General features: G+C 32.9%; 2 protein-coding genes across 2 annotated transcripts; one reads left to right on the top strand and one right to left on the bottom strand.

Annotated features, from left to right (window-relative positions):
* The first annotated feature begins 7,306 nt into the window (after positions 1-7,306).
* On the top strand, positions 7,307-13,071 carry LOC123656168. Its single transcript, XM_045591875.1, has 3 exons — positions 7,307-8,801; positions 9,045-9,476; positions 12,968-13,071. The coding sequence occupies exons 1-3, from the start codon at positions 7,307-7,309 to the stop codon at positions 13,069-13,071; spliced, it is 2,031 nt and encodes a 676-aa protein (XP_045447831.1).
* A 2,913-nt stretch (positions 13,072-15,984) lies between these two features.
* On the bottom strand, positions 15,985-41,206 carry LOC123656265 (RING finger protein nhl-1). The gene is made up of 11 exons (XM_045591972.1): positions 41,196-41,206; positions 36,604-36,608; positions 28,724-28,883; positions 27,192-28,625; positions 25,752-26,976; positions 25,482-25,654; positions 24,672-24,812; positions 20,437-20,577; positions 19,878-20,095; positions 18,136-18,351; positions 15,985-17,403 (listed from the first exon to the last, which is right to left on the bottom strand). Exons 3-10 carry the CDS (start codon positions 28,856-28,858, stop codon positions 18,138-18,140), a joined length of 3,681 nt encoding a protein of 1,226 aa, XP_045447928.1. The 5' UTR covers positions 28,859-28,883; positions 36,604-36,608; positions 41,196-41,206; the 3' UTR covers positions 15,985-17,403; positions 18,136-18,137.
* Between the last annotated feature and the right edge of the window lie 30,883 nt (positions 41,207-72,089).

Here is a 72,089-nt window from a genome sequence, read left to right on the forward strand (position 1 = left end):
AATGGAGATAAAATATTTATACTTAACCTAAAACCTCTTAATAAATTTATATCGAAAAAAATTCATTTTAAAATGGAAGACCATAGAACGGCGTTAAAATTAATTTTTAAAAATAATTATTTGGCTACAATTGACCTTAAAGAAGCATATCTATTAGTGCCTATACATAGCTCACAAAAGAAATATTTACGTTTTCAATTCCTTCATGATAATAGAAACATATGAATTCAACGCCATGCCATATGGTCTGTGTTCAGCTCCTCTTGTTTTTACAAAAATAATGAAAATAGTTATTACTCGATTAAGATCCCAAGGTTTTAAATCGGTGTTATATTTAGATGATATTTTATGTATAGGCGAAAGCTATATAAATTGTCAGAATAATGTAAAGGAAACACTAAAATTGTTATCTTGCCTAGGATTTATCATTAATTATGAAAAAAGTTCACTAAAACCTAAGCAAGTTTGTAAATTCTTAGGTTTCATATATAATACTATTAATATGTCATTATCACTACCTATAGACAAACGCGATAATATTTATAAGTTAGTTAATAGATTTTATAAGCTACCTATGTGTACTATACGTGATTTTGCTAAACTAATAGGAGTTTTAATAGCTGCTTGTCCAGCCGTAAAATACGGATGGATGTACACAAAACTTTTAGAAAGACAAAAATATCTTTTTCTCGCACCAACGCCAAATGTAAAATTTTCATGTCATGGAAACAGGATCCAGACGCCATAGTGGTAGATGCATTCACAGTAAACTGGAGAAATTATTATTTTTACGCTTTCCCACCATTTTCAATGATAATGAAATGCTTACAAAAAATTTTAGATAATAAGGCAACTGGTATATTGGTTTTTCCTTATTGGCCATCGTGCAACCGTGGTTTCCTCTATTACAAAGTATGATAGTGTCTGAAGTTCTATATTTTAAAAAGGATAATAATCTTTTAATGTCTTGTTATAGCGAGATTCACCCATTACACCAGCAACTTACCCTGGCTGCAGCGAGGCTCTCAGGTTAACCTTCTCCCGGCAAGGTATCCCTCCAGAATCCTTTGACTTAATGTTATGTTCATTAGTTCATTCCCGGCAAGGTATCCCTCCAGAATCCTTTGACTTAATGTTATGTTCATTAGCTGAGCTTGAATACAAAAAAGCAATATAACGTTTGTTATAAGCTCTGGTGGGAATATTGTTATGATTTTAATGTATGTCCTTTAGACGGTTCCGTTAGTAAAGTTTTGTCCTTTTTAACTTGTCAATTTAATAAAGGTGCTTCGTATGGCACAATTAATAGTCACCGATCCGCGCTGTCTTTATTATTAGGTAGCAGTATCGGAACAAATGAATACATAAAACGATTTTTAAAAGGTGTATATAGGCAAAAACCGATTAAAGCTAAATATTGTAATACATGGGACCCGCAAATTGTCTTGCAATGGATATCAAAGTTAGGCGCGAACACAGAATTATCAATGGAATTAATTAACAAAAAACTTGTTACTCTACTTGCTCTTTGCACGGCACAAAGAGTACAAACATTATCATTAATAAAGTTGAATAACATCAACTTTTATTCGGATGGAATTAAAATAATGATTACCGACCACATTAAAACTTCTGCAGTAAATAGACCACAACCAGATCTTTGGTTACCGTACTTTAAAAGCAATCTATCTATTTGTCCAGCTACTGCTATTATAGAATATATTTCTCGTACAAAAAGCTTAAGAAAAGCTATTAATGCTGACAATTTAATTTTAACTAGTAAAAAACCGTATAAACCTGCTTCATCCCAAAGCATTAGTCGTTGGATAAAACAGGTGCTTTCTGCAAGTGGCATTGATATTTCTGTGTTCGGGGCCCATAGTACGCGACATGCGTCAACCTCAACAGCTAGAGCTAGAGGGGTTGATATAGAGTTGATTAGAAAGACAGCTGGCTGGACCTCTAATTCTACTACTTTTGCAAAGTTTTATCAGTTACCTATTATTAATAGTAATTCAAACTTTGCACAATCTGTATGCTTTAAAGATTAGAATAATTCATGATTATGATAATACAATTTTATAAATATTTTGTTATAAATATATACAAAATAGTAGTAAAATTAAACGATTGTGACTCTAATGCTATTATTATATTATAATGTTTATATCGAACCTTATTTTGAAATAAATGATTTGTTCTTGCAAAACTTTTTTATCTCTAAATAACTACTTTGTTATTATATCTGAAGAATGAAGCGTTGTAATATAATATATGATCAAACGAACTTACCTTAAGTGAAGTTCGATCATTATTATATGAAACGCTTCATTCGAAGATATAATCACCCTCCCTCCCACATACCTTATCTATTAAAAGTTTTGCATAATCTCTGAAATAAATGAAGTAAAATGTGAATATTCGTAGAGAGGAAAGGTGTAAAGGTGGGGAATCAAAATAAGTTACCGCATAATTTTATTTTACAAATACCTTCAAAATCGCTGCCTTGTAGGTTGGGGGTACTACTTTGTTATTATATCTTCGAATGAAGCGTTTCATATAATAATGATCGAACTTCACTTAAGGTAAGTTCGTTTGATCATATAATAAATAAGTATAAAATTTTCAAAAATTATAAGTTAACCCAACCCTAAATAGGTAATAAAAATCGTGTTAGATAAACACATGTAGAATAAACAACAAATTTGTGACAAATTCGTCACATTGTTGTACTGGAAGTTGAATAATACAAAGTTTTCCTTCAGCAGTGAGTCACAAGTACTTACGTCTTTTGAAGTTTTGTTGTATAACTCTTTTCACAGTAAGCTACAATGTGAAGATTTTTATATAATATTGTAGGATAAGAAATACTTTTAAAATAAAAAAATATATATACCTAAAATATAATTTAAAAAAGTATGTTGTATTAATGTTGAAGTTAAAGCATACATCAATATTAAAAGAAAAGGCTATTGCTTCCATCTTATTAATATAAACAAATTAATTCCTATTAAAAGCCTCCTCGAACCACTTGCACCGAAAATGAAAATAGTTTCAGTTTGGCCTCGTATTACATCTTGAAAACATAATCAGTTATCATCATCAGTTCAGCCTAATACAGTCCACTGCTGGATATAGGACTCCACAAGTTCGCGCCAAAAATGGAGGAAACTCATGTGTAAACTTGTGTGTAACTCTTGAAAACCTAAATATGATCCTTATCCAATCTTTAAGATAATAAGTTCGATTTATTGAGAGATTCACTCTTGGTTATAAAAAGAAATTCCGATATAATGATTAAAATAAATAAATAAATAATTACAAAGTGTATAATTTTTATCACAAATATCTATGAAACATGTAAGCTACAAATGAGCTTAAGCTGCATTTCGCCACAGTCACAAAATCCGACAACAAGAAGTTTCTACTTAATTCTTGCATAGCTAAGCACATTTGTGTTATGAAAAAGGCCTTTTCACAGAGAATGTTCGTCGGTGCCGTGATTTATAAACATCTTAGAATCTGCATGAACTTGACACCCGACTTAGGCAAAAACGTTTTTGAATATTTTAAGTGAGTAGTTGATAGTCGTAACACTAATTATGTGTTATGACTAGAAAATTGTAGCAAAAAAAAAAAACAATTCAGAAATATAAGCTATCAAGTAAAATGTTTATACCCAAAGAAAACTATCCTTTGTAGTATATTTCATTTTTATTGAAAAACCTTAGTAGTGGAATTCAGTGATATTTTGGAATGATAAGTTCATCCAAATCCATGTGACCAATATTTCATTTAAAACAATTGCATTGTTCGCAAAATATACACTAAATATATTTCATATTACCGAAAAATCAACGTTATTCATTATTATAACAAAAAAAAAAAACAATATTTTGTTATTTCCCATAGGGTTTTCCTACTACGAGAGGACGTAAATGTCTTCAAAAGAAATAGATTTCATTTTGGTATACACGAAACGTTTCTTATATTTGCATGAAAAGAAAATACATAACTTTATATAAATCCGCTAGTAAATATGCCCAATAAAATTAGAGTCATAAATTTACTTGAAATATTGTAAAACCATGTACAGATTAAAAACGAATACGAAATATTACTTTTGAAGTTGAACTACTTTGAGGGTAAATTTTTTACGGATGAAATGGCAATATTTTGATGAAAAGGCAACGTTTAATGAAACGTCAACGTTTTTGTCGATGGCGCTGGAACGGAAATCTAAAGCTTTAGATTTGTATAGATATAAACGTGACTTAAAAATAGTTTGCCAAAGAAGTTTCACTTCTGACATGTGCATTGTACACACGCACTTTTTTTTAAATACTATTGTAGATACCTGAGAGCAATTGATACTTATGGCACCTATAAAGAAAAGATGCCTATGTCCAACAATAGGACAGCGTTTATTTAGTTCAGTTCAATCCAAGCACCAAATCTGAACACACCGATGAAATCTCGCGCAGATCGAAAAAACGTTACTTCTCCGTTGTTGTGTTCCTTTTGCAAAATTTTCGATAATATGCCTTGATCATAAATTGTTGAAGTGAAAACTTTTTTAGCGCACCATACACATATTTTTTTGTAGGTAGTAAGTTAGGCTGATCCCTCACGCTCTGGACCGCCGAGTGTACCCGAGCAAGAAAGATGCAGTCAGCTGCTTTTCGCTGTTGTATCACTGTGTTATGCATATTCAATGAATACGTAATAATTGATTGCGATTGCCAATATAGTTTTCACTTCTTCCGTGTGGTCTTAACATCACACTTTACTGTTTTGTTTGATTTTGTCTTGCAGCTGTGCCAAACACTGATGGATTTTGTGATATTATCAGGAACACATTTTACGGCGGTTGGACTATAGTTTCGTAGATAAATCATTTTCTACAAGGTCCTCTTATAAGCGTATTAAGCCAGCATCAATAAGGTTACACACTGGACCTTATCAATAACGTAAGACCCACGGGAAATCAGAGCACGACAACTTTAATCAAACGAAAATAAGCGAACGTACCTTCAAACTGAAGATGAGAGAAAAATCTTTCTAATAAATCTATTTATTATAATAAGTACTAAACCTGAGAGAACATAAGTCTGTGATGTTTATAAATAAATTTTATATGAAAGCCTGAAATGTTATTGATCAATTTATCGAACTCGTTCTTAAACTTTGAATGTAAACATAAAATTTATGGAGCAGAACCTTGGTCCTCTTGTAATTATTTTATGATAATATTCAACAAATGCGTAAAAAAACAGTTTTTTTTAAGTAATTAACAAATCATCGAGTAACTATTCATAAACAATCAACATATCAATCGTGCACAATTGCAACGAACAAGGAGCCACAACCAGAAAAAAGAACTTGACAAAGAAAAAGAGTGGGTTAGTTGGAAGCCTTATTTTGGCTCGCCGTCCTCGTATATAATCGTGTAGTCGAGGATGAATGCTCAAACGACAACTGTAACTTCACTGATGGTGGAAAAAAATAACGCCGTGAAGTTTGATGGCAAGTATCCGATATATCTGTTTACCTCTCTCAGGTTGGATTTAACCACAAAAAAAGATAGTACTAACTATTAAAATATGCTAAATTTTAAAGCAGCAACTCTTTTTTTTTTAAAGTAATTTTGGCATTGTTGATTTTTTTAAAAGGGCAAACATAGTAAATGAAATATATGATTGGCGCATGTGTCTCCATATTTTTATACAAGCAGAAATCACAAAAGTAATTTTTGCAAGAAACGTTCGAATAGTCGCTTATAAAAGTTATACCGTCAGGAGTAATAATATTATTTTCTTTATGGCCTAAGCTTATTAATATTCTCGAAGAGTTTACGACTTCAGTTGACCGTCCCCGTAAGGGTTTGCTGTGATTTATTATTAAAAGACTTGCCAAAGATATTTGAAATATTGACATTGAAAGTGCTTGTTATAATTTTTACATCCTCTTGAATATGTTACGGTTTTAATAACATTTTATAGTTAAATAAATTTTTTAGGTAGTAATTACTTAGTAATATTATAATAGTTATTAATTTTTGTAAACGGTTTTTAAGTTTCGTTTTAGTCTTACCCGCTGGTCAGGCCACCAATGTTACGTTATTGATGACGCGTTGGCGCAGCGGTCGAAGCACTGGCTGTTGCCCTGGCGGTCGCGGTTTCGATCTCCGCTCATGACAGACATTTGGCCATATATATGTTTGTCATGGTCTGGGTCTTTGTGCTTGTCTATTGTGTGTGTTTTCGGACCACCGACACAGGAGTAAATCATCTTGGGGGTGTGAAGCGTTTATTTATTTGTTAGTTCATGGATGATTGCTATGAGGAATAAAATAATTATAATAAATAATAATTTTAATGCAGTGCTGTGTGGCTACGGCACTAAAGAATTTAGCCACCCCCTCTCTCCCCGTGGGTGTCGTAAGAGGCGACTAAGAGATAACAAGGTTCCACAACCACCTTGGAACTTAAGAAGCCGACCGGTGGCGGGATAACCATCCAACTGCTGGCTTTGAAATACACAGGCCGAAGGCGGGCAGCAGCGTCTTCGGTGCTACAAAGCCAGTACTGCGGTCACCAACCCGCCTGCCCAGCGTGGTGACTATGGGCAAAACACATGAGTTCACGTTATTTTTGGCGTAAACTTGTGGAGGCCTATGTCCAGCAGTGGACTGTATAGGCTGTAATGATGAATGATGAATAATTTTAATAATTCAATTTATTCAAAATAGTTTTTGAATACAAAACTTAGATTTACTTTATAATTCTCCCCGTGTAGGGACGGGCAGTAGAATACGATTTCCTACGGCCCGGCAAGAAGGCCTGTCGTAAGAGCCGAGAAAATTCTTGAGGTGGTAGGCTTCGGCCGTGGCTTGATTACCATCCTCTGGGTAAAGTCGCGCCGCCAAACGGCAATCGCCGTGTTCCGGGGCGGGTCCCAGAGCAGCCATTTGGGGGATGTGTATGGGTAGTTGTGGCACTCTATGTGACCGATTCTGTCTGCTCATCACTGCCGCATCGGGTGCCTGGCTTCGGAGGGTAGCGGGATCCGAGGCACGGTGCCGCCGCTGGCCGACCGTAGGAAGTTGGGGGCCCAAGTAGCAGGATAGCCACCTGTGAAAGGCTGCCCCGCCACCTGACGAAAAATCCCAGAATGTTCTACCTTGCCGGTTGGCGACCGGAAGGGAGGACCAGGTAGCCATTCTGGGGGGGCTCGGGCGTCCCCGCGGTCTCCGCGTCAGGCCCCCTCCGTGCGGCGGTGTTGAGTCTGACACCTGGTAGGTAGGATGCCGCCTCGTCCAGTCGCGTTCCCCAGAACCTATTCGCTCTCCATGAAAGCACACAATAGTAAAAGAAGGTATACACAGCGGCTGCACGTCCTCCCATTGAAAGTGCACCTCTCTAACATCCAAGGTCTGCACTCCAATCTCGAATCTGTCCATCACCACCTAGAAACAGAAAAACCGCAGCTGCTGTTCCTCACTGAGACGCAGATCAGATGTCCGGCTGACACGGCGTACCTCAGCTACCCCGGGTATTCTCTGGAGCACAGGTTCATACCTCGTACCGGAGTCTGTGTGTACGTCCGTGATGACATTTGCATCAAGCGTCTTAAGCACCTTGAGACATCCAGTTACTCCATCCTATGGGTTCTGGTGGACACAGGACAGGAGAAAATCCTGTATGCCTGTGTCTACCGTTCGCACAGTGGAGACGTGGAAACAACTCAGTTATGTGACCATCTCACCCTAACGGCGGATAAGGCTCGAGAGCGTTACCCTTCGGCACAGTTAGTCATCCTGGGGGACTTCAACGCCCACCACCAGGAGTGGCTATACCCATACCAGGTGACCGACCATGCTGGGAGAGAAGTGCGTAAACTAGCCTTGACGCTAGACCTCACCCAGCTTGTAAATTGTGCTACCAGGGTACCAGACGTAGACTCTCATACCGCCAACTGCTTAGACCTATTTTTAACAACTGATCCGGACAGTCACTCAATAATAGTTTCTGCACCACTGGGTACTTCTGACCACTGTCTGGTCAAATCTGTATCCGTCTGTTCCCCACCCGAAGAAGCCCCATGTGGCCCAAGACGGGTCTGGCGCTACAAGGCAGCGGATTGGGATGAGATGCGTCACTTTTTCTCGTCCTATCCTTGGCGAGAGGTATGCTTTTCTTCTGATGATCCGTCGAGCTGCGCTGAAGCCATTACCGCGGTTATACGCCAGGGTATGGAATATTTTATACCATACTCTGACGTAGCGACGAATGGAAAAGCTCGCCCATGGTTTGATGCGGAATGCTATCGTGCAGAAGTCAAAAAGCGGTCGGCATACACTGCATGGGCTGAAGCTCGAGCGCGCAAGTCTCCTAATTCTCGGAATTTGAAGAAAGCTTTTAACCAAGCTGCCAAGACATGTAAAAGGGCGTTACGCAGGGCTAGATTCAACCATATCAGCCGCATTGGGGCCAAACTAGCTTCTTACCCTTCTGGGAGCAAAGCGTTTTGGTCCCTGGCAAAAGCTGTTGAATCTAACTTTTGTCGGCCGTCACTTCCACCATTGCTGAGGACTGATGGATCACTGGCCCATTCTGCAAAAGAGAAAGCGGATTTGTTTGCATCTCTTTTTGCTGAGAACTCTCGTCTGGATGTTGCAGGAAAAGCTCCACCAATCTCAACTCGTGCTGACTGCATTATGGCAGAAGTACGCATACGCCAAAAAGAGATCCTTAAAATCCTGCAAACTCTAGACGTGAACAAGGCCAGCGGACCGGACGGTATACCAGCGATAGTCCTGCGTACCTGTGCCCCTGAGTTGTCTCCACCTCTCACACGCCTGTACCGCCTGTCACTTAAGACTGGCAAAGTGCCGAAGTCTTGGAAGCTTGCCAACGTGCAGCCTGTACCCAAAAAAGGTAGTCGTGCAGACCCTGTCAATTACCGTCCCATCTCGGTCACGTCCATACTCTGTAAGACTATGGAACGTACACTAAACAACAAACTCTTGGCCCACTTGGAAGGTAACGATCTCCTTAGCGACCGGCAGTACGGTTTCCGCCAGCACCGTTCGACTGGGGACCTTCTAGTGTATGCCACACATATATGGAGTGAGGCCATTGACAAACACGGCGAAGCACTTGCCGTGTCTCTCGATATCTCGAAGGCCTTTGACAGGATTTGGCACGCGAGACTTATAAGCAAGCTCCCTTCATATGGTATTCCACCTGGCCTTTGCACTTGGATTTCTGACTTCCTGAGCGAACGTTCAATACAAGTTGTCCTTGACGGGTACTCGTCGGACAAAAAGGCTATCAACGCCGGTGTTCCTCAGGGATCAGTCTTGTCCGCTACCCTCTTCCTACTGCACATTAACGATCTGCTCGTCCCCGGTACCTTTGGGTATGCTGACGACAGCACAGTGACGGACAGATACTTCTCGAGTGCAAGGGCTAGTAAGGATGTTATCCAGTCTTGTCGAGAGGATATGGTCAGCCGCTTGAACGTCGCCCTCCAGGCAGTCTCCGAATGGGGCGATGCCAATCTGGTCACGTTCAACGCTACAAAAACACAGGCGTGTGTGTTCTCCTCTAAACGGAGCCCTTTACACCTGACTCCGACTTTCCGGGATGCTTCTGTGGAAATTATCGACTCCCTACAGCTCCTCGGTGTAGAGCTATCGTCCAATCTGAACTTTGGGCAACACATCGAGTCCAAAGCAAAAACTGCAGCAAAAAAACTAGGTATTCTCTCTAAGGTCAGGCGATACTTCACTCCAGAACAGTTGCTTCAACTATATCAAGCACAAATTCGGTCTTGTATGGAGTATTGCTGCCATCTTTGGGATGGATCCGCCAAATACCAACTGGCAACTTTGGACTCGGTGGAAAAACGAGCTAAGAGACTCATAGGTGACCCTACTCTGACAGACACCAAGTTGCAGAGTCTCGATCATCGGCGTAGGGTGGCTCGTCTGTCGGTGTTCTACAAAATATATTTCGGTGAGTGTGCGAAGGAATTACACGATCTAATTCCCCCAACAACCTTCCGCCATCGGGACACTAGGCGCGGTCGATCGTTCCATCCTTATGTCATTGATATGCCACCTACGCGCACAAAACGCTTTGGCACCACTTTCCTGATGCGCACAGCTAAGGAATGGAACTCGTTGCCCGCGTCCGTGTTTCCCGAACGATACAATCTGGGTGCCTTCAAGGCCAGAGTGTATGGCTGTTATTAGGCAGGCATGCTCCACCTTCGACCGCATCGTCACTTAACATCAGGTGAGATTGTGGTCAAATGCCTGCCTATCTGACATAAAAAAAAAAATGATAATAATAATAATTTTGTATTTTCATTTAGGAAAATAGTTTTTATGTTTTTGAGATTTAATTTTTTTTTTAATGTTATTTGCCTCCAAGAGTTTTTATTTAAATATTTTTGAATAAAATCTATAAATCTAAAATAATAATAATAATAAGTAAAATTTTCAGTAAAAAAGGATTTTTGTGTACTTTTTTTTAACACGCTTAACACTTTATACAAATGTTTTAAATAATAATATTATAGTTAGAATTTATACATAAATTTTGAATACAGACTAAATTTCTTCGCGAAGTGCCGGTATTATAACGCTTGCAGCCTAAATAACCGACATATTTTCGAGTAATGCTTCAAACTAACGCTGTAATGTCGGTTAGAATTAAAATATTTATTACAACAGCGAGAGCACTACATTGCGGTTTCAATTTTAACTACATTGTTTATAAACTTTAGGTATTAAATATATCTATACTTTTAAAATACTTTTTGTCCTCGAATGAGCAAAATTGACTTCAACTTTTCAACAATAAGTCAAAGTAATTGAAGCCAATTCATTACGCATTGAACGCTGTTTCGTCCCGTGTGATCCCATTTAAATCTGAGCGAGATCTGATGATTAACTTTAGAGTTATACGTAATAATGCATATTGCGTGGGATCACTTCTCGATGTAATCCGAAGTCGTTTTTTTCGGAGTTTACTCTTTAAGAATTAATTTTCATGTAAGGCTCCCAGTATGAAAAAATATACGGAGTAAACTTTACTGAACGAATGACCTCGTTACGTTTCTTGTAACGCCATCTATCGGAAATATAAACTGCTAAGAAACACCCAATATGCTGCCGATAGACGACGACGCTTTCTAATAACGCTATTAATCGATTGATAGACGGCGTTATTTGGTTCGCTTATTTACTATTTGATATGGTATTAATTTTTTTCGTAGACTAGTAAGCATATTTTGTATCTATTTAGGCAGTCGATCTGAAGAAGTAAACTCCAGTCGTGCGTCGGAGCTGACACACACTTTTTTTTTAATTTGCGAGCAAACACAATGATGCACATAAATAGTTTGTATACCCACCATTTTTCTGTACCTTCAATGTGATTATAAACATACTCGGCCTGACCTTCGCAATCCTCGTTTCAGCTCTTAGTAAAATGGATTCCTCCTTTCTAGACCATCAATAAATGCCCAAACTGTTGTTTCGAGACGTGATTGATGTTTTAGCCTTTAAAATAGTCTGCGAATATTGAAAACGACAAGGATTAAGAAGTATGCGCTCTTGGCGATCAGAATGTTTCAGTCTGAAACAATTACCTTGAAATTTCAAGTGTTTTGAAATTCAGTGAATATTTGTAATTCCTGCGCGACTACGATAAGAATGTAATGTCAAAATTGAAGTCTAGCAAATAGATAATATTTACAAAGCGCTATACAGCGTTTATATATTATTTGATTCTCAATGTAATTCGTGAAATTTAGTATGCAGGGAATTTCGGGGGAGATAAATAAGTCTAGCTAGGATTCATTTTTGGAAAATGTCGTTTTATCCCTGTTTTTAGGCAATGAAAAAATGGCACCTATCAATTAAGTTGTAATAGCTCAGGAGAAATCGGCCGGTCGCGATCAACCGAAAAGGTCATGGTTCAAATCCTCATGTTTCCAAGATCTGCACAATGCAAGTTCTAATTGCACTCGTTTATTTTTTATTTAAATAGCCAGTTCATATTTTTTATTGTTATGTCGGTGAAACCGAAAAACATTATTGATATTTTATCATTATTATTTTTTAATTTTTTTATTTTTATTTTTGACTTTTTATACTTATTTACTTATATTTTGTATTATTGTCGTAAAAAAATATTATTTATATTTTATAAATATGTAATTCGTATTTAAATATGATTTTCAAAAAAAAAAAAAAAAACGATTTACTAAAAATACGCTCGGTCACCCAGGTACTTAATTTAAATTATAAGACTATACAAAGACAGACTTCATGTGACTGTGTGTGTCAAAAACATTATGGTAGAGTGTGTGGTGTTTTTTTTTTTTTTTAATTGATTTGATGTATTTTTTATTAATAATTAAAAAAATAGCATTCTGATCTCCTTCTTCTCTGTATAAACCACAAGTATGCGAAATTTCATACTCCTCCGTCCGCACGAAAATTCGTAAAAAGGGTACAAAGTTTTTGCCTCGCGTATATATACAACGCGTACATATATATATATCAGGAGCACCAAAAATTGATAAAATGGTTAATTAAAATTACGAAACATAAGATACTTGACACAAAACTTTAATAATAAATAAAGTTTGAGTATTGATCTGTTTCTCTTACTGTTTGATACTTTAGGGTCATGACAATTTTTGTAATAACTATTCTATACCTTTCCTCGTCTGATCTCGGCCTAACTGTTTTGTGTGAATTTTGCCCGTAAAAGTAATACAGAATAATAACAACATCAGCTTTCAAAACCTCAAAGGAGTCATTGTGAACAACATTTTAATCTAAATTATTACACTTTCTGTTCTTTACGTTCTGTAGTGAAAGTTTGAGAAGTAATTTTTAACAAAGTTTATGTTTGGGAGTTATTTTTTTTATACATGTTAACAGGATTAGAAACTCTTCGGTATGAAGATTTTAGAACGAAACAGGAAGATTCGAATCCCGGTTATGACAAATGTTTTTACTATCAATCCAACATTAACAATACTTAAGTAAAATACTATCATTTGATAGGCCGTCCTCCAAGGTGGACGACCTGAAAAAGTAGGCGCGGGCGACGCGAGGCGGAGGGGAGCGCCGGCTACGGTGCGAGCGCAGCGGAATTGAATTGTCATCCACGACGCCGAGCCGTCAACACTATTATTTTTTCTTATCCGCGACGCCAAGCGTCCATAGCTTTATATATTTGTTATAATTTAAACAACAATATACGATACGGAAAGATACAGTCCACTTCATTAACCAGCACCGGGTACCAGTTTTCCCTAACCACTGCGGCACAGGCCACTGACCCCAACATATATAGTTAAATACAAATATAATATAATTTTTCACAAGAAATATGCAACAAAAGTGTGTTTATGAAATATATGTACAACTTTTGAAACTTTAGATTACACTATTTTTGTCAGTTGTTTTTGAAACGAGATAAGCTTTAATCATTATCCCATTTATAACTTTAATTGAAATTAGGGCTTGGGAAATAAATGTGGTATAAGGTCAACGTTATCGACTATAATGATATCACAATCACAGCCGTGAGAAAGACATCGTTATATGAAAAATATGACAGATTCTCCGAATATGAACGGACCGTAACTAATAATAAAATAAAGCTGCGTACAGCCCAGTGATTAGAAGTTACATGCAATATTTTATTTTATGAATTGTATATTTAATAATTTATTGCACACATTATATGAATATAATATTTTACGAAATTTAAAACAAATTCATAATGGTAGTCTTATCAGTGTCAGCGATTTCAGTGTTTGCGTATTATTTCTATGTATGTTTATAGCAAAAAAAAAGTTATAGCAATCGGCTGCTACCTGTAACACAAGCATTAAGTTGCTTACCATAGGAACAGACGACCGTGTGTGTGTGTGTTATATGAAAAAAAATAAAAATTATTGCGTAGATAATGGACAATAACTTAACATGCAACTATAAATATATCCCTTAAATACTATGTATGTAAATATGTATTCAATGCTATAAAATGCACAAACTATCGCATGGGTACTCTGAATGTCCAAGTCTGTACGCGGCATAACCATCGACCGTCGATTTATCATTCTGAGCCCCCATTACTTGGCAAGATCTTTCATTATACGCCATCCGTTGTCAAATATTGAGTTTTTAAACAAATTTATTAGCTACGTGACTTTGGACGGAGTTTCTTTTGTGGGTCAGTGAATTGTGAATTTTTTAGTGTAATAAGTTAAGCTATAATCTAATATTTATAGCCCGATCTGATCTAGAATTAAAAAATGATAAGAGATATTTCATCTTGCTTTTTTAAGTATAAAACCTTCATTGTGATAAAAAGGAAATTTATACATATAGATTAGCTAAGATTATGTAAAAATTTACATAAATCCTCTTTATTTTATTACACATATCATAACTCATATAGTTTACCGTTAACTATTTTGGTTACTTGAAATTTCTTCTGTTCGCTTCTTCTAAGGATACAATCACGGTATCTTTAATTTATCATATTATTTTAAACAAAAATTAAATTGAACTTTCTTTGTTTTTGATCATTTTAATGCTAGTCCTCCCGTGACCATTGTTGCTGTAAAGTATCCGAAACGTCGGGAATCTAAAAAGTTAATAAACCGCGATAAAATCCGAAAAAGTTGTATCATTTAAATGAGTAAAATTCGCGTAAACATTAGAAAACAACATTTTAATGCTTTTTTATTTTTTATTTTATTAAGATACACATAAGTATATATTATTGATAAAATATTTTTTTAGGTATCTTGTTAATTAATTTTTAAAGATTCCCTAAAGGAAGTTCTTTTATAAGATGGAGTATATATAGCTTAATTTTCTTTTACCGTAAAAGTTGTTGTATTTCGGTAACAGTAAAATATAGTTACTTTTTTGTCGGGTCACTATACTATTGGATTCTAAATTCTTAATGACTTTTAAGGAGTCGTTAAAAAATTATTCACTTAATAAGGTGAGCTTAATCTTTATCATGTGTAGGTATTATTTTATAAAAGTCAAATAATTGGTGATAATTATTTTTGAATTTATTTTTAATTTTAATAATAGGTACAATTTCTTTTTAAATTCGTTATTGTAATTAATATATTTTATCTAAGTGCGTTTTATACGTTTTGCCATTACTTGATAAACCATATTTTATTATCGTCTCAACCAGAGATTTGTAAAGTTGTAGTCTAATTGAGTATGGTATTTTCAATGTAAGTAATGAAAACTTCGCCAGGATATCTTTCAGTTTGTCACTGATGTGATTTATATGGTCTTGCCAATTAAGTCTGTCATCAATAATCAGTCCTAGATTAAAAAAAAATTAATATAATATCAAAAATCGACCGTTCCAGCAGGGATCGAACCTGCATCTCCGACTAACCGTGTCGGTGCTCTAGCCAATTAAGCTATGGAATGTATCTGTTAGATCGAAATTTTTGATATGATGATTTTATATTCGGTTCTAAGCGACCGTGGCGCCGTAGTCCTAGATAAGTTTGACTGCTTACTATTTGTATGGTTTTACAGTAACATTCAATATTTTGAGTTACTATTCACGGATTTTAATACCCTATTTATTAAAATAAATTCTTCTTAATGATATGTTTCATAATATATATTATAACATACATACGCGGTCGTCTGTTCCTATGGTAAGCAACTTAATACAAGTGTTATATGTAACAGACGACTGTTAAAGCTATTTTTGGACAAATAAAAATAAAACATATATAGATAAATAAACACAAATATTTACATCCATACTTAGTTGGGAATCGAACCTGTAATCCGCGGAGCAGAAAGCAGAGGCACTACAAACTGCGCCAATGGACTAGTCAATTAACTTAATACCTAGTTTAGTACAACAATAAAAATGAAATTCAAATAAAACAGCATTCATTATTAACAAATCATTTATTTAAACTTGAAAACCATACAAAATGTACTGAATAACGATAATATATTTAGTTTTATTTATTTTTACAAAAATTGACTTACAATCGTTAAAACAATCTTTAACATTAAACAAAAAGCTGACGTAATTATATTAATTGCTTATTTTTATATTTAAAAAAAAAACTGGTAAAGTTCCACTTTTAAATAAATAAATATAATTTTTGGCAATAGATTTTGGCATAAAATAATATATGATTTAATCTGACTAGAAAGAATATTACGCTATAATTACGATTACAGTTCATTTTTATTTGTATGATTTGAAAATCGATTCTTACTTATTACAAAACCCCATTTTCGTGACAATTTTTTTAAGGTTTTTTTCCTTATAAATGCTCTAGATTTAGTTTTATACTTTTTTGTAATCGAACTGTGATAAAAAAGAAAATGATTACACCTAAAAATTACTTCAATACATTGAAATTCGAAATTTAGAAATTGAGTGAATAATTTCGTATTTTCATATCGTTCAAAAATTTCAAAAATTGAATCGTAAAATTTCGTAAGGATTAAAAACAGTATGATGACTTGAGATCGGCATAAGTTCAGATAAAGTAGATGATTTATTATAAAGATATGAATTTATTATTTTATATTTGAGATTATTTTAGACACATTAGAAATTATGAAATTGATTTATTCCCAAACTGAACTCATCAGTGTATATTCAAAAATTCAATTTTTAGTCTACTTTTTTGTTTACTTGAATTTTTCTTAGTTCCGTTTCAAGATATTTGTGTCTCTCTTACCAGACAGTTTTTTTTTGGTTAAATTTGCAATTGCACAGTTTAGAGGCTGTCACAAGTATCCACGCATCTTTAGATTACACATAGGATATCTTAAAAAGTTATAAGATAAGAAACAGCTACGTAAGTGAATGTACATTAAGTACAGAAAGGGTGCCGTTGGCGTTTTTTCTCTTCTCTTATGTAAAGTTATAAAACCTAATTCATAATTAGTGATCAGTATGAATAGTTCTTGAGGGAAAATATAAAAGTTTTTTAAACGTTCTCTACTAGAGACGTAGCTTCACTTTTATGTTCCTATCAAATATTTTTTTAACCCATTATTAATTCATATTAAGAAGTAAAAAGAAAACGCTACGAATGCTTCTTTTAAAACTTACATACCCTTTTACAAATTACAGAATAGTGAAGCGGACAGGAAATATGAATGAAAAAAGATGAAATATAAACAAAATAGAACGACATAAAAAGGATCTTATTATTTTTGGTGGGACTTTAGACGTGTTTGTCTCATTTTTAAAATTGAATGACCGGTCGTACCATAATTATGTACATTTTATATTTATACTATTATGTTTAATTTTTTAATTGTTGCTATCGTCCTCGGTAAATCTGAAAATAAAAAATAAAATTTTATTTTATTTTTATTAACACAAAAAACCTTTTTATTTTATATTTATAAGACGATTTTTCAATAAAACTTTAAATGTTTTTCAATCAAATTTGGTCATAAAAGAAAATATAAAAAATGCAAAATATATTTAAAATTTTTCATCAAAATAAATCCATGAAGCTTTAGTTTAGAAAAATAAACATACTTCATGCATTTTTAATAAGCGCCCCTATAACTAACTTTCTATTTAAACTTTGAACCATGCAGTGTACGTAAATAATATATGCATATAACAAACTAACAACTATATAGTTCAAAAAAATCGTATGAACATTTAGTTTCTAATCAACCAATTATTCGCCCTTTAAACAAAATGTACTTCTGAAATTTAACTATCTCTAACAAAACTATACAATGATGCTTAACTACTCTGTAAACATCTGCTCTGCTATTAAGGAAAAAGATAAGAATTTAATTCGCCACGCTACTATGGAGTAGAGCATATATTTACAAGTCTTTAAATTTATTCTACTCATAATTTTAAATAAAATTTAAACTCGGCGAATTCTTTTCTTCAAATTCTTTGCAGAAGAATTGTTTTATCCTCTATAGTAATTACGGCCTTCTTTTCCGTGTCATTCTTGTCTAAACATGGCATACAGACCAGAAAATATTCTTCTCATGCTCTAAGAAAAAAAAAAATTAAACAAAATATGAAGTGTGTAACGTACCTTTAGAAAACTTGTACCCTATGATTTTCCCGATCACATACGATGATGTTGCCACCGGACATAACAGCGATACCTTCAAGACCCTTGAACTCCCCGTCTCCAGAACCCCAGGAACCGAAAGCCCTGAGGAAAGTACCATCAGGATGGAAGATCTGGATTCTGTTGTTACCAGAATCAGCGACTACGATGTAGCCTTGGTCATCGACAGCAACACCCCTGATGACAATAAAATTTATTTAATAATATAATTCTTTTTATGAAACGCGCTATAGGTGACTATTTTACTATTTCAGCAAGAAGTCTGCTTTAAAGCAATTTCCAGGAAAAATAAATACAATTTATTCCACATGAGTGGCTACAGGTGGTAATAATTTATGTAACGGCCTTTAACTTTTATAGCTCTGTATAAACTTTTCGTATGAAGCAAAATACAGTAAAAAAATTGTTACATTAAACATTTTTTACCCGTGCAACTAAAAAGTAACGATGACGAGTTACATTTGATACTTTTAATGCGATCATTAGCTTAAATCTGTGTGATTTCATTTATTGTAAAAAATACTTATCATTACGTAACACGAGTACAATTTTCATAGAAATTGAGGCTGCTCCAAATTTTACCTTACCTCCATAAAGAACTTGACTTAACATTCCAGTTAAGTTCAGCTTACGTATTACATAACCGAGTAAGACGACTCTTACTTAATATAAAATTTAGTCATAAAGAGATACATTGTTTTGATTTTATGATGGGACACCTTGACCAACTTTAAACGTGAAAACAGTAGAATTTGACCTCAAAACGTGATCCGGTTACCGAGTATCTTTAATAGTTCAACTTTAGTTTTATGACCGGGTGATATTGCAGTCTTTACTACGCTATAAACGGAGAGGTTTTAAGCGTTGAAGACTTAGAAACTTTCTATTGAATTATTGACGACTTATTTTACTTAAAAATGGAATTCTGCTTTATTTACAAATTTTTAACTGAAATAATTTTTCAATCATAAAAATTAAAGTAAATGACGTTATGTTCGTTTACAAACATTTCAAAGAAAATTGCTATCGTCATACTAAACATTAAATTATTGGAAATTCTAACTAATTTAGAGCCTATAATTATTTTATACGAGGTGAACGGTATGTAAAACAAAGGATATTAATATCGATTAGTCGTTAGCAAGACACCAAACAAGTCATAGTTTATAAGATAGCTGGCAAACTGTAATCGTATTACGTTCCCTTATGACCCTGTTTGAGAACTCTCGAGCGGTTAAATAAGACTCGAAGTTCGAGTGTGGAATAAGTGTTTAATAGTTATTTACTGGATTATCAACTTTATTATCGTATTATCAGATTCGTCTTTTGAATTGTTTGATCATTATCTTATAGCTGTTTAGTTTTCACGGGCCCTGCCATAAAAATTGTCAAAGTTTTCTTTTTATTTCTGGATAACGATTGGATTGTTTAAAAAGTTTCAATATAGATACAGATAGATATCTCAAAAGCCAACCAAAATTATTTTCGAGAATGTGTTATGGCAAAAGAAATGGATACAAAAGAAAAGATAACTACATAAAGAGGCATTGTTTGCTAAAAGCGTGCTTCCTTTCAGAACACTTTTATTATTATTAAGAAAATATTTATTACGGCCATCAGATTGAACGAAGCAATAAGAAAGAGTATACGTTTAAAAAGCTAGATGACAATAGAAAAATGGAAATTAAAGATTTAACATTCACCTTGGGAACTTGAACTGCCCATCCTCAGAACCTTCTTCACCGAACGAAGAAATAACTCTTCCATTAACATCGAAGACTTGAATCCTGTGGTTGTTGGAGTCAGAGACTAGTACACGATTGGTGCTGGATACAGCTATGTAATGTGGATGCTCCAGCTGTCCAAGTTTGGATCCGAAACTACCGAATTTACCCACAAATGTACCGTCGGATTGGAACACCTACAACAAGAAAATTGGTTTTAACAAAATTTGTTTTCAATTGAAATTCAAAAGTGAAAATTATGGCGAATATTTTTAGCCATTAATTTGCAAACTTTATTTATGGTCCTTTATAAATCTAAAAACATATAAGATCAAGTCGTTAATATCGTCGATCAATTTTAAATGTCCAAAGAAAGTTTAATCGAGTTTTTTAACTATGAGTTCGGAATTTTTCATAGGAAAAAGCACTTAAATGAGACGCTCTTCCGATCTGATGTAAAAAATTGGAAGCAGTATGTATAAAGTTTTTTTTTATGTTGATTAGGTACGATAATTATGACTTAGTTCAATTAACTAACCTGTACTCTATGGTTTTCCTTGTCACACACGTATATAAATCCGAGGGCGTCTGTTGTGATGCCCCATGGGTAGTTGAACTTTCCATCACCAGTACCCTGGCTGCCGAAGGATCTCAGGAAGCGACCGGCGGGGTCGAACACCTGAGAACAAATTGATAGATTTATTTAATATAAAATACTTTGCAATTTTTCTTATTCATTTATTTTTAAATAAAACATAGACGGACGTAGATAGTTTATCAAGATGGTTACATTAGATTTTAAGTTAGACTTTTAGGATCTAATAGTATTAAAATTCGCACAGAAGATTTTCATACTGATAGCTATACAGACAAATATCTAAGAAATAATAGTGATTTTGGCTTCTATTACTAAGCTGTGGTTAGTTTTTCTTAACTATCACACGTGTACAGACATCTGGCGGATATGTTTATACGATATAATTAACTAAATCTTGAATTAAATCTTTTTGGGATTTTCATAGGTGTTCAAGCGTTATATTTTGTTTCATATGTTATTGTGTTTTGAGGCTTTCTGATAATTAATTGAATTTTTAGATGTTGATAGGTAGAAACTATTCGTACTTGACAAATTAAACACTGTTAAAATATCTTAGAATTTAGTTCAAATTTATGAATGGTAAATAATAATTTAAAAAAAACTTTTGACTAAATGTTTGCATTGTCGCTAGAACAAAACCGCATGATCGTTTCTCCAATGTACAATTTCCCATGAACCATGCTTAACATTTGTATATTTAAAATATTTTATGTTACAATTAAATTTTCAGGTAACACGAATTCATTTGAAGGGTTGAACGCGATCAAAATATCTGCGGTTTCTGTGGCTACGGTTTCGAAACTCTCCTCAACTGAAACGGTCCTGAAAATCAAATGACGAATTCCTTTGAGGAAATATATAAACAGTTTGATTTACGAGAACAATAATAAAATTCCTGAGTATTTTATTTTAGCAACTGAAACGTTAACTGAGTAAGGACACAGCAGGAAATCCTGCTCGATATATGGAGCAGCCTGACTGGGGCAGTACTTCTACTACCTTAGAGAAGATCACGGCTAAATAATACTACTTTCAAGCAGTGTTGTGTTCCAGTTGGTGAGTAAAGTGATCAGAACTCCTGGGGGGAATTGCGAACCGACTCGGCAACGCGCTTGCGATGCTTCTGGTGTCGCAGACGTCTATATGCTGCGGTAATCACTTACCATCAGGTGAGCCGTGCGATTGTTTGCCGTCTTAGTTACACATTTAAAAAAACATTTTTTCTTCTTATTTATATATCGAATGATTTTTTATTTTATTCTATACAAACATGACAATTACAAACAAACAAAAATTCAATTCGTTACAGGCATTCAAAAGCTATATATATATATATATGCGTGAATAGATTTTGGCGGTTCATTTATATATATATATATATATATATATATATATATATATATATATATATATATATATAGACCAAAACGTTACCATAGTTTAAAAATCGAGAATAGAATTTGCCACTATAATTATCTCTAAATCTTGATTTGATGTTAAACAATTTTTGCTATATTTAAACAGCACATCAAACTATGTTATGTTTCACTTTGTGAGCGTGACTTTATTTGTATCAATGCCAACAGACTGGTAATGAGACAAACAAACGAACAGATGGCCATAACGATGTAAAACGTTCCTGTTGAATACACATTACTAAAAATAAGCCTTTTCTTGGAGAATAAAATTATTTTAATTGGATGGTTCTGACGTTACCGAACAATACTGTAAATTCAGTTTTATATATTTTCATCAACAGTAAGACCACAATAAAGGTATGTCTGATAATTAATTTCTTGAAAGAAAGATAGAAATTATTATAATTGTCAAAAGATTTAATTATTATTTCAGAAATATACAAATATATTTTTAAACATAGCATTTCATGAAAGGTCGAGAACATTTGGAAAATTTTATGAAATTTAGTGACGTAGTACTTGCTATAGCGTAATAGGCGTAAATATATTGCTTTCCTATTGCTCGAGAATGGCTTCTATTCTCATTAAAGAAAAGGGTGGAGAGTAATCCGCAGTAGATTTTCGTTTTGGATTTGGTTTCTTATCGGTGTTTTCCTTAACCTCCGAACACGACATATACATTAAGATAATTCTTTCACTTGAAACTTAAGCCCTGAATTATTAGTCTCAAGAAAATTAAAAATAAAAATAAATGCCAGGAAGCATCGTTGAATATTTTTCTCCGTCTACCGTCCGATATAAAAACTTAATCGTAAACTGATAAAAACTCACATTTTGTATTAATTGAATTTTTGTATATAAACTGGCGATATGAAAGTACTACAATAACACAAACATTTTAATGGATAAATAATAAATTTATGAATCATGGAATTGCCCACTAATACGAACATAATGTACACAATTACGGCCATTATCATAAGCGGTGATTATGAATTTATTTTGCTCAATTATCGTTAGAGTCACGTGACGTTATTGCTAAATTTTAGCTGAGTTATGTAATAATCATAAGTCGATAAACTATGTGATTTGTGGTTTATATATTTGATAATTGCGATACATGAAAGTACGAAATAATGTTGCACCTGAAATCGAAAATATCAAGTATTTCTAACAGAGTGATGTTTAATGTGATAAATCAAAATATTATAATTTAGTAATTAAAGAAATTGGTATAACAATAAAATTGACATAATGATAAAATATAAGCATATGCACGTAGGTGAAAGATGAAATACTAAACATCTTATTTTTATAACGTAACTCTCTTATGAATAGGTACTGAATATTTTACAGTAATGATAAAAACTTAGACGTACACGTAACAATAAATAAAAGTTTATAGACAACTCAAAAAGATGTTGTAGTATTATATTTTAATTAACCACATTTAAATTTTAAAATGAAATATGAGCAGCTATATTTAGTTTTAAGCTTTTTAATTGGTTCTTATCAATAGTATTCCAAAATAGTATCACGTAGGTAAGTTTGTTAACGCGATTCTGATTGGTTATTCAGTTTGTAGACGATCATTATCAATGACGAATAACGACTAATTGCAATTACTGAAACGACTAAAAATGCTTAAAATTAACATTATTATATTGAGAGAAAAGTAATTTTTCATTTATATTTTTAATGACTCATTAATTAAATTACACTCGTAAGTTATAATTAGAAAGATTTCTCAAGAGTAATTCTTATTGAGAGTTATTGGGTTGGTGAGTGAAAAGATCAACGTCGAATGATCTGACAAATCTCCTAAGTAAGTTCTACCAGTGCCTTCGATTTTCAAAGATTTTGGATAAAGACGTCAAGAGGATATATAAAGTTAGAATCTAACCAATACAGTTGTAGTAGAACAGAAAAAGGAGCTACAAGACTTCAATCCATCTAAAAAAATGTAGGCAAGTACGCGATGTAAAGATAATAACAGGCAATTATGTTTACACAAAGGAAAAGCACGGTAAATCTAGTTATTACAATAACTGTGTTTGCTAGCAAACGTAAAAGACGACTTCAATTACATAGACATATAATGCAATGTAAGTGAACGAAAAAATTAACAAACGCACTAGTCGCCACTACGATTTTCGAAGATTTTTCTGGATTGCCATCATTAGATCCCGATTTCCTTATCATGGTACTGACCCTTGGGATATTTCTTTTTCAGCAAAATCGGTTCATAAACGAAGAAGTATTCAAAACACACAAAATCATTTTTATATCTACTGTCGAAGTGAGAAACCTCCTCCTTTTTGAAGTCGGTTAAAAAGATAATAGTTGAAGAAAGAAGTCTTAGTACATCGCAGTATATGGTACAAATAGCTTAATACTTGATTGTTAATATAACTGTCAAGTGGTTCATGTGAGTTTTGACACTGCGGTCGACAGTTTGACAGCCTCTCAAAGTTTTGAACAAGGGTTCCCGAAACGGGGAAAAATAAAATTGCATTTCACAATCATACTTGAATATATTACTTATAAAAGTGATTTAAAATTAACTAAGTGTAAAGATTTTAAAACAATTTTTTTATTGTTTTTTAATATGAAACCGTGAGCATAAGCGTGTACACAATCATTCTCCTCTTAGTTAGTAAGTAGGGTATTAATTTTTCTAAAGTTCACCAGATTTTTTTTAAAATAGGTTATATTTTATTTAGCACTATCCAAACTTTATAAAACTTATTTCATTACCTGTATGCGATGGTTATATCGATCGGCGATGATGTACTGTCCGATACGGTTAACAGCAACGCCAGCTAGGCAGTCGAATTCGCCTTCTCCGCTGCCATATTGACCAAACTCCTTAACAAATATTCCATTGGAATCGAATACCTAAAACAAATGATTTGAATTCAGTTTTGTTTTTAATAATAGACATAGTCATTTAATTTTTAAATATTAATTATATGTTATTATTTTATTCGAAAATAGTTTTTAATTGAATACATAAAACAATTGAACGATCCTTCAATAGAATAATAAGTAAAATCACATAATTATCGCTTTGTGAGAGTATTTGCCGTATGCAAAGTCGAATATATGATAATGATTTTCATTCCACTATTTTGCCAACACGCGTTTATAGACGAGTAAACTATTTCCCTTACTTTATAGGAAGTTAAATATTTCTACAGACATTTATATCTACAATGAAAAATCCAAGTGTTAGTATGGTAATTATAGAAATAGTGAGCTGAGGTAGGGCACAGCAGGAATTTCCTGCTCAAAATATGAAGCAGCCCGACTGGGGTAGTACCTCGACCTTACAGAAGATCACAGCTAAATAATACTGTTTTCAAGCAGTATTGTGTTCCTGTTGGTGAGTAAGGTGACCAGAGCTCCTGGGGGGGATTGAGGATTGGGTCGGCAACGCGCTTACGATGCTTCTGGTCTTGCAAGCGTCTATAAGCTACGGTAATCTCTTACCATCAGGTGAGCCGTACGCTTGTTTGTCGACCTAGTAGTATAAAAAAAAGAACTTCAAAGGATTTTTTTAAATACCTGCACTCTGTGATTAGAAGAATCAGCCACGACCATAATATTGTCTGGGCCAACAGCGATGCCACGAGGCCAAGTAAAACAACCGGGTTCGCTCCCCCGGCTCCCCACACTGAATTGTAATCGGCGTTTCTGCAGATACTGGCTCCTAGGGGAGGAACCTGCTGCTGCGAAACCTGAGACAAATAATTTAGTTAAACAAAGTTCAAATCAAGCTGGTAGTCCAATGTTCAGAAGCCGCAAACCTATGTACACGCCACTCGTTATTCTAACCTGCTACCGCTGCTGTAGCCGCCGTAGGGGAGATGGGGGAGCCTGCCGCGTTTTTTGAATCGTCATCAGAACTGGCAAGCTCATTAGCTGAGCGTAAGGGCAACCCGAGAGACAAGCGACGGGATGTGCTAGAAGATGTACCGCCCGAATCACGATCTTTTCCTCGCGAGCCGTACTTGTTTTTTAAGTATCTCGCCCAGGAACTTAAAGCTGCTCCGTCCTTTTCGCCGGTTACCGGACGTTCAGGAGAGCTCTCCCTCGATTTGAGCGCATGTGACGATCGGCTTCGAGACAGCTCCGAACCGCCAGTGCCGGAGCCGTATCGAGCCGCAAGGTAAGCTGATGGGGATGCAGTAGTAGGGGAAACGGGATCATCTTGGTCATCGTCGTCACCCCCACCGAAACCGGTGTGACTGCTTTTGCTTCTTGCAAGGCGATTGCGACGTTCTTTTAAAGCAAGATATCTCGAACGAGCAGTAGGATATTTGGAATCGTCATCCAAAGAGGATGTCATTTCGTCATCTTTTGGTTTACTGCCATAACGGCTGTAGGATGAACCACTAGCGCCATATCGAGGAGCAGGTTCTTCTTCGGTTTGGGAGGATTGTCGAGTACGGTAACGTGACTGAGTTGACGTGTCTTTGTTTTTATTGTCATTTGCGTCATTTCGAGCATTAGTACTTCTCGCTAGAAGCGGTCCTATATCGCTACGAGCCATCGCCTGACTCTCGGGCTTCCTTTGTTGAACAGGCTCCTCTTCACTCTCCTCTGATGAGTCAGTTTCCTCTTCGGAGCTTGTATCAGAGTCGTCTTGTGCCGGCTCGGCGGGCGCCGGTGTGGGTGTCGGTCGTTGTGATCCAACGAAACGACTTTGTACCCGTTGTGCCCCGCCGGATGTTCCATTTGCTGTCACCGGTGTTGATCTTTCATTGCCTGCGGACAAAAAACGTGTGGTCGGTTTTGGTGGCAGCCCATCATTACTATATTTTGCTTTCAATTCTGCGATGGTTAGAATCGCACCTGTATGTTTAACCGCCGAGCCGGAACTTTCTGTTGATGCGCTAGATTCCGTACTAGGAGCGCGGGCTGCTTGACGGTGCACAGAGGATGTGTCAGATGCTGATGGCCTTCTTGTGACAGTTGGTTTTGGGGTTGGAGCGGTATTCTTGCGCTGATTTCTTTGCAGAGATCCAACTGATTCATCGGACTCACCATCACTGGATGCCTGAGAAATATACTGAAATTTGGTATTGACACCAAAAACGCAGTCTGATATATTTTTGTCGTTGTGTTGTGTTTATGTGTATATTTTATGAATTATCATGGAGTGTATTAATGGAATGTCCCAAGTTAGTCGTCGCGTATTCCATGTTAGTATCGATGATTAAATTTCTTATTTAAAATCTTTAATTATCATTCTCCGTCGCCTTCCCAACTCACCTCGCGAGCTGGTGTTGGCGGCTTACGATTAATTGAGCTTCTTTCTTCTTCAGCTGGCCTTTGAGGAGCTCGATCAGGTTCTTGTGATGAAGCTGCACCTTTGTTTTGTCTTTTAAGACGAGTTATTTCATCGTCTTCACTTTGCTGTCTTGCTGGTGGTGGCGGACGGCTTCGTGGTTGTGGTGTTGGTTGAACTGGCTTAGGTGGTGGAGGGGGCTCCTTCTTTTCTTTCTTTTTTCCACTATCTACATCTAATATCCTTTGCATAACTCGTGGGCAGTCACTCAATCTAAATATTCCACTGAGTGGACCTCGAGTTGCATCTTCAGTATCGGCAACCTTTTCTTTTTCTTTCTCTTTTTGTTCGGCTTTTACAGCTCGGGTTGCTGTTTCGGTATCAGAATCATTGTCAGCTTGGTGGCTTCTCACGAAACGCGAACGGAATCTTCGTGATGGTCTGTGCTCTGATTCATAACCACTATAGTCATCAGTGACACCATAGTCCCTAGTATGTTTTTCTGGAGGTGGTGGGCGGCGTTCACCAAATTTACGTCCACCTAAAATCGGCTCATCATTTTCTGTATACCCTTTAGCCTCTTCTTGTTGACGGAATTGAGATGCTAAGCGGTGATCACTCTTTGACCTTGTCAAGCCTTGAGATTGTTGTAATCCCGCTGAGTACGCATTTGGATGTGTGATGTTAAGTTCTCCATAACTAGCGACATGCATTACAAGCTGGTTTGGGTCATGTGTCATGATAAATCGTATCCTACGATTGTAATCACCAGCTTCATAGTCGAAATTTCTTAGAAATTCGACAGTTTTAAGGAATATTTCTTTGGTGTCAACCAATTCTGTGTCTTCCCATTCAACATCGTCGTTCATATATTTATCAGCGAGATCACAATTGCTTTGTATATTACTTAATTCTAACTCTAAATTATCTTTAAGATGAGTCAAATTTCTAAGTTCAGTAGCTAAATAACGATCAACCTCACTTCGCAAGAAATCAGTTCGATCTTTTAGAGCTTTAGCAAGTCTCTTGTGAATTTCATCTACTTCACCTGCCACTGCAGCACAATTTGTTTGCAAATTAGATGTGTTTCGTTCTACTACAGCTAAAATATCTTGAAGTCTATTTACGCCACGGCGTATTTGATTATTGATTCGCGCAATTTCCCTACGAAGTACTTCCATATGGGCAGATTTGCAATCTTCACAAACTTTCTTGTCACAATGAGCACAAGGTGCACAGTATGCCTTTTCTGAGCAAACATTGCATCTTTCCATAACTTGCCCAGCCGTGGGGTCTGGAAGTTCCCCAGCGATTTGAGCATGCAGCTCCAAAAACCTCTGCAAGGTGACATTTGTAGGGAATCCTTGTACTCCTTGATAGGGAATACGATGCTCTGCACGACATTCTGGACATTTAACCTGAAAAATAATTATAACAATTATTAAAGGTTCAAAGATTGAATATTATGTGTAATTAAATGTTGGTAAAAATTCAAAATAAGTGTCAATTTCGATACCTGTCGTCTGACGTAGTCGACCAGGCCGTCCATACATGGTTCCATACAGAAACTATGCTGACATGGCAGCAGCTTTGGGTTTCTGTACCGGTCCAAGCAGACGCAGCACGTCAGCAGTGATTCAAACTGCTCCATTTTTATTTAAACCTTCACTATGTGTCTGAAACAAAAATATAAATAGCCTTTAATTTAAATTTTATAATATGTTTGTTTCTTTTACAAGAACAAAAAGGTTCAATAGTAGATGTAATTTTTTCTCGTTTTGTATATTATTATTATCTCACAAACTTTGTAAAAAAATTTGTACGACATTAGATACATAAAAGGTATAAGAAATTTTAATTTTAATAAAATAAATAACTTCGAAGCATAAATCGCAATAATGTTAAAAACTTTGCAGCAGTCTTAATAAAAAAAAAAAAAAAAAAAAACAAAATTCAGAACGTTTAATTCAGTTGTGCTAAATTTTGCTCCCATTTCCAATAATCTGACTTTAATGAGTATTTAATAAATATTGTTTGATGAAGTCCATGTTTACATTATTTCACCATAACAAATTTTACAGCGGTCAGTGAAATACCAGGTCTAATTTTGGCGTTTGCGTGATATTCAAAGATTTCGTACCACTCAAAAATAGAACGTCTGGCATTTCGCATGGCTCCCATTTACATATTAGTTGCACTAGTCAATTTGTGTGGGAAGCACTTTTGATAACAACGTATTTAGAGATTTTTTTTTGACTACGTTTATGCGCTCCAACGTGTTTTATTCAAGAGCTATGTGTGTATTTAGCTTTAACTTAAGTAGGGCTCAGCAGGTAATATCCTGCTCAAAATCTGGATCAGCCCAACTGGGGAAGTACCTTGACCTTACAGAGGAGCACAGCTAAATAACATTGCTCTTAAATAATGATGTGTTCCTGTGGTGAGTAAGGTACTTCTTTTTGGGTCATCAACCCACTTGTGATGCTTTTGGTGGTGCAGGCATTTATAGGCTACGGTAATCGCTTCAGGTAAGCCGTACACTTGTTTGTCGACCTAATTGTATAAATGAAATAGCATCACTGTCCATGAACGTTTGTTAAGATTTCGAATTGTAGAATTTGTGACTAATACATCAAACGTTATCTGATTTATTTGTTCGAGATAACTGAATTTCGTATAAATCATTAAAAGTGAATATTTTTGCGTGCCAACATCCAAGATAATAATTTATTTCCGTTCATTCTTATTAAAATGATGTTTTTATAATTTCAAAATATATTTATTTCGAAAACTTTATTGTTAAAACTGCTAGTTTATTTTTAAATCTGCTTCAGTTCCTAAATGCGAAAAGACTTATTCTGATTATTTACAATTACTGACAGAGACAAATACTATGATACCGATAACCACGTGAAGGTTACTTTCAAAGCTGCCGCAGTCGAAACCATTACTCAGCATTGTATAAAAAATACGGCAGACTTCCATCAGTATTTTCGAAGCATGACGAGACGTGAGGTAACTATCTAATTTACGTCATTTGGCTTAGTCTCTAATGAGTCATTACTAACGGATATATGAGGAAAGTTGGATATGAAAAGTTAATGAATATAGTCATAATTTGAAAACTCATCAAATTGTACGAATTTATAAAGATTTATTAATTATTATTATATTTTATAATTAATGTATTTATAATTTATAAGGTATAAATTATGGTGAAAAGCAACGATTAACAATATTTTGAAAGTTTTTTGAATGAATGAAGAATTTAATTCCACTAACTACCACTACTCCACTTAACAGAAATAATATCAATCTAAATTATAATTATAAAGGCTACACCTTCGTAGCATGTCAACCTTGTGGTACAATTAGTGATGTGTCAAGTCGCTGTTTTGTGGACTTGAGTCAACTCGAGTCAGTTTATAGAGTATTTGAATCGCAGACTCGAGTCTGCGATTTGAACCTAGTACTCGAATTTAGTCCGAGACTCAAGACCAGAATCGCGGACCCAGTGGTCCGCGATTCGAGTCTCGGATTTGACTCGAGTCCCGAATTCGAATCCTGGACTCAAGTATGGCGTATTCGAATCAAAATTAATTGGTATTCCAGTTTACGAGTCCAAAGCAGAATTCGAGTCTGACTCAAGTCAAGCCGTACTCGGCACAATTATCTCAAGTCGAAAACTCATATACTTGTACGATATGCGTCATATATGCTTGCTTGTATGTTTTACAATCACGTGTCTGCCTTTCCCTAACATTGTCGTGTTCGATTTCAAAAGTCACGCATCTTTGGCATAATTCGGTACATTGTAATGTTTGAATTAAGAGTAATGTTAATGTTTCTTTATTTTACATATTTTAATTATTAATGTTTTATACAATTTTCATGCAATATAGCGAAAATTAAAAATAATAATAATAATATAATGGGAAGAATTTTTTTTATGATAAAAAATATAAAGATGTCAAAATCTACTCGGCATGAAACATTTAATAATGGTTAAATTGATTAATAAGTTATGCAATACTTTTACGTGTTGACAATTTTATCTAGTTCGTAATTTTACTTCTGATCAAAAAATGTTGTTAATCTTTTAATAAACCCTTAAAAGGTTTCAAAAAGATAATTTACATACTGACGAGTCAAAATCTATGAAATCGTCATAAACATTCAACAAATCGCGTATCACCATATTTTTGATGTCTCCACATTGATATGTCGACAACCACTTGATCGCCTTTGTCCAGGATCCAAGGTCGGACTTAAAATTATCACGGAAACGTACAAACGCACATGTCCTTTTATATGCCATATACACTCGCTCTTGACCGATTTTTAAATTTAGACTACTACGGATAAGCCACGTATCTCATGTTTATATTAACACGCGTCAGAGTTATTTTGAACGAGGTTGGCAGAATTTTTAATAGCTTTCTTCGTATTTGGCCAACTGTAACGCAACACGTTGCTATTTTTTTTTTTTTTTTTTTTGAAAAACAGAATATGCTTCAGCAGTAGGCATAAAAGACTATATAAGAAATGTAAATATGTGTAAAAAAAGAAATGCTGCGTAAACATTTTTTGTTAACTGCAACAATTTTAATTTAAACATTTTTAGTATATTTTTTTACCTTTGTAATTTTAATAATAATAGTAAATTCTTTATTTTACACCAAAATATAAACAAACAGTAGTAAGTAAAAAAAAAGATGTACAAAGGCGATCTTCTCGCTATCGGGTTAATAAACCAAATAATCGACACGGGTGACGTTATTTATGTTTTTTGGGACGTTGATAGCGAAAATGGCAGTTATCTCGAAGACTAAGACGGCGGACATGACATAAAATTAATTAAATTGTTTCCCAATACAAACTCTGAACTCCTAGGTTTTCTGCGTGAGCGAAGCCGCGGGCAAAAGCTAGTCCATATATAAATAATCAATAGTATAATATACGTGTATAAATGTAAAATATATATTGTTATAACATATGTATGTTTAAATTCTGAAAATTATTATATGTTAAGCGACATATAATACTTCTTTCTTTGTAATTTTAATATTTTATTAGTATTTCATTTTTCATGGTGAAATATGAGTAAATCATAATTAAAAAGAAATTTATTCAAATAAGCTTCAAAATCACTTTCGAATTGCCATTTTACAAATTAAATGATTATTAAAAGTAAAGCTAACACCGATTCGGTATGTAGATTCTGTACAGAAGAATCATAAAGAAACTCTGCAGTTATATTTTGAAAATAATATATAAACTGTGTTTTAGTACAAAATTAGTAATATCTTGCATGAAATATAGCTTCACAAGTCCACGAATCTAATGAACCAATGATGTAAATTATTTACAATCATCTTTTTAGGAACCAAATCTAATAATTCATTCTATTTAAGATAAGTTAAAAATGACTGTGTATTAAACAAGAGATCAAAATCTCAACACTGAAATGTTACAAAATACTAATAGAAAGAAAAGACTCTTTGTTTCCTTACGCAAATTGAAAAATTACTAAAAGGACTTTAAAATATTCTTTCGCATTAAAAGCCCATTAATTAAGGGATTTAAAAGGCTATCAAACATGGCGTAGTGATACAGAAACTGAATGGTAATCATGAACGTCAACTAATAACAACCACGAATTTTAATCCTAGCGTCAAAGCAACGGTAATCAAATACAAAATACAAATAAACGTATTATATACATAGAAAAATTTGAATAAAACAAATTCTAATGTATAAAATTGTCTTAGTGTGTATATATTCATGATATGTTATTGCTCCCTACATTATTCAACAGCGAAAAAATATTCCAACTGAAACTCAGACCGTATCTACACTGTTGTATTACATTATACCTGCCTGTTCACGTAAGGATGGAGTAAATTTGTTTTTCTAAAGTATTATACGTGTCTACAACGTGTATTTAATTCTATCAAGACGTGGTAAATATTTTCCGGTTTTTTAAAGACAAAAATTTAAGATGATTTCATATTTGTCAAATAAAGGGACTTGTGCCAAATTCCTGTGCGCGTTGGTAGGTATAATTTATATTAACATCATCCACCTAAAAATGTTTATGTTTGTGTGCTGTAAGCATAAATTTAAGTATGTATAGTAAACACTTTTAGGGCTAATTTTAAGATAAATTGTGTTTGCTCGCAAACAAATAGTACAACGTAAGTAGACGAAAAAAATTAACAAACGCAATAGTCGTCACTACGATTGTCGAGGGTTTCCCTCGATTTCTCTAAGATTCTATCATCCGATCCTAGTTTCCTTATCATGGAACCACAATTAGGATATCTCCTTTCCAACAAAAAAAAAATTCATAACCAACGAAGTTATCCCTGAATATACATAAATATATATCAAATTGTCAAATTGAGCAACCTCCTTCTTTTTTGAAGTCGGCTAATAATACGAATCGAGTATTGAATATTCAATTACACACACACGTGTGTATACACGCAGGAACAAAAATACATACAATGAAATGTATATTTTTCATCATCAACACATGATTTTAGATTAACATGGCTATTTCTATTATTAAAACTATCAAAAACGGGATATTTACCATATTTTTTTTTCATTTTGCGGAGCTCGATCATTCGACATTAACTGCAAATGTCTTGTTCACGAGACTGAAATTTTCGGGTAGATTTTGACGGCTTTAGCATTGTCCATACCGGTCTACCTCCTTTCTCACACGTTTGCTGCGTAAACGTGTAAACAGCAAACGTATCCCGTTGTTGAATAGTATCATCAATACATATAATAAAAATGTAAATGTAATATGCCTTGTGATGTCGGCCGAGTAGAATAGCACCACCCCCTTTGTTCCCGTGGGGGTCGTAAAAGGCGACCGAGGGATAAATCTGGCTTATAATCATCAGGTTTCTGGAGAAGGAAAACTTCATTTGAAACCCGGAATGGGGTCTCCGTCAAGCATTCGTGGCATAGCTCTAAAGTGAGATCGAGAGGGTGGCGTAGAGCTTAGGTAACTCTGCGTTTTCCTAAAGATTGTCCTAGGCGACACAGTGTCTGTCTGACACTGTCTAAATTGTCTGCAATAGACGGACTAAGGCCAATGAGAAAATGTAATATGTTTCTTAACGCTAAACTTAGAAACGGCTTATCCGATTTAAATGTGGTTTTGTAAATCGGTTCATAAATAAAAAAGTTATGCCAATTTAAAAATCACACTGAACATATTAATACCCAAACGACGGTGTTTATAATCCAAAATAAACCAAAAGATATGTCCAAAAAATGCTGTCCAAAGTAACTATTCTACGCGGACGTAGTTGTGGGCACAGCTAGTTAATAATAAACGTTAAGATCATACTTTTATTTTTGTCATTATTGCGTTGAAAGTAAAAATGTTTTGTAAAGATAACTAAAAATTAATTCACATTACGATTCTCAAGGATCTCTGAGACAGAGAGATAAATGAAGAGACGGACAGTGGAACTTAAAAATACTATTAGCAATTCTCTTTACCCAGTATTCACAAGTTCACAATTTATTAACTTTATGGAAATCTAAAACAACGCACTTTAACAAATATATATTTCACAAACTCGTTTTTAACATTTATTTGTTCAATTGAAACAATCAAAATGTGAATTTCTTTATATTATAAGCGTTATGCTAACAGCTCAACACGTACACTTAATTCTCCTTAGCAAACAATAATATTAAAGCAAAAAATAATAGTTTTTGATGTAGTCAAAAATGTTCTACGAATCAATGGTAAACATGTGAACCCACATATTCATACAGTTTCAAAATATCTTCTATCTTATAACCGAAAAACCGTTTGAAGTTCATTCGATATAACTGTCAGAGAACTTTTTGAAAATAAAGAAAGCAAAAATTGCTAAGACATTGTTTCTGATTTATTGAAAAATTTCCTACAAATGTACGAGAAAGTGTCATTGAAGATTCACGTCATGCACTCACATTCGAGTGTTTTCCTTGAAAAGTTTAAAAATATGAGCAAGGAACGGAGGGAATGTCTACACCAACATTTAATAATTTTTAAAGATTGATATCAAGGATTTTGTTATAAAAAGTAACAGCCGTTATAATATTACGAAACATTTCTCAGAATTTTTTTCAGAAATATCAATCTTCGTAATATCAAAAAAATTCCGGCAGAAATACACGTGTCACATTGGAACGTGTAATTGATTTAATCACAGTATAAGTTATAAGTGTATGTGTTTTGCCCATAGTCACCACGCTGGGCAGGCGGGTTGGTGGCCGCAGGGCTGGCTTTGTCGCACTGTAGACGCTGCTGCCCGTCTTCAGCCTGTGTATTTCAAAGCCAGCAGTTGGATGGTTATCCCGCCACCTGTTGGCTTTCTAAGTTCCAAGGTGGTAGCAGAACTGTGTTATCCCTTAGTCGCCTCTTACGACACCCACGGGAAGTGAGGAGGTGGCTATATTCTTTAATGCTGTAACCACCCAGCTTAATAGAAATTCATTGATGAATAATAATTGACAGTACGTAGAATTTGTTTATGTTATTTTTACGTGATATTAGTTACGCACTAATAAGGCGGAGAAGCACATCAGACTAAATAGTATATTTTCGTTATTTTATCTATTTTTATGTTTATTCTTGTGACAACAAGCTTTGACTATTATGAAAATAAGCTATTTAGGTCAAAGATAACATCAAAATAAGAAGATACTAATAGAATATCACATGATACGTTTATATTTATACTATTTACAATCAAAGAAAATATGCACAAGAGAATCTCTAGTGTTCCGATTTTAAATTTAGTAACGTAAACAGGCAACCGGTTTCCTTTATACGATGACGTCTCAATGGAAACAAAGACAGATTCCTGAATAAAACACGTTACGGGCTGAAGGTCGCTTGACGTTCTCAGGCCTATATTATACTTTTTCATGACTACATTATAACGTGAATTTACATCGGAAAATTTGCATCACAGACTCGTCGAAGACTAAAATATCGATAACTTTTCTCACTACATATTTCACGTTATTCTACCGACTTTGACATTTATGGATCATAGGCCCATAAATGTCGGATTCTAATGAGGTTCTGATCTATTGCGTCAGGTTTTATAGCCTACTAGCTTCTGGTTAATTTAGCTTACCAATGTTGAAAGAATTATTACGATCATTTTTGTTGTATCAATATTCGATTACAAAGAAACAAACCAAACTTTTATCTTTGTAATAATTATAATGTGTATATTATTATACAAAGTATACTAATTCTGTAGGTTAATATAGTTATTGAAAGCAAATATTCCGTTACTTTTGTATTTATTATTGGCGGAATTATATGATTATGTTGTGACTATCCGAACGCTAGAATGATATTTTAACAGCTTCTGCAACGTATATCCGGAATAAAAATATAATATGATCCAGGATATAAGGCATGCCAAGATTTTCTTACCTTTCTATTTTTATTAACGTGAAATAAATAATTTTATTTCAATATTTGTTTCCTGGTACAAAACGCTTAATCCCGGAAATGTCTAAATATAGTTAAGAGGAATCATTGGCGTATTTCGTTATCTTTGTTTTGAAATTGAAAAACATTAAAGAATGTTAAAATATATTTTACGAACTGTCGTTATGACGAAGTTTTAATTTTTTTTGAAAGATAAAAATGAATCATCGAAACGAATAGTGTTTTAAAATTAACATAGTGTCATAAAATATATTGTGAAATAAGGTGAAAATAAAAAATAAAAAAGATGTAGCAAAAGTAACTAAATTTACGTAATTAAATTATTTAGTAGAATTAATATTTGCATATGTTATCGTATTAATTTATTCAAAACTGAATCAACGTTTTATTAACAGTCAGAAAAAAAATGTGCGATGTACACAAAGAGATATACGTGACTGTGTTAGTGTTTAGTGGTTTTTAAAAAAGGAGTTTGTATTATAACATTTATAAATCGGTCAAGCACAAGTTCGGATATCATGCAAAATACGTTCCAATCAATGTAACTTTATTTAATTTTATATTATAAACTGTCTAATCAATTATTTTCAGTAAGTTTCTAGTCTTATACTATTTATTAATTAATTTAAAAAAAAAAACTTAACAGTTTAGCTGTTAATTTTAAACACAAAGCGCGATACTTACAGCGTTTATTGCCACATTAAAAAAAAATAACAAAATAAAACACTTGAAAATAGAAATCCAATCCACAAGCGGGGGTAAAAAAAAATCAGGTATTCTAGCACTTGAAATTATTTACTTGTCATTGTTGAAACGGTGACATTTGAAAATGGAACGAGACTAGATATATCACAGGCGTTGGTGTTCCCGATCTTTGCTATACTGAAGGCAACTCGACACCAGAGCTCGGGATTTTATTTTTGGAGCCGGTGCGCGTGCGCATATGGAGCCGTCACGTTTACTTTTGGACGAGAAAAGGTCATTGGACACGCGATTGTTTTCGATGATACGCATTGTTTCCTAGTACTTTCAATGTCGGAGTGATAGTCTTTTTGGAATTAAGTAAGGCAAATTGTGATTTTAGTCGGGATCTCAAATTGTATTTTTACTTGTATAAATTGTAATAATAAGGATTTAAGGATCTAATGTAAAAAAAAAAAACTAGGGCTGGTACTTAATAAAATGGGTAAGCCTTTAATTTAATATAATTATTTAAATTGGCAAATTTAAAAATCTAAATATTTTAGGCAGCCTAGAAATTCTAAGCCTAAATGTCACGGGATTACTGATGATTATTTGCATAGACGTGCAAAATAGACATATGAAATCCCAATTTATATTAATGATACGAAATTTCAAACTAAAAACGATCGAAATAATTATAACTGTCCTAAAATTAAATATAAATAACCGACTGTCATTTCCGATAAATGCCAATGACTTCAATATAAATAGTGATCGAAATGAAAAGAAGAATCAGTCGTAGCCTCTCACTTTGATCCGAAGTTATGCGGCCACGTGTTTCTTCTTATGCCACGTTTAGATATTTGAAGTAGTGACTCGACAGGTAACTTGCCGGATATTATTAATAGATAAAGTTCAAATTTGTAACAGTTAGATCTAATATCGCTTCGCTAATTATGAGGGTACATTCATTTTTTTTTTAATTTAAATCTATATACCACCTGCCCATCTGAAAAGCAATATAATTAGCAATAAGATCGCCTGGTTGTACAATTTGTTACTATAATTGCTTGTAATTTTAATTTTGTTCTTTATTTAAATGTGCAATAAAGTATATTATTATTATTATTATTTTAAGATTTCAAAAAAAAAAAAATAACGCCATATTGAATGACGACCTGAAACGGTAAACTATTATAATCAAAAATCAAAAATCAAAAAATGTAAGCAATTTAATTACCATTTACAATGCACTTACTCTAAAAAATATATATTATATATCGAATGAAAGCGAGTGAAAACTTACTAATAACAAGTTTTCAATTATGCAGGTTGATATTTAAATCAGTTTTCCGTTACTCTTCTAACTAATTACTTAATAATAACAATTAGAATTAGCTGAGAGCTTCTATGTGTAGTAAATAAATAAAAAATAATAATTAAAAATAAACAAAAAACCCGCCTGCGTGAAGAATAACTAATAGAAAATCAACTGAAAAAGCTGGAACAAGATAAAAATTCAATATGCACACAAAGTCAGCGAAATAAATAGAAACAATATCAAACATTTTGTGCTGTACATTTAAAATATATTAGTACGGTAGGTGTTTATTTTTAATTATTATTTTATTTATGTCTTTTTATTCAGACAAATTACGTAATCGGTTCAATTCATTAAAACAGTTTACATCATGTGGTTGATTAAGTAATTTTTTAGGGTCAAGAGAACCGATAGCAAGCCCGGAGAAAGATCTCACTCTGCTCAAAGCAACGTAAGCCTGACATTTATTAATTTTTATTTGTAATTTTAATTGTATGTTTTTTTTAACCATTGTATTTTATTAGAAAGGCTACACCCCGAAGTTGATCGTCGCCTAGGAGGCGAGTTTGGCATGGCATAGGCATGGGAAAGAGCAAAATCCACATTTTTTAAACTTTAATATTGTATTTCTTTATTAGTATTACGGTAATAATAATCATGATATACCTTTTTAAAATCCTTGTATTGTGCCCTTTAATTTGATACCCATATTATAGTATTCAAGAAAAAAAAATTTTTTCCTTAACTACAATGGCTTCGCGCAGCCGCCATGTTTGATTTTTTTTTAATGTCACCTATCTAAGAACACTTGGGCAGCTAAGACGAACCTAACGATACCTCAATTATGTAAATCCGTTCAGTGGTTCTGAAAATATGAGGTAGTAAAGAATATTACATACAAACATACATATATACAAGATACGCGCGAAAAACATAACCCTTCCTTGGCAGTCGGGTAATAAAAAAAAAAGAACGCCTCGCACTCAATGGTCCCTACTAAGATTTACTACTGTGTCGGGGGTCCGGAAGCACACAAAATACACAAGCACAAACGCCCAAACCACGGCCAACATCAGTGCGGCCAATACAAATGTATACCATGTACGGGGAGTTAACCTCAAACCGTTATAAAAATACAGAGGTTTAAGAGTAATCTCTTTCCGTATTTTTTCTAATCGGAGGCGTGCCATAGTGAAGGCTATATAAAAAATACGTAAATTTTATATTTATTATGTACGTATTCTCACGCAGTACGTTTCTTATATTTTTATAACTTTTTATAAGTCAATAAGACCCGGAATAAAAAGAACCGTAATTTATCTAAAACCTTTGAAAGAGTTACGACATGGCAGTCATCAATCTGAGGCAATATAATAATAATATGCTAGCTAGGCACTGGGGACTATCATGAGAGTAAGTCTCTGTACCTAGATAAACTCGTAAAGTATTCGTGGTGCTTATCTGATAAAAAATATATGTACTTGTTCTGTATTGGCTGATAAGCTAATAATTGTGTTTGCTCGCAAACGAAAAAAAAAAAACAGACTTCAATTACATCTACGAGTAATACAACGTAGATCGACAAAAAAATAGTCAAGTAACTACACGTTATCAAAGATTACTCAAAAAGTAGTGATTAGATCTCGATAAAATTTATATGTGACCGCATGATAAACATCAGCTTTCGATTAAATTAAATATTATCAAAATCAGTACACCCAGTAAAAAGTTATTGCGGATTTTCGAGAGTTTCCCTCGATTTCTCTGAGATCCCATCATCAGATCCTGGTTTCCTTATCATGGTATCAAATTAGGGATATCCCCTTTCCAACAAAAAAATAATTATCAAAATCGGTACACCCAGTAAAAAGTTATTGCGGATTTTCGAGAGTTTCCCTCGATTTCTCTGGGATCCCATCATCAGATTCTGATTTCCTTATCATAGTATCAAACTAGGGATATCCCATTTCCAACAAAAAAAGAATTATCAAAATCGGTACATCCAGTAGAAAGTTATGCGGTATAATACAACGTAGGTCGACGAAAAAAGCGTCAAGTAAAAACGCATTATTAGATATAAGTCAAAAAGTAGTTGTTAGATCTCAAATAAATTTAAATGGGACCAATTGACACACACCACCTTTCGATTAAAATTAAAATTGTCGAAATCGGTCCACCCGGTCAAAAGTTCTGATGTAACATACATTTAAAAAAAAAAATATAGTCGAATTGAGAACCTCCTCCTTTTTTGGAAGTCGGTTAAAAAACGGCGCACAACATCATGTTTTCATTATTTGAGTTCAAAAAGGGTATAAAGCGGAATGTGGAAGTACAGAACCTTCCAGAACTAAAATCATCATATGGTGTAGAATATAAATACGTACGTATGCGCGATGGACATACATGTACATCATTTATTTTTATTACATTGAATTTTTTTATACTATTAGGTCGACAAATAACGCGAATACCGTGGCCTGTAGATGCCTCCAATACCAGAAACATTGCACGTGCGTTTCGGATTCTACCCCCAATACCCCCAGGAGCTCTGGTCACCTTACTCACTATAGGAACACAACACTGTTTGTAAGCAGAATTATTTAGCTGTGATCTTCTCTAAGGTCGAAGCAAATTTCCTGCTTACGAAAAAAAAAAATCAAACAATAATAAAATAACTATGATAAAACAATGATAATAAAAAAGGGATGCATGATGTGGAATTTAAATACGTGTGTTGTGTGTAAGGGCGAATAGTTGTGCGCGCGTTTTGGTGTGTGCGTGTGGCGCGAGCGCGCGCGTGTGTGTGCGTGCGTGCGTGTCGCACGCGCGTATGTGTGTGTGCCTGTGTGCGTGCGTAAAATATGCCCCTATAATGCTAAAATTGTGTTTCTTTGCACTGACGACTGTCATAATTAAAACAACGCTGTTTTGTTAAAGACGCGATGACAACGCGACATTTATAAGAACACCTGTTGAACCATCGCACGATTGTTGCGTATCGTGATATCCTATTATTAATTCGTACGATCGCAGTCAATTATGATGACTTTTATAAATGACGTTAGATGGTAGTTTTATATCTTTATTACTATATATAATAATTAGTAAATAGGTATGTAGTAGTATTAATTTTACGATGTGCGTAATATTAAGACGTGAAGAATTTTAATTTCCGTAATATGACACATCCTTTTAATTATATTTTAATTTTATCACAGGAAGATAACCATAATGTAGAAATTTACATTTTTTTTTTAATAAAAATTAACTGTATAATCAATAGTCGTTATATTACGCAATTATTCCTACTTATCACATCAATAGAAATTTGAAGGAGCTAAAAAAAAAACAGAGCTACATCTTAGATAAAAGAAAAAGAAAAGACAAAAAAATTCAGAATTCCAAATATTTTATAAAAAATAAAATAAAAATAGTATTATAAAAGAAAATAGAATTTAAATTTAAATAAGCTAATAAAAATATGCTGTATTTATTAAAATTAATTAAATAAAATTAACTAATATAAGATAGACTATATTATCTATTTATTTAAATTATATTATCTATTTATTTATTTAATAATATTTGTTAATTTCAATTTTGTAGTCTGTTACGTTATCACTAAATAAATCAATACCCGCCTCTTATCTTTATACACACATACATATTACACGTTTTAAGAAAATGTGCCGTTATACCAAAATTTGTTTTAGTTAATCGACATTTCAAAATCCTTGTATTCATAAAATTAACTTTAAAATTAAATTTAATTTTACGTTAGTCAGTAGTTTCAAACAATCGATGTTACCTGATTACAGTTTCCTAATGAGGTTTAAATTGTTTTGGAATTACCGGAAACACGTATTTGAAACCTGATATTTACTTAATTCTATCATGAATAATCAATAGAATATACAACGATACTGTATTTTTTCTCGTCAAATAAAATGCCTTCCATCGTTAAATTTCCGTGTCAATAGAAATTGATTCAATATTCGAATACATTAAAAATAATGACTTCCAAATAGAAGAACTTCCTAAAATTCTTTTTTCAAATGTCCCGGAAGACATTTTACGCTTTTTTTTTATTTATTAAGTTTGGAACTACGAAATCAATATTCACAAAAGGTGTATCATGAAAAAGTTAACCACTTTCTTTAAACGTAATGTTTATCTATTACGTATACATTAACAAGTCCATTTTTCTGATAGAGAAAAACTTAATCTTAATCAACCACTTTAATTTAATATACATGCATATTTCCTTGTGATGTTTTTTCTTCAACACAAAGCAGTATGAATTTATATTAGAGATGCTTCCCTCTATCTGGACATTTGTGCATTTAAGTTGTGCACTTGTGCGTATTTCAGACCTCTGAAATAAAAATAAAATTATTCTACGTACTGCTGAGTGTTGGACGTTTGCTTGTAAGCACAATTTAAGAAAAATTATATCAAAATCTGCCGCGTTAGCGCAACGGTTACAAGAGGTCTATGCCCAGTAGTGGGATATTACAGGCTGAAGCGTAATATCAAAATCACACGTTTAACCTCACTGGAGCTAACTCCCAATCATAAATATCTCAGAATTCTAATCTAAAATATCCAAAGCACCATAACGTTTCGATATATATTTGTATCGTGTGAGTCGCAAGGGAAATGACATTACAAATTTACTCTAATATCATTTACCTGTTCTAGAAGGCTTTACGGAAACACACCTAAACGCAATATAAATAACCCTACTAAGCTACGGATGTAATAATTATTACATTATGTGTATCCGAAATTTCGTATTATGTGAACCGGGTAACAAATTACTTTGTCATATTTGTTTTATAGTAAATGATATTATTATCTACTTAATCTTACTTAAATTTCTTTGAATAGATGATAATTACAAAACTACATTTTTAATAATATATAGTAATGAAAAAATTATTTTTGGTTTTCTTGTTTGACGTTTGACGAGTTGGTCACATCTAACTAGCTGATGTATTGGTTCAAAGTAAATGTTCCAAGTAAATGTGCTGTGTGGTTACGGCACCAAAGAATATAGCCACCCCCTCTCTTTCCGTGGGTGTCGTAAGAGGCGACTAAGGGATAACAAGGTCCACAACCACCATGAAACTTAAGAAGCCGACCGATGGCGGGATAACCATCTAACCGCTGGCTTTGAAACACACAGGCCGAAGACGGGCAGCAGCGTCTAAGGTGCGACAAAACCAGCCCTGCGGTCACCAACCCGCGCGCCTAGCGTGGTGACTATGGGCAACACAGATGAGTTCACGAATTTTTGGCGCGAACTTGTGGAGGCCTATGTCCAGCAGTGGACTGTAATAGGCTGGAATGATGATGATGATAATGAAATGTTCCAATGCAACAACAGATGCTTAGCATTGTGTTTTATGTTTGTTTGTCTGGATCTCGACACAAAATTAAATTACTAGAGAGTGATCAGAATGATACATTATATGATATACCATAAAAAAAGCAACTATCTACAAATGAAATGTAAAAAAATCCATTCCACCACTCGTAGAACATTCGAAAAACGGATAAAGTTCAAATTTTTCTCTGTAATAGTAGCTCTACTTTAACCAGCAGTGAAATATTCAAGGGCAGATGCAGTAGACTCTTAGGTAATAAATAAACCGTCTGAATTCAATCCAAATTACAATAAATCTAGATAAAGTTCAGACTTTGAGTTTTCATCAGTTTTCTTCACGGAATCTAGTACGGAATGTAATTTTATTTACGTCTGGAGTTAGTTCAGAACTCATATACAAATACTTAGTTTCTATTTACTTAGGACTCCTTTTAACTCATTACTGTTCAATTTCATCGCTATTTACTTACTGTTTGCTATCCTTCCTGATTGTGGTCGAAAACTTTGAGTTACACAAGAACGCAATTTAATCAACAGTTTACGTTAGTATGCATTGTGAGGAAAGTGAAGTTCATGGTTTTTTGATTTGATAAATTATTATTCATCATAATAATAAATAGATAACAAATATAAATAACCTTAACTTACACACACAGCCGTCTGTTCATGAGCTAAGTAACAGTAAATCAATGCTTGTGTTATAGGTAACAAGCTGACTGATATAGCTTTTTTTGATAAATGTATAGAGATACAATACATAAATAAATAAATGTGAATAGGTATATAAATAAATGCGTGCAATACACCCAGACTCAGGTGGGAATTGAAAACAAACAAGTCACTACAAATAAACTAACAAGTCACTACAAACAGCGCCAAAGTTCTTGTCGATATATATATATATATATATATATATATATATATATATAAACTATATAAATGACACACTGGAAAGTTTATTTGATAACAAGTTGCATTTTTTTTATTCAATACGTTTTTGAAAAAGTAAGCACTTTTGTCGCAGAGAAATTAAAATTAAAGTACAGCTGAAAACTAAATAGACATAAAAACTTACAGAAATTTGTTACAAAATGATTTTAACGATTACTTCAGATGTCATTACCGTCAGACTCTTATTCTCGTCAACTGACCTTCTTCCCATTTTTGCAGATTTACTTAAAATTTGAACTTTACCATTTTCATATGACTTTGTGATTTCAAATCATACATGTATATCCACGTGTTTTTTTTGCCCTTGAACGTTGACCATCGTAATCCACTACAGACAAAATTAGACCATAATTAATAAACTGGAATATTGAAAAAGCAACAGAGCTAGAAACACATCGCTAACCTTGACTTTCCTAGTGTCTCACCTCTGCATTACAAGTATCAACTGTACTAATGGTAATATTGACCGTCGCGATTCGACCACCACTATCGACTGACCGTCCACAAGGTCAACATTTGACCAAGTATTTGTTACATTTGTTATTTAGTCTTTAATGAGTTCGGTCTCAGCCTATAAATACTTGTAGTATGCGTACAAAAATAAATGCCTTATTTGAGTGATATTCGAAACAGCGCGCAGCGTTAGATTTGTTGATTACTTCTAGTTATTGTAGTGGTTAATTTAAATGTTATAAATATAGGCAAACCTTTGTTATTTTTTTAATTGAAATTTTCTTAATTTTTCAATATCTGTATTCATATGCATATGTGCACTTAATATGATATTGGCGTTTTGGCTTACGTCATGTTCGTGCTGTGTCTTTCTACTCATATATCATTCTATAGAATAATTATTAAATTAATCCTACTAGGGCTCGAAAAGTGTGAAATATTCAGTTAGGCGTTTCACTTATAATCCTTCAAAATTTTTTTTCTTTGTTTCAATAATAGTTTTGGAAGATGCTTTAAATAAAAAGATCATTCATGTTTTTGGGCCACATGACGTTAGAAAAAGATATAATGCTATTAGAAATATGAATGAAGCATTCAATATACAATCTGACGTCATGTTTGACCGGAACACGATTTTCTATTAAAAACTTCGATGCACAACAAACGGGATTTTTTACGTCATGCGAAGCATAATAAAAAACGCATGATTAAATTTATTAGGAATAATAATAGCTTTCTTGTGACTTCACTATTTTTATATCAGTAAAATCGTTCGAAAAATATTCTTCTAAAAGTCAGCCATACGTATAAGCTAATCTAGTATGAAATAATGCCTCAAATTGTCCATTAAAGTAGCATCTTGTTACCAATAAAATACCAACAAAAACCTCAATTCGAGAGGCATTCTTGAGATATTTAACGTCCTCGACCTTGGCACCTTTTCAGATTCATCTCTGAAAGGAACAAACATCCTTTATAGACCACGATTGATTAAAAGCGAAGATTACAAACAGTTTATTTGGCGTTCCCGAGAGATTTTATTTACTCCTATTAGTTCGAATAAGTTTATCTGAAGTAAAAAAAGCTTTTCGTTAAATTATTTGTATAATTATATAGTATATTTGTGCTATATATAATTTTATTTACTGAATTACTGCGACCTTATTTTATTTGTACTTCTTGCTATTATTTCCTATTCCTATTATATGTGTTCTAAGCCCGGGTTGTCAGCATGAAATCGTCTGTATAAGATCGCTTTTAAATGACTATAAATATGCCTTATATAGGTTTTTTTTAATGAAAACGTGGGCAAACGAGCAGTCGAAACCATCTGATGTTAAAAAGCTATCGTCGCCCATGGACATCTGCAACATAAGAGGAGCTGCAGGAAAATATTTGATACAAATCCAATTGCTTTAAAACCAATTTTGAGGTATGCAAAAATAGTATTTATTATTTAGCTCCACTTGTTGAGCATATAATGTACTTAACATTGTATAATTAATAATTTTTCTAAGCATAAGCTACCTATGTTTTTTTTTTTTTGAAATATATGCTATTGATTCTGATAAATTAATAATATGAATGCGAATTGCGATAATCTGATAAACAGTATTAAACAATATGTTTAAGGAAAATACGAGTACACAAATTAGCTTTATATAGGTATATATATTTTGAGTGACCTCAAACCAAAGTCTAAAATACAATACACCTATCCAAAAAAGTGTAGTTAGGTTACGAAAAGGTTATATTTCTCTAAAAAGAAAAAATATATATATACTGTTCAGTAATTTACCAGTGGCATGTGAATCAGTTGTCAATAATTTATTCAACTTTAGTGTTTGTCTCAATTTCAAGTAAATTTTAAAATAATAAACAAAAAAATTTGAGTAGAAAAATTTACATCAATGAAATCTTTTGTTGGACTCAGTTTCGAAGATATATTTTCAAACTAGTCTAAACAAATAAATAAAATGTGAGTGTCTGTTTGTAACATTAAAATAGCCGTTTTAATGTTACAAATAGACACTCACATCTTCACACTCACATCATCAGCTTTTTCTCTATGCATATGGATATATACACGATAATACACCAAAATAACATTTTTACAAGTTTTGTCTGTCTGTTTGTTTGTTCCGGCTAATTTCTGAAACGGCTGGACCGATTTTGACGGGACATTCACTGACAGATAGCTGATGTACTAAGGAGTAACTTAAGCTACTTTTATTTTAGAGATTTATTCATTTTATAAATTGAATAATAACTTTTTTGTAAAATTACACGTCACACGTCACACGTAGAAGTCGCGGGCACAGCAAGTTTTAAACAAAACAGCTGTCACGTTAAGAAAGTTATAAATCTATACATATAATAAAATGGTAGGAAAATCAAAACTGTACATTGAATATTTTTTTAAAAGAATACTTGGGGTATGATCTACAATCGATAGCGAAGCCAAAAATGTAGTTTTTAGAATTTTTGTCTGTTTGTCTGTTAGTCTGTATGTATGTCCGGAATAAACTCAAAAAGTACCGCATGAATTTACTTCAAATTTGGCATGAATATTATTAAGAAGTCGGGTCAACATATAGGCTACATATTATCATGCTATCACCTACGGGGAACTAGCAGTGAACCTTTATTTCCTCAACGCATTCTGTAACAACGTGTAATCTAACGACGCATATTTGAATGTTATTGTTATTGTGTTAATAACCATGCTATATAAGCTAGCTTCGCACTATAAAAATCACGCAATATAAGTAACTAAGCCGATAAACATAATTAAATTAATATAAGTAGACAAGAGAATTTTAAAGCGGCGCCATCTATGGGATTTTTCTGTAGATATGAAATGTAATGAAGAAACGGGTAAAATATGAATGTTATTTTAAAAGGTATAATCGTAGGTATTTTTGGTGCTGTATAGCGTTCACGCAGACGACGTCGCGGGCAGCAGCTAGTAAATCCTAAATTTAGTTAAACACCGACATAAAGGAGGCAATTTTCTTTGTATGGAGATCAAGCTTTGTAAAATTTGTGGTATTAAAACAAAAACGTTTGTACATTATTTCCTCATAAACATTACATCACAGTAGTAATATATGAATTACTTACTACTTTACTTACAAAGTGTCTTCTCGTCCTGTTTATTTCAGTGCCTTAAGTCAATAGTGTTTGAGCAGTGCGTGATGCCATTGATGACTTCCGGTGCTGAAACGTGGTCTTTTACCGTCACAGCAAAAGGTTAGGCAGCCCTTCAACCAGGTGGACTAGCGACCTTAAGAAGACACCAGGAAGCCGCTGGATTCAGAAAGTGTAGAACCAGACGAAGTAGCGAATATCAGGAAAGACCTATGTCCAGCAGCGGACTGTTAAAGGCTGATTGATAGACGAATGATTAGTTATTAAGTCATAAAACGCTATCGTTTCATCTTATATACCTATGTATAAACATATTTCTTTTCAAATAGAAAAAAATACTTCGCTTATAACTAATCGCAATTTACTTCTGTTTTGTAAGACGTTAACCATAATAGAAATATCCCAAGGGGAATATCAAAACATTGCTTTTTTATAATATTTTCTTATTGATGTTGATTTTCTCGTAATGAAAGATTTCTTCACAATAGTAAATAAGTTAGTATGTTTCCATTGGGTGCAATACAATTAACATCGGCTATGGTGTTGTTATTATTATTATATCTTTAAACATACATTAGACATCTTAATAATACACTAAATATTAGGAATAATTAGACCTTCAATCTCTGAGCATAAGGCAGGAGTATCTCGGGTAATATACATAATAACCACTCTGGTGTAGTGGCGCGAGCAATCGCTTAAAACACTGACGGTTTGTGGGTTCGATTCTCGGTCGCGATGAACATTTGTATTTGTACAAATATATGTTTTCGGTTTGAATGTCTTTGTGTTTCTCCCCACCGTGCCTCGAAGAGCACGTTAAGCCGTCGGTTCTCGGTTGGAGCCCGCAGTGCAGCAGCGTGGTGGCTTAATCTCCAATCCTACTAAATGGAGAAAAAGGCGTATGCCCAGCAGTGGGATGTTTCAGCCTGAATGTGATATACATGTCTAATAATGAATCCTACTGTATAGTTATAGAAATAATCCATTAATCGCTCTTCAGGAAATAAGAGCATAACGTGATTTCTACCGAAAATCCGACACGAGATGAAGGGAATTAATCAATCCACATGTTTCATACAAAATTTATTATCCTATTGAAACTCGAAACTTTTGGAAATTCATTTTATTCGGGCACAAAGAAACTCCAAATATATGGTAATTACCGAACAAAGCACGCCTAACGAAGTATGAACATAATGGAACGAAAGTCGAAAGAGAATTTTTTTTTTTTGTAACAAAGTAAGAAGTAGTTGTTTTTTATAACTTCGAGAATAATATCGAACAAAATCAACATTTCAAATTTTGTTTTAAAAGCAATTTGATTTGTATCAAATATTTTTTCTTCTTCTTTATTTAAATGCTTGGTGTCAAGATGTTTTTTTTCCGATTTTAGAGATTTACCCTAAAGTCGATACACCGAGATCATCTCTGTTTGTTGTTCTTTGATATGATATTTGTATGTTTTTTTTTTTATTTTCCTTTAATGCTTCTGCTTTATAAAAACCTTATTATTTACCTTTGTAACGAAATTGCATTCGCTGACAGTTATATACCTATTTTATCGTACCTCGAGTATGCAAATTGGCTGTTTGCCGAAGACCAAGTATTTCGGTGTGTCATGACATTCTTTTTTTTATTTAAGGACGGGTTCAAATCGTTGAAGACAAAGAAAAGTGTAAAATAAACTGTATCCGGAAATTTTCGTTTATTCATTATCAATAAAAGTAAACAGTTTCCAATCAAAAGAAACAAAAAGTCATAGAATTAGTGACAATAGTAGTTTGAAAAATTACATGGATCACTAACTACACAAATTAATACGGTCGTTTTCAGAAATAAAAAAATAAAATAAAATTTTAAAAATTATGACTAAATATTAAAATTATTTTTTTAATCATCATATCATCGTTATCGTTCACATCATCATCACAAGAATCGTTATAATGATAGTTTAATTTTTTTTAATTTTTTATTAAAAAGGTCTTAATCAATTTTATAAAGAAATCATTCGTATTACCCCGAGCCAGAAGCTCTATTTTATTTTGATGTTTTGTTAATTTATAAGGAAACAAAAAGAAACTTTTTTAAGCCTCTATACCTAGGTGAAGGTAATAAAATTTTATGCTTCTGTTATCGCACTAATTTACTTCAAGTCTACTATAACCTTCATTTCATTTTAATTATTTTTATCTGACAGATATACAGGCTTGGGTCAAATGTGCATTTCCAATGTAATTGACAGTACTGGCTGGTGTCACTACGCCTATTAATATAATTTTATGCTAGTATTATTTAATATGGACTAATAGTGAAATTTACACTAGTTAAATTTTTAAAAATTAAATGGAGTTTCGATCCTTGACTACACAGGACAATACTCACTGTGTCGTCTCTATCTTGTGACGAAATTACATCAAAATGATCTCATGAACCTCATAAAAATATGGAAATGCAGACTCATACCAAGTCATGAGAGGCTATGAGATCTATGATAATTTTTTCATAGCAAAACTACATTTTCGAAGTAAAAATTTTTTACGCACATTGACTTGGGGAGTAAGCTGGTGAATGCGTGACGAGAGCGTTGCGAAAACTGTGATCGGGCAAGGCAAACGGAAGTTGAGAGGGAGATGTAAGTTAGTGAAGATAGAAAAAGAGAAAGTTACGTTTAGTATATTACTGTAGGGGCAAAAGAGAGAGGTGCGAGCACACATTGTCTTTCTCTTTTTTTCTCATATATACATACATATTCTAAAGTACACTCGTTTTTTTCTTTTTTTACAACAAACATTAACAAATCATTGTATTAATAGTGTCGAAAGAAGTAGTGAATGAATTAATAGAAACTGAATATAATATACACAAAGATAAACCGGGAGCTAAATTTACAAATCTTCCCTCACATCGCTGGTCATTTCTGTCAATTATTTACAACTCTCCTTGACCGGAATTTCGTGTAAATTATGTTTACGTAGTAAGTGTCTGCTCAATGAAAATAGTTGCCCCAATTCGATAAGAATTGAAAGACTGGGCAACGTCGGGAGACATAATTACCCACATTCGTCTAGTCGTCTGAATAAATACTGTGTATTACACAAGAGTTTATTTTTGATTGAGATTATAGTCTCTCACGACTTGCAATCCATTACACAGGCATATTGACAGCCAACAATTTCTAACTATTCTTCACTTTGAGGTTTGGTGGTATCAGCTCAAAATATCTTTGAAATGTCATACTCGATTATAATCACGATTCAGCCTATAGCATTTCATTGGTCTCTTTGTTGTTGGGTCTCTTTGTCCATGTAGGAGAAAGATCAGGGATTAATCCACCACGCTGTTCCACTGCGTTCCACTGCGGATTAGGAGTTAATTTTTTTATATAACTAGATAACTAGGTCGGCAAACAAGCGTACGGCTCACCTGATGTAAGCGATTACCATAGCTTATAGACGTCTGCAACACCAGAAACATTGCAAGCGCGTTGCCGACCCCAATTCTCCCCAGGATCTCTGATCACCTTACTCACCAACAGGAACACAACACTGCTTGAAAACAGTATTATTTATCTGTGATCTTCTGTAAGGTCGAGGTACTACCCCATTCGAGATGCTCCATATTTTGTTCAGGACGTTTCTTGCTGTGCCTTAGCTCAGTTATTAACTAAGAGTAACGATCGCTACTAGGTATTTATTAGGTATGATGCATGTTATGATAAAAAACCGGAATCAACAGCTTAACGTGCTCTCCAAGGCGTGCTTACTATTACTAACTATGATTTATAAGTAAAAGTTTGTTATTGGTCATTTTAAATTCCGGGATCTTCGATACAATTGCAAGCACCGTGGCCTAGTATGGATACAAAATTTTTCTGGTGGGTATTATAATAATTCTTTGTTTCCTACGAGTATTTGGAAAACAGTTTATCTATCAATCTACCCTAGGAAAAAAAAAACATCGTAAACATTTTTTATTATAGTTGTATACACAAATTATCAAACTCGATTGAATGAATTATCGAGCTCAATAGTATACATAGAAAATTAATTTGGGTATTAGCAATTTAAAATGTAATATACCTCATTTACTTCTGTTTTTAAATACTGATATCACTTTTTAATAATTGTAAATACGATGTAGTTTTTCGAAAATTCAAACAGTTTATTTTTATTTAAAAAAATGTTATTTTAACGGAATAAATTAAGAGAACGTCACATCCTTATATCAGATAGTATTACAATATTCATAGAAATGCGATAGAAATGTAAATCAAGACATATACTAATGTATACAATCGACTCTATTACTTTGTAACCATGGACACTGCGACGAGACGAAATTCATTTAATTTTAGTCTTTATGTCAAATGTAATAAGAACCAAAGGTGTAATTACTAACATGTGGTGCTGTGTACAATTTCATACATATTCATTTGCGAGTTTAGTAAGGTTTTGCAAAGATATTCAAAGACTAGATGTGATGATCGTATTTTAGGTGACAAATTAACGGTTAAATATATATACTTCTCATTAAAAAAATCGAAACACCTTGCAAGTTTATGTTTTGTAACGATTATCAGTTTTTTTATTATTATTTACGAATAAATATCAAATGTCGCTTAGTAGTGAGTTTTATGAGGTTTTGAAATTCTAATGTTATTGTTCTAAATTCAAATTAAATTTTCATAGGTTTCGTGTTTTCTTCAATGAGTCATTTTTATTTTGTATGGAGAAATAAATGTTGAATTTCTTTAAATCAGTATAATTCAATGTTTGTGTTTTTTTCTTGGAATTTTCAACAAAATCGTTAAAGTTTTAAATTCGAACTTTTGGCACGACATCGTATTTATTATTTCGCGAAACGATGTATAAAGACAATTTTTTAAATCCGAATTTTTGCCAAAGATGTAAACGACATGTATAATACATTTATTAATACACGTATTATTAAATACATAAATAAATACACGTATTCTCTTTAGAAATGTAAAAGCAAACTTATCTACTTACTAACTTTCCCGAATTTACTTTCTTTCCCGAATATTAATGAAACACAATTTATGATTAGATGAAGGTAATTTATAAAAGAAATGCGACTTAAAGACAGACGTTGTCGACAACGAAAAGAAAAAAGTTGCAAGATGAAAACTATCTATAAACATTGTAATTGTACATACATTTGCTGTAAGATCATCTATATAATTTTCTTTTATTTCTAGCTGGTCAGGACCATATTATATTACGCTTCAGCCTGTAATATCCCACTACTGGGCATAGGCCTCTTTCCCCATGTAGGAGAAGGATCAGAGCTTAATCCACCACGCTGCTCCAATGCGGGTTGGCGGATATTATATTATGTACTTGAAAAGTCTGAATGGCTATTACTAATTGAAAATCTTGTTAAGTTTTTCTTAGATAGAAGTTTGTCTGACTTGTCCTTAAAAGAGATCAATAATGATATTAAAAGAAGATATAGTCCAATAATTTATAGCCAGAGGCTCTTGAGTAAATAAAAGCCTGAAGTTCTCTTTAATCTAAATCTTTATTTAAACGTAACAATGGTACTAAATTGATATTAGATATAAATATATCGTTACATTGTTTTAAAGTTAATATTATTTTTATTTATTTTTATCGTCTTTATTTGGTACTAGAATTCCCACTCTGTTTTACTTGCGTTACTCTTCCGTAAGAAAATCATATTTATTATTTAAGCAACTGTAATTTAGATATTGAAGCTTTAAAACAGATTCAACTGTACGCGTACAAGCAAGAACCGCCGCCGCCTTCACAGCGCCCCACCGTGGCCCAGCGAATCGAACTATGTACGCGACACTAGACGCACGTTACTCATTGAGAAATCATTATTCATCATCATAATTATCATAATTTCAGCCTATTGAAGTCCACTGTTGGACATAGGCCTCTACAAGATCGCGCCAAAAATAGCGTGAGCTCATGTGTGTTACCCATAGTCACTACGCTGGGCAGGCGGGTTGGTGACCGCAGGGCTGGCTTTGATGCAAATTATTATTTTATACTTATTATTATGTATTAAAGTTGTCTATATTAGTACTTCTATTTGTTTTGCTGAATCCATTGCAAACTACAGATTTACCATCCAAATATCAAAACAAAAAAAAAACAAAAAATACTGTCAGCATCGGGTCACGTCCTAGCTTTACTAGGCAGTCAAAGCATAAGCGTAATACATGGTGTTATAGAAATTGGGCATTTACGAGCCTTTGGGTTTAAATTTTAAATAAAAAAAATATATTTAAAAGTAACAAGGTTTCGAAATACATTATATTATTATATAGATCCCTTTAGAATATCTTTATATATATATTTCTTGTGTGCGTGTGTATGTCACTGAACTCCTCCTAGACGGCTGGACCGATTTTGATGAAATATTTTGTCTGAGTTCAAGGGGATTCGAGGATGGTTTAGATTCACAATTTGGTCCACTGGAAAATGTTTATTTAACTAATTTTTCATTTATAAGTAGTTGTTAATTTTGGAATGTTTTACATTTGATCAGGTAGACTGCGCTACCATCGCAGCATCAAATATTAAATATTATTCTATTTTAATTTCAGTTTGTCCCGACAGTTGGTGCTGCGATCAAATTGAGAAAAATATTTGAAATTTTGTGTTATGGCAAAACAACGTTTGCGGGGTCAGCTAGTCTCAAATTAAAAACTTAAATTCTAAAAAACTTAAAAAGACAGTCATATACTACAACCACAACTAACTTATACAACTGTCTTATATATATACACCCATATACATCCTTTATGATATGAAATAAGGATATATTGCATTTCTATTTGTTTTGTTTGTAATCGATAAAACAGGTTCACACAAAGCATTCGTATAGAATAATAATAGTATTCAGTATTAGATTGTGACTTCTAAAGATGAAATTATAGTTTTTCATCTAAAAGAATAAAGGTTAACAAAATTATTCGTCAATTCAATACGCCTCATACGCTCTTCAATAAGGAAAGAAAAAAATTCGTCTCATCTAGTGAAAGCGTGATTCCCACGTCAATTTCCTGTCTCCGCGAACGTTCAAGGCTTTATATAAAGAAATATTAGATGCTATAAATAAAGAGGCTTGATGCTCGCAATATCACACTGTATTTAATTTTAATTGAACTTAAGTAATAATAGTTTTCAAAGCTACGTGCTTATATTATACGTAATGGCATTTCTTGTTCTAGAAATTGATTTTAATGTGTGCCATGAAATTAAATTAACAAAATTTGAACTTATTAAAGTTCAGATTTTGCTAATTAACTTAGTTTGGTTTACTTAGTTTAAATAACAGTACACATTCAGACTAATTGTCACAATTATGTAAACTGTATTCAGGGAGCCGTGAGAGAAAATGTAAACATACTTTAAAAAGGTACTTTAAAGGTCACGATTATATATATTCATTTTTTTTCATTATAATTAGTTTTTTTTTTTAACTTTTTGTCTTAATCCCAAATGAATAGACTATACTTATTTACTATATTGTTTCGAATATAATCTTACGGTACAAAAATTCAAATTTTACTCTATTTCAAATTTAAAAAAAAATCTAGAAAAAAAAAACGAACGTTCTCACGATAAATTCTAAATTATACTTTAAGTTTTAATTTATTGATATGAATTGAGGTTATAAAATGTAAAATTTAATAAATATTAATAACCGGCCGCGGCCTTCTAGATTATATTAACAATTTTATATTTCATTTTTAATATTATATTCTTTGTAATATTTAACATAAAAAACTTAACAGCTGAAGTAAGCGGATGAAAATCTCAAGCTAACGAGTTACTAACACTAATAAATAACATAAACTTTGAAATAAATCTTGCAACTAAAATAGATATAGTTTAAAAGCAGTTATAAGTTTCAAAACTTAAATAGTTACTACAACGCTACGAGAACTGTTGCACTTGTAAATCAAACAAGCTTATGAAGTAATTTCCTTTCATATTCATCTCAATAAATACATTTTTTATTACACAAACAGTACAAATATTAATATTGACCTAAAACAAGTATTTTTTTTTTTCAAATCTGATTATTTTGAAGTGAAACTTATTTAGAGTCGTTGTGATTTGAAACTTGATAAAACGAAAATACGTCACGATAAAGGAACAAACGTAAATGTATATGTGAAGTTAGTACATATGAGGCGCATTATTTGAGGTAAAAATGAATATTAAGTATACACCAAAAAATACCAATTATATCTAATCTGTTAAGAAAGTTTAAATATTAATTACGGTTTTTGATATCAAAATCTTTACCGATAAATTAACTTATTAAAAATTATATGTCATCTGTTAGAGACAAGTTTAAGTACGGCAAGTTAATTAAAATAGTAATAGCTGTTGTTATGTAACAGTAATTAAATTTTGCCAGGTGACACTCTTATCAATTTTTATTTCATCTAGCATTATACATCCATACAAATTAGTGAAATACTGCATACAAATTAGTGGAACACTTGCATACTTTACATATTTTTTGATGATTAATTTACTAAGGGTACAAAATTCTCAAATAAGTGAACATGTAATTATGAGGTTAGGGCATAGCAGAAAATGCCTTCCATAGAATCTAGTGTGGCTCAAATTACAAATTACCTCAAACGTTACAAAAGTTACAGAAGATTACAGCTAATTTAGATTACTCACAATTATTGTTGTGATTGTGTTGAATAAGTTAATGGAAACAAAAATGGGAATCAGGTCACGAGTCAAACGCTTTTTTGCAACCCTAATACTGTGAAAATCTAAAAAAAATACCTAAAATATGATAAGGAAATAAGAGCCTGAAGACGGAAGCGTGATAGGCAAATTTTTTTTTTTTTTTGGGAAAAAGACCTTCGCCTGTTGGGACCGTTTCAGAACATTCAGTTTCATAAGATTTATACTTTACACACAGAAACTAACCAAAATGACTTTAAAGGCAAAATGAAAAGTATTAAATAAATGAGAAAAAAATAAATCCTTTTTACTAAAATATTGTAAGAAAAAGATTAAACATTATCTTGAATTTTTATTTGATTCTCAATGTTGAAATGACGCCAGAAATATTTATGTCGTTTTCGTGTGAAGATCAGATGTGGAAATGTATCCCATAGGACGTGACACGTCGATAATACATACATATACATTCATATGAAATCTTAATGTATTGCGTAGCCGATATTATTTCTGCTTGAAAATTATTTGCCACACTGCTAATACTAAAGGAAAAAGAAAAAGAGCTTTTCGCAGTCTTTTTACAAAAGTTTAGAAGATAATAACATTGGAAGAAAATGTATGAGACAACACACATAAAAACAGTCGAATTAAGAATCTTTAAAAGTTTTATCGCGAATAATAAGTAAAACTGTTGTTTAAAAGTTATTATAAGCTTTTACTTAATTAAATGTATAAAAACGGTTTGAAGTAGAAGATAAATATATTTCGGGATTCGATTTCCTTTTGTCGTTTTAATGAAACTAGTTGTCACCCAGTGGCTGCACCAGCCTTTCGCAGTCCACTACTGGACATAGGCCTCCGCAAGTTCACGCTAAAAAATGGCGTGAACTCATGTGTTTTGCCCATAGTCACCACGCTGGGCAGGTGGGTAGGTGACCGCAGGGCTGGCTTTGTCGCACCGAAGACGCTGCTGCCCGTCTTCGACCTGTGTATTTCAAAGCCAGCAGTTGGATGGTTATCCCGCCACCGGTCGGCTTTTTAAGTTCCAAGGTAGTAGTGGAACTGTGTTATTCCTTAGTCGCCTCTTACACCCACGACATTCTTTGATGCCGTAACAACACAGCAAAATTTGACCATAAATAATTTAAATTATAAGTTTGAACATTATTAAGGTTCTGTTGTAAAAGACTATACGTCTATATTAGTAAAAAACAGTATAATATGCGTATGTGTTTCAAATAGATGGTAGTATGTGTAATATATTTATTTATTTATTTAATAACTAAAAAAATATATTACACATACTACCATCCAATATTATTATTATTATTATTATTATTATTATTATTTATTTAATAACTAGCTGACCCGGCGAACTTCGTATCGCCTAACACAAACTTTATCGTATGGTATTAAAGTTCAAATTGACTTTTAAGTATTATCACAAATCTTTTGTATGGGAGTATAGAAAAGTGTTGTTTTTAGACTTTTTCAGGAAATTTAAATTTTTTTTTTTAGAATTTTTCTCTCCGTAAGAACCACCCTCGTACTTCAAGGAATATTTTAAAAAAAGAATTAGCGAAATCGGTCCAACCGTTCTCGAGTTTTGCGCTTAGCAACACATTCAGCGACTCATTTTTATATCATAGATTTTTTTATGCATAATTAAAAAAAATTAGTATTCTGCACTTTCACTATATAAACAATAAGTGTGCAAAATTTTATACTCTTCTGTGCACGCAATTTTCGTAAAAAGGGGTACAATGATTTTGTTTCAGATATTTAAAGAAGAGTCTATAAACGTGAGTGATATGTAGCAATAACAGCCGACTGTTACCTATAACACAAGCATTACGTCACTAACCACAGGAAAAGACGGCCGTGTGTATGTTAAAGGTATACATTTTATCTTTGACTGGGTCTTACTTGGATATAAAAATTTCGTGTTAAGAAGTGTGTTATTAAAAACGTTAAAATGCTTTAAAATTACTATGTATGTTTGAAACAGCAGTGATAATAAATACGAATGAATTCGAACAAGTCGTCTATCATCCTATAAAGTCGTATATTGTTACAAGATAAATATATAATAAAACATTTATAGTAGAAATAAAATTCTATACAAGATTGCATGAAACTGTAAAACTCGCATTCGATGCTTTTACCGTGATAATATGAATTTAAATGACTTAATAAAGATGTACATGGTTTCGTTGCCTCGTATATGTCGTCGTTAAAGAATGTCTTACTGTGTTATAGTGTTTAACATCTGTATGTTGTATGATAATTTGTGACAACAATGTTGATTGATGGAGGATATGTTAATTATATAACAACGCGATATACGTAATCTTTATTGCACATGAAAAATGTTACAAATAAGGCGTAAAAATTACGGTAAAAATTCACAAGAGAAGACCTTATTGCTAAAGCACCAATGTTTAGCCGATTATCTATACACCTAAAAAAAATTGGAGTTTCTGTTTGTGATATTAAAATAACCGCTTTTTACTAAATGCATATGGAGGCGCGGTACATATACCGAAATATTTTTTTTTACAATTTTTGTCTGTCTGTCTTTCGGTTTGTTCCGACTAATCTCTAAAAGAGCTGGGCCAATTTTCACAGGACTTACACTGACAGATAGCTGATATAATAAGGAGAAATTTAAGCTATTTTTATTTTAAAAATTTATTCATTTTATTACTCTACGAACTGAACGATAACTTTTTTGTTCAATTCCACACAGAAGAAGTCACAGGTACAACTAGTTATTTACACAACAAGGAATACACAATACCCATAACAGACATATAACATAATTATGCACATATAGTTATACATATACTTCAGAAAATATATAACGGTGTCGTCAATATTTGGGTTCAACGGGTGCAACGGAAATTACGTCACCAATTAACTCGCCATCTAAATTAAGTGAATAATAAGAGGTATATACACACGACACACATACAAGACGAAGTTTTAGTGCGCAGACCTGAATTTACCAAATGGTATGGTCGAATTAAATATAACATTAATTAAGAATTTAATAATAATTATAAATAGTAATGTAGCTAGATTTTTTTAATATATAAATATTAATAATACTTATATATAAATAAATGCATATATCACACCCATCCTTGAGGCGGGAACTTAACTCTTAAACACGCAGAGTAGAAAGCAGGGTCACTACAAAGAGACCAAACGGGCTCATCAAAGCCTATATAATCGGTTGTACTAGTTGAGGCAATAAAGGCGTTAACAAAGCAATATAAATAGTATTTGGGTAGTCATTTGTCAAGTTATCATTTTATAATAATAAAAAAATTTACAATACGACGGCAAAATTATCGCACGTGTTATGGAAGCGTTGTGCTTTGTGTATTCTTATTTTACTTCGAAAGGGTAACTGCAGTAATGTCTCAGAATTTTTCATAATGTACATTATTATAAAATTTGCTACAATAATTGTGTTGTCACTTTGTATGTTACACTCATGAGTGAGTTTTACATATAAAAATCTAGTGTACAGACAGAAAAGCAATTTCAGAAATAGTATTGTGTACGAGGGAAATTTGCATTTTAATGTAAAGGTTGTGTTTTGTTTGTTAAACATAATTTTAATACTCGTTTATTTTCACTAGCCCGTTGCTTTCTGCTCCGGGGGTTGTGGGTTCGATTCCCACCTTGAGTCTGGGTGTAATATATATTTATTTATATATGTATAATTTATAAGTATGTTTATCGAAAAAATATATAATTATGTAGCTATACCAGTCGGCTGTTACCTATAACAAGCATTATGTTGCTAACTATACGAACAGACGACCGTGTGTGTATTGTGTAGATATTTATTTAAATTTAAAATTTTACGAATTTAATACTATTTTAACTCTAAATATTGCAATAGGGACTGTTGCCGCGCAAGGCAGTTTAGTTTATATATTTTTTTATAGTAGTATTAGAAATATTGTAGTATCTATTATCTGTTGAGTAACTATTATCTGCAGTTTGCTTTATTTGTTGTGTAATTATTATCTGTAGTTTGCTTTATAGAATTTATTGTCTTTTTGCATAGTCGCTGTTTTCCTTTTCAACTTGTCACGGTCTCACCTTATAATAAAAGGAATTAATTATACTTAAAAATTTATATTGAGTTTTAATCAATCGATTAAGGCTCCATTATGTATCAAATACAGGGACTAATCTTAATATTAAACTGAACGCTTGGCTTGTAAACGTCTGACGGTTGATAGACTGCTTTTACATATTGCCAAGGGTTTCGAATTTAATCCACAGCGTTTCTCAACTACAGGTTCGCAGATAATTTTTCTAACACAAGTATCAATTGTTATAATTTATTCATGATAACAACCAGAACTGACAGTTTATTGTAAGTTATAAACTAAGCAGCATAGAACTAAACACGAAGCCTTACTGGTTATTATTATTAGTACCTAAACAGGATTATGGACGTTGGAAGATGGATAGACGATGGACATGGACCGACGATCTACATAAGATTGCCGGTGTAGGCTGGATGAGGATTGCGGAAAACCAGGATGTTTGGCGCGAACTTGGGGAGGCCTACGTCCAGCAGTGGACTGCAATAGACTGAGCTGACTGACTGACTGACTGAAACAGGATTATTACTGTGGATAAAATTATCCAACCAAAATTGGAACATCGTTAGAATAACGCATACGCTTTACTAATGATTCGACTGCCCAAAAGAAAAACATAAAAAAGGTAATATAGACTACGCAATATCGTCGAACAGTTCGGTTTCACGCCAATTACGATACAGAGTTCAAACCATATTTCCTCTCAGTAAAGCCTAACGGGTATTGATAATTGAGATCAATCACACTTAGACCAAGTGATGCGGAATTTACCGCAATTATATAAATCATAATAAGGTAATAGTATAGTTGTATATTCATAAAATTAATTTTTTTTATGTTAAACTGAATATTCATCACTTCAGCCTATCGCAGTCCACCGCTGGACATAAGCCTCCATAAGTTCGCGCCAAAAATGGCGTGAACTCATAATTATGTGTTGCCCGTAGTCATCACGCTGGGCAGGGGGGTTGATTTCATCTGAGCATTATTTGACGATTATTTCCATAAATCATATGCATAGTTCTTTCAACGGAAAATAAAACTATAAGTGTATTTGTATTAAAATAAAATCTAGTAAACAAGCATCGAAAAAGTGACGTTTATGTTTTGGATTTTGACGTCACGTTGACGCAATAATCATAAGATCAGACTGATATGCTGGTGAACCTGATTTTAACACATGACTAACACATATTACATACATATTGACTAACGATTACAAAATGTACAGACCGAAGTTTTGTGTATAGCTGGTGTCTGTGAGGAACCATAGCTGGAAGTACAGATCACCAGGTCCCATTCCACGAAACCCAGAATTATACAATACATAATGATAAGACGTACAGGTGTAAGCATCTGTGTAGGAACGTAAAAAACTATGAAAACAAGAAATAATAATAACGAAAGTATATCTGTATTAACCAAACATATGTTGATCATATCAGAAGTGTGATTTATTTCTTTAAATATTAGTCACACTTAATGTATTGAATTGTTATATTTCATTATATATCTTTTAATTATTTTTTTAAATAAAACATTATTTTTTTTGGATTTTTTCGCGGTTTATTAGGTTTTTTTACACATGCGACGTTTCGTATACTTTACAGCAACCATTGTCACGGGAGGACTCAAAAAAAAAATGTAGCTAAAAATTTAGCCTGAAAGTAGCTAAAAATGTAGCTACGCTAGTATTATATCTTATTTTGTTCTTCTTTTTTCATTGATTTCATCTAGCCGCTGTTGACGGTAATCTTTATGTGGGAATGGCTCGATTAATAAAATATTTGAAAGAGGAGTTACAATGATTTAGTTACCCGTTACTTTTTCAATTATATCTTTAACTTTTTAAAGTAATTAGTTTTAATTGACTGTATTAAATAGCGTTTTATTTTGAGCCAGACTTTGGGATTTCTCAGATATTTGCAAAACGGCGTGTTTTGGCAATTTCAAGGCGAAATTTACATTTCTGTGGATTAGGATAATCTTCCGCAGAGTGCTCCGCTTAAAAATGGGAAGATAGCATTTATAACGGTAATTCCATATAATTTTATTATTGTGGAACTATAAAACTTATACATTTTCTTCAACACATATAATACACGTTTATAGCCGCTTAGACTTAATCTATATATTTTTATCTTTCAGTTTTTTTGTGGTGATCGATTTTTGCTCAAAAAAAAATATGGCCCAAATATTTGTTTCTGATCTGAGTTTTTATTTTTATGATTCTAATTAGCACACTTCGGAGAACACGTAAAGCTGACGGTCTTGATTGTTATCCTTATTACCTGATAAGGATAACAATATCGTTGTCCTGGTAGGGAAATTATCCACCGGACCGTTAGTATAACGCATAAATTAAGCTCCAATAATTTTCCTGTACGTGGAGGAGGCTTTTGCCCTACAGCAGAGTTTAAAGGCTGTTTTAGTTCAGTTTTCATGCGTGTTTTACTCTCATGTTAATGTAGCTAATTTAAATATTCCTCTGTTTGTCGAGTGGTACATGAGGCGTGAACTTATATGATGCAGTATCACGCGGCTACACTCATTCTGAATATTTATATCATTTGAAAAATTTGTAGTTCTATATTTTTTATATTTTTATTATATTTTATATTTTTAAACACATGAGTTGCGCCATTTTTGGCGCTAGCTTGTGGAGACCTGTATCCAGCAGTAGACTGTGATAGGCTGAAATGATGATGATGATGATATTTTTCATGAACACATGATATGTATGAATTTTCTCTTGATTAGTGGAACCGTTGCTTCTTAGTTAGGAAACTTACTTGCACGTGAAGTTCTATCATAGTTATAATCATGCTAAGTTAGTGAAGATTATTACTCTAAACTATTACTTAAAGTTAAGTACAACTTATTTTTGACCTTATTTTTGAGAGATATTATTATATGTATTTTAATCTCTTTTTTGTCACATCATTTATAATATTAAAATAAATAAAATATTTTTTTTATTATTTTCTTTCATAACTTAGCAACTAATGAAACAAACCCTTATATAGCAAAATAATCCTATCCACTTAAGTAGTACACGTTGAATGAAATCAAAGTAATGATATTATAGCGAATAATACAAGAAAAGTCATAAAACTAATGGGCGATACATGTCTTAAGTCGCAATAAAAAAAAAGTATTATTACAGAAGTAAAACTTAGTAGCGTTATGTTTTTCATTTTATTAATGTATTTTGGTAAGGGTTGTCACTTGATGGTGCTGTGATCACATCAAGTAACTGGTTCACTTGCAATCATAAGCGTATAAATGTTCGTGTAGTTTTATTTGGTCAAGACACTTAGCGGGGTACCACGCTAGAGATGTGGTCCAGGAGTGTGGTGTGCTATTCTACAAGAGAGACGACAAGTCTCTTTCGAAGAATTACAGACCGATCTCGTTTCTGACCCACGTCTGTAAGCCGTTTTCGAGGGTATTTACGAATCGTCTCGCCGCAAGACTCGGCGAATCACAGCAGTGGACTGCGATAGGCTGATGCGATGTGATCAAAGATATTAATGTTTGTATTATTTGTGTTTTCAGATCCCTGACACAGAATCCTTCATGCTAATGTGTTCAAGGTGTTTACAAATTGAAGTATTCTATTTTATTATTTTTTTACTAACTAATGTTACAAAAATTGTTTATCACAAACAATAGTTTTGTGAGAAACTACCAAATCTTAGTAGAGCAACGCGGTAGATTACAGAATTTTAGATATAAACTGTTCTATCCATCTTTATCAAGAGAGAGGCCTTTGTCCAGCTTTAGGACATCACAGCCTGTTTTAATTTTTAATAATTTCCAGATTACACAAAAAATATACAGTAAACCATTCTAAGGACATAAAATTTATTAGTAGATTAATGTTATTTGTATTTCTGCGATTACTTTAGTGTGTTTGGTCTTATTTTATGATTATTTGTGTCCATTTTTATTCGTTTTTTTCTAAAGCTGACATTATAATTTATGAGGATAACTAAAAAGTGAGCACTGTAACTTATTGCTTAGTGATAGAAACTTATATTCATGTACTCGGTGTTATATTTAGTTTCTTTAGCCTGTAATAGCTCACTGCTGGGCTTTGGCCTCTTGCCCATGTAGGAGAAGGATAAAAGCTTAATCCACTAGATCGTTACTCATACTAGGGAATATATCCGCCAACTCGTATTGGAAAAGCGTGGTTATATTTAATTTAGTGGCGATACTTAAATAAACTAAAAATTAAAAACACAATATTTTTTTTTTTTTTTTATATTCTGAAAACAGTATCAGCTACCACAGTTAATAAAATGTCAAATCAGCCCAACCTTTATTCGATTTTACAAAAAAGCAAAAATGAAAACACGCCTTTTGTAAATACCTACGATGAATGTGTTGTTCAATAAAACATTTAAATAAATATATTTTAATAGATTTTTGGTTTAGACAAATTCACAGATAGTTCGCAGTTATTCTTTTATAACGAAATAATATTAAAAAAAAATCGTTGTAAATCTTAGATATCAATTTCGCAATTTGCTTCAGTTTTAGCGTATGAGCTATTTATCGAAGGAAGTATTGATAAAATCTTCAACATCTCCAGCGACTTTTTATTTAAGAATAATATACTTAGAATAATATTAATACTTAGAATCATAATTGTTATTGCTCGCAAACGAAAAAAGAACCGACTTCAATTACATCGACGAGTAATACAACGTAGATCGACGAAAAAATAGTCAAGTAACTACGCGTTATCAAAGATTACTCAAAAATTAGTTATCAGATCTCGATAAAATTTATATGTGACCACACGATAAACATCAGCTTTCGATTAAATTAAAAATTATTAAAATCGGTATACCCAATAAAAAGTTATTGCGGATTTTCGAGAGTTTCCCTCGATTTCTCTGGGATCCCATCATCAGATCCTGGTTTCCTTATCACGGTACTAAACTAGGGATATTCCCTTTCCAACAAAAAGAGAATTATCAAAATCGGTACATCCAGTAGAAAATTATGCGGTATAATACAACGTAGGTCGACGAAAAAAGCGTCAAGTAAAAACGCATTATTAGATATAACTCGAAAAGTAGTTGTTAGATCTCAAATAAATTTAAATGGGACCAATTGACATACACCACTATTCGATTAATTTTTTTTTATCGAAATCGGTCCACCCGATCAAAAGTTCTGAAGTAACATACATAAAAAAAATACAGTCGAATTGAGAACCTCCTCCTTTTTTGGAAGTCGGTTAAAAACTAGCTGTGCCCGCAACTTCGTCCGCAACAAACCGCCGGAACAAATAGCCGGAACAAACAGACAGACAGACAGACAAAAATTGAAAAAAATATATTATTTTGGTATATTTACCGTGTATACATCATTTTATTTATTTGTATAGATGTAAAAACATAAAATGAGTCGATACGCATTTCATTTACAATGTTTAAATATGAATGTTAAGTTAAATGCTTTCTTTTTAAACTGATAAAAATATTTCTTTCTTATACTTAATAAAGAAGTTAGCTTATTTTTTTCAGTTTTACAAAACAATTCAGAAATAATTATTTTTACCAATCATTTGTTCTTGGAAATACAAAAACCACTTACTTTTTATCACGAAAACTTTAATCCACAAAAAGACCAAAATTCGAAATTAAACGCTACGAATTAAGTATTTCGATTCGGTTTAATCCAGTTTTATCCAGTTATAAGAAGATTCGTGCTTCAGAGATATTGCGTGGCTACATTAAGATTCACAACACCAATAACAATTTCCTTTTACTGTTATTCCATGTATACCTGCGTTGTTTCTAAGTGAATATTTTTAATAATTATACGAATTTTTTTAATGGTATTATTCTTTATAATCTGAGGTTTTTTTTAATAAAGAACGAAGTTAGCCACACTTATGAGTACTTTATTGTAGCGATATTTTTTAACGTATTTTTGCTTTATAATAAATATATACATATTTGTAAGGATTACATCTTTTATATAGAATTATCGTCTCACAATGTTAGTTACCATACTTCTCCGAAACGGTTGGACCGATTTTTATGACATTTTGCGTGCATATTGGGTAAGTCTAAGAATCGGCGACATCTATTTTCTAAGGAAAAGGGAGGGGGGGATTAAGGGGGTTAATAACATATATGGTAAAAACAAAGTTTGCGGGGTCAGCTATAATAACATAAAACAAGTCGCTTGCTTGTTTCAGGCTATCCCAGTCCACTGCTAGATATGGGTCTCCCCAAGTTCATGCCAAACATTTCTCTGCAATCCTCACCAAGCTCACCTTACGTATATCGTCGATTCAGCGGGCTGGAGAGCGTCCTTTACACCATCTAAGGTAGGGCACAGCAGGAATTTCCTGCTACAAAATATGGAGCAGCCCGACTGGGGTAGTACCTCAACCTTACAGAAGACCACAGCTAAATAATACTGCTTTCAAGCAGTATTGTATTCCTGTTGGTGAGTAAGGTGAGGTAGTTATAATTAAAAAAAAAAACATCATGTCATTATTTGTACAATTCAATGACGTAAAAGCGTATCTAAATATACCCTATATATTAACTTATATTTTCTTAATAAAGTTCATAGTCATATTAATCTGAGATGGATTGTTTCAGCATTCTTTACGATAGATGTATAAGTAATTCTCTCTACTCTTATTTGTTCTGAAACTCAAACATTTTCAGTGAAATCTAGTTTAAACTATGTACTTCTAGTTGTAACAATGACATAGATATACATATGTTAGTATGAATTAGGTCCATCTAGTAAAACCATGTTTTAACTTGAAACAGGTTTTATCGTTACTGTAACTACACACATATTTATATGTTGCCGCTTCTTAACGAATTTATTTTTTTAATAGTCAATAATCTTAAGATGTAAAGGCTACCTATATATACGCTTACGCTTTAGCCTGTAATATCCCACTCCTAGGCATAGGCCTCTATCCCCGTGTAGGAGGAGGATCAGACCTTAATCCACCACGCTCCTCCAATGCAGGTTGATGAACTCATATATACGAATCCAATTTTTTATATTTTGTGTTTCTTGCCGTAATAATGATTGAACATAAAATTTTTTTTTGGTTCTTGATTGTTCGTTGATTTGTTGATTTTATCTATACTGCGATTTATCACCGATGCTTTTGTGAGTTGTGGTATAATGTTGTAAAGACTATACACCTTTTACATATATATTTTTAAAGACTATTTAGGAAGTAAATATACCTGGTGGCGAAATTAACGTCAACGTTCGTAGGTTAAGTTATCGCTTACATTGAATTATTTTGTATTAGTTTTAGTTATCAACAACCTACAGAGGAACTGTGGTAACCGACTGAAAATCAAAATTATAGATATTCAAATAGGCTTCAAAAGTAAGGTATAATGTTTTAAAGACTATACACCATTTACATATATATTTTTAAAAACTATTTAGGAAGTAAATATACCTGGTGGCGAAATTAACGTCAACGTTCGTAGGTTAAGTTATCGCTTACATTGAATTATTTTGTATTAGTTTTAGTTATCAACAACCTACAGAGGAACCGTGGTAACCGATTCAAAATCAAAATTATATTTATTCAAATAGGCTTCAAAAGTACTTCCGAATCGTCATTTTACAAATGAAAAATTTAAAAGTGATCGTTATTTTTTTTAAAAAGCTACCACCGATTCGGAATGTAGATTCTGTAGAGACGAATCGGGAAGAAATGCCGCAGTTACTCTTTTTTAAAATATATACATAATAAAATGGTAGGAAAGTCAAAACTGTACATTGTATTTTTTTAAAAAATTTTTGGGTGTGATCTACAATCGATACCGAAGCCAAAAAAATTGTTTTTAGAATTTTTGTCTGTTTGTCTGTATGTATGTCCGGGATAAACTTTAAAAAATATTGCATGGATTTACTTCAAATTTGGCAAGAATATTATTAAGAAGTCGGGTCAACATATAGGCTATCACGCTACCACCTACGGGGAACGAGCAGTGAACCTTTATTTCTTCAACGCATTCTGTAACAACGCGTAATCTAACGTCGCATATTTGAATATTGTTGTTATTATGTTAATAAACATGCTATAAGCTAGCTTTACACTATAAATAAAAACATTCTGTAGTATATTTAGTATCAGCATTGCATCCGTGTGAAGCCGGGACGGGTCGCTAGTAATATATAAACTATGTTAATACAAAATTAGTAATATTTTTATAAGATTAAGCGATTAAGCTGCACATTCCATTTTATCATTATACATTTGTTTATATATGTGTAATTGAATTAATATCGTCAATTTATATATATCTCAATGGTACGTATACTTTAAAATTAAATTGTTTAAAGGTTAAAAATGTAGGCTTAGCAATGACATATCATATTGTTACCTCGATAGTAAAATATATACCGGCTGGTAAACGCCGAGTAAATGTATACATCAAAGCATAGACGTCGTTAGGAAAGCATTAAAGATGATGCGGAAGGGAGTGGAAATGATGAGGCGTTAAACCAGAGGGAGGAAACCCCCGTTACTCACATACCCGTGCGAGATAACTCGGGAATAGATAAAATAGTATTCCAGTAATATTATGTAGGTGAGAGGTTATATATGTTTGAAAACAGTATGATGTGACCTTGATATGTAAAACACTTCAGATAGATGACTTGTTTATTTGTTTTATAGGGTTGGGAAAACGGTATGGCATATCATCTCTATCTTAGATCTAACGAAAATTTTTGTTTTTTTTTTTACACACACACACACACACAAACACACACGGTCAGCTATTTCTAAGGTAAGCAACTTAATGCTTCTGTTATGGGTAACATCTGACTGATATAGTGAAATAAAGAAACTCGCAAAACATTTGACTAATTTCACCTAAGTGAAAATATTTCTAGGAAATAATAATGTATTTGTGTGCCAATGTCTTTTGTAATAAATTATGAAAATAAACTATATGGTCTTGTAAATGATGAGCTTCAGTACTGACAAAATATTTTACGATTTAAGAACTAAATGTAAAGTCGTATGATGTGATAAAAAAAAAAAAAAAATATATATATATATATATATATATATATATATATATATATATAATTTAATAATTTTTAGATGTAAAAAAAAATATTTATTGATGTTTTTTTACTTTTGTTGAGTTTTTCTTTTGTGAATGTAAATTTATTTAAAGTTCGTTAAGACTGTGTAATCAGCTTATAGCAAAATATTTTCATTCCATTTCACTAAAAATGATTTAATAATAATACAGTGATGTTGTATAAAAATTTAAAATGAATTCATTTAAATAATAACAACACAGAATGACTTCAATCTGTTTTAATTTTACAAATAGCAGTACGATTTAGAACTTTTAACGATCTATATAATATATAATAACGTATAATATTACCCCGTGAGGTATTCTCATGACTAACGCACACGGCGTTCAAATTACGTGCGGTTTTTCGTGCCTTAAATCCCGTCAATTCAATACGTTTCATTTTAATCAGTACATGATCTATTTCATAAAAGACTAGAACAAACTATTTGGCTTCGCTAATATACTATGTTATTAAAGTAAATAAACAAAAACTAACATTAAAAAAATAAAATAAAGATTTTCAACATCCAAATACAAGAATAAACGTACGTACGCATTTTTAAAACATACATACACACATGTCTGTGTACAAAATATATATTGTATGTGTAAATTAGAAAATGATGATTATTTATTGTTGCGTTCATTTTTATTGATAATTTCATGATAGTTGTAGTTCAGTCAATTCTGTTATTTGATGAAAAAATGTTAGTTAATCATTATTCTCTATATTTACTAATTAGTTGTAGTTTGTTAAATACGAATGTAATATTTGACGAGAGGCTAACTCAACGTACATTATACATTTGTATTATAGGTGATAATCCTAACGGAAGCCGCTGAGCATGAAAAAAATAACGTCTAAATTAGCGCACTGTAGTGCGCGTTGACTCTCACATACATGTACAATACCTTTTCCCATGAGTATTGTTAGTCAACTGACGATCTTCTATATAATCAAATGTCGCCGTTGGATGAAAATAGTAAATCTTTGTTTACACTAGAATACTAGTACATACAGAGATGTTTTATAAAGAAGTATTTGTCAATATGGTTATCGGTTTATTTGCAATCATCCATAAGCAAAATAAAAAATTGTAACTTTTTTCAAACAAAAAACGAAACGCAAATACACGCAACTATGCATTTGATCATGCCATGATCTTCAGCAAAGTGTTGTGCATGAACCCTCAAAGGTTTCTGAGAAAAAAAAAAGTAACAACGCGCTTGGTATAGCTAGTATTCAATAAATTTGGTCTATCAATTTTCGTTTCCAATGACAATAGTTTGAGTTGACTTCCGGTTAAGTTAGTTGAGTTCAAGAGATACCAAACAGTCCTGTTTAGCTTCGATATGGATGGTAAACACTTTTACTCTTTTCCTTTATTGCCTAATAGTCGTTTTTTACGGTTTTACTCAATTTTAGTTACAATCATTGTCAAGTACCGTCGTAATGTAGCCAGTATTATACGTGACATTAAGAT

Source organism: Melitaea cinxia, chromosome 9 (genome assembly GCF_905220565.1).
Source record: "Melitaea cinxia chromosome 9, ilMelCinx1.1, whole genome shotgun sequence".
In the NCBI taxonomy this organism is placed as follows: Eukaryota; Metazoa; Arthropoda; class Insecta; order Lepidoptera; family Nymphalidae; genus Melitaea; species Melitaea cinxia.

Coding starts and splice junctions, on each gene's coding strand:
- LOC123656168 (XM_045591875.1), top strand. CDS start 7,307: ATGCCGCCTCGTCCAGTCGCGTTCCCCAGAACCTATTCGCTCTCCATG. Junction 8,802..9,044: donor CAAGGCCAGCGGACCGGACG/GTATACCAGCGA, acceptor CCCACTTGGAAG/GTAACGATCTCCTTAGCGAC. Junction 9,477..12,967: donor CTTCTCGAGTGCAAGGGCTA/GTAAGGATGTTA, acceptor ACATGTTAACAG/GATTAGAAACTCTTCGGTAT.
- LOC123656265 (XM_045591972.1), bottom strand. CDS start 28,858: ATGGAGCAGTTTGAATCACTGCTGACGTGCTGCGTCTGCTTGGACCGG. Junction 20,096..20,436: donor AGGAAAACCATAGAGTACAG/GTTAGTTAATTG, acceptor TTCTTGTTGTAG/GTGTTCCAATCCGACGGTAC. Junction 18,352..19,877: donor GGGCAGTTCAAGTTCCCAAG/GTGAATGTTAAA, acceptor TATTGTCATCAG/GGGTGTTGCTGTCGATGACC.